The following is a 72,089-nucleotide window of genomic DNA, read 5'->3' as shown; positions in this document are numbered from 1 at the left end:
TGCTGTATAACTGTATCAAGATTTCCCTGCTGTTATACTCCAACCCTTTTGCAATAAAGGCCAGGAATCCATTGGCCTTCCTGATCACTTGCAGTACCTGCATACTACCACCAGGTCCCACTGTACTGCAGAACTTTGCAATTTTTCTCCATTTAAATAATAACTTGCTCTTTGATTTTTTTCTGCCAAAGTGCATGACCTCAACCTTCCCAACATTATACTCCACTCACTTAGCCTGTCTCTGTCCATTTCTAGATTTTTTGTTACCTCCTCATTCATTGCTTTTCCTCCCATCTTTGTCTTGTCAGCAAACTTGGCTGCATTACACTCGGTCCTTTCTTCCAAGTCTTTAATATAGATTGTAAGAAGTTGGGATCTCAGCACTGACCCCTGTGGCACCCCATTAAATACTGGTTGCCAACGCAATAATGAACCAATTATCCTGACACTCCGTTTTCTGTAAATTACCAAATGCTCTACCCATAATAATATATTAGCCGGAACCCCGGGAACGTGTAGCTTGTGCAGTAACATTTTATGTGGCATTGCCAAATGCCTTATGGTAGTCCATATACACCACATCCGCTGGTTCCCCTTTATCCACCCTGTTCGTTACATCCTCAAATAATTCCAGCAAATTTGTCAAACGTAACTTCCCCTTCATAAGTCCATGCTGTCTCTGTCTGACCGAATGATGCAGTTCAAAATATCCTGCCACTGCTACCTTAATAATGGATTCCAAAATTTTCCCCAAAACAGATGTTAGGTTAACTGGTCTATAGTTTACTCCTCTTTGTCTGCCTGTTTTTTAAATAGGCACGTTACATTTGTCGTTTTCCAATCTGCTGTGACTGCCCCAGAATTCAGGGAATTTGAGTAAATTACAACCAATGCATCCACAATCCCTGCCACTACTTCTCTTAAGTCCCTACGATGCAAGCCATCAGGTTCAGGGGATTTTTTCGACTTTAGTCCCATTATCCTACTGAGTACCACCTCCTTAGTGATTGTGATTGTGTAAAGTTCCTCCCTCCCTCGCCACAGCCCCTTGACTATCCACTGTTGGGATATTGTTTGTGTCCTCGACCATAAAGACTGATAAAACATATTTGTTCAGAGTATAGAAACATAGAAACATAGAAAATAGGTGTAGGAGTAGGCCATTCGGCCCTTCTAGCCTGCACCGCCATTCAATGAGTTCATGGCTGAACATTCAACTTCAGTACCCCATTCCTGCTTTCTCGCCATACCCCTTGATCCCCCTAGTAGTAAGGACCTCATCTAACTCCTTTTTGAATATATTTAGTGAATTGGCCTCAACAACTTTCTGTGGTAGAGAATTCCACAGGTTCACCACTCTCTGGGTGAAGAAGTTCCTTCGCATCTCGGTTCTAAATGGCTTACCCCTTATCCTTAGACTGTGACCTCTGGTTCTGGACTTCCCCAACATTGGGAACATTCTTCCTGCATCTAACCTGTCTAACCTCGTCAGAATTTTAAATGTTTCTATGAGGTCCCCTCTCATTCTTCTGAACTCCAGTGAATACAAGCCCAGTTGATCCAGTCTTTCTTGATAGGTCAGTCCCGCCATCCCGTGAATCAGTCTGGTGAACCTTCGCTGCACTCCCTCAATAGCAAGAATGTCCTTCCTCAGTTTAGGAGACCAAAACTGTACACAATACTCCAGGTGTGGCCTCACCAATGCCCTGTACAACTGAAGCAACACCTCCCTGCCCCTGTATCTGCCATCTCCATGCTCCCCAGTACTAATTCTCTGGTCTAGTCCTCTAAGGGACCAACATTTACTTTAGCCACTGTTTTACTTTTTATATACCTCTATAGAACCTCTTGCTATCTGTTTTTGTATTTCGCGCTAGTTTACTTTGATATTCTATCTTCCCGTTTTTAATCATTGATTCAGTCATTTTTTGCTGGCTTTTAAATGATTGCCAATCTTCTGCCCTCCCACTAGATTTGGCCACGTTGTATGCCCTTGTTATTAATTGGACACTGTCCTTTATGTCTTTAATTAGCCACGGATGACTATCTTTTCTTTTACACCCTTTCATCCTCACTTGAATAAAATTTCTTGGAGTTATGAAATATCTCCTTAAATATACGCTACTATTCAGCAACCGCCCTACACTTCAATTTTTTTCCGAGTCCACTTTAGCCAACTCTGCCCTCATACCTTGACAGTCTTCTTTATTTAAGCATAGTACGCTGGTTTGAGATCTAACTTTCTCACCCTCCATCTGAATTTGAAATTCAACAATGCTATGATCACTCCTTCCAAGAGGATCATTTATTCGTAGCTTGCTTATTAATCCTGTCTAATTGCACAGGACCAGATCGAAGATAGCCTGCCCCCTGGTTAGTTCCATTACAGACTGCTCAAGGAATCTCTGCCTTCACTCTATGAACTCTTCCTCAAGGCTCGGCTGACCAATGTGATTCGTCCAATCAATATGAAGGTTAAAATCACCCATGATAATTGCGGTTCCCTTTTTACAATCCCCCACCATTTCCTGGTTTATACTCCGACCAACAGAGTTGCTACTGTTAGGGAAACTATAAATTACTCCCACCAGTGACTTTTTCCCCTAATTATTCATTATCTCCACCCAATTTGTTTCCAAATTCCTGATGATTTGAGCCAATATCATTTCTCACTATTGCAGTGATTCCATCCATTATCCCTAGAGCTACCCCATCTCCTTTTCCTTTCTGTTTGTCCTTCCGGATTGTCAAGTACCCCGAATATTAAATTCCCAGTCCTGGTCACCTTGCAGCCACATCTCTGTAATGGCTTTCGAATCAAACCCATTTTTATCTATTTGTGCTGTCAACTCATCTATTGTGTGACAAATGCTACGTGCATTTATACAAAGTGCCTTTACATTTGATTTTTACCCTTTTTTTCCTGCTTGTTTCCTCTCTCCTTCAAACTCACTGGTGTAACTGGTCCTGGCTCTACAAACAGCCTGTGTGATGGGCCCAAGCTATGGCTCAATATCCTCTTTGAGTGCTCAATACATGTTGTACAATAACTGGTTGTGCCCCCCCCCCCATATGTCTGCGCACTGCATGTTATACAATTAACTCCTTGGGCCTTTAAGAAGAGCCGGAATGCTTTATTTCTTTTTAAAAACAAGGATCCATGGATTTTGGAACTACAGATGTGTCGATAGTGTTTTGTACATTTCATGCATAACCTCCCTGCACTAATATTAAATGTTTTGTCTTGTAAAGAAACGGATCCCGTATTCATTCCAAGTTACCTTATTTACCTGGCCTGCTATCTTCAGTAATCTGTGGACATGCACTCCAAGGTCCCTTTGTTCCTCGACGCTTTTCAGTATCGTACCATTTAACCTGTATTCCCTCGTCTTATTAGCCCTCCCAAAATACATTACCTCACAGTTCTCCTGATTGAATTCCGTTCACCAATTTCCTCCCCACCTGACCAATCCATTGATATCTTCCTCCAATCTAAAAATGTCTTCTTCACTATGAACTGCACAGTAATTTTTTTATCAGCTGCAAACGTCTTAATCAGATCCCCTACATCACTGATTTATACCACAAAAAGCAATGGACACAATATAGAGCCCTGCGGAACATTATTGGATACAGCCTTTAACTCAGAAGAACACCTATTGCCCACTAATCTTTGTGTCTGGCTTCTGACACAATTTTGGATCCAAATTGTCACATTTCCCTTGATCCCATGCACTTCTATATTGTTGACCAACCTGTCATTTGTGAACTTGTAAAAGGCCCTGCTAATATCTAAGTAGACTACATCAAATGCACTGCCATCATTAGCACTCCTCGTTACGTCCTCAATCAAATTAGTGAGACACAGCCTTCGCTTGAAGATCCCTGCTGGATGCGTTTGATTATTGCATGGCTTGCTAAATGCCGCTCTATTCTGGCTGTCAGAATTTTTCCGATACTTTACCCACAGCTGACTGGCCTGCAATACTGACGATGAATAATGATGATGAACTCGGACTATAATTTTCTCTATTCTTAAACAGCAGTACTACGTTAGCAGCCCTCCAATCCTCTGGCACCACACCTGTAGCCAGGGACAATTGGAACATTATAGTCAAAGCCTCTGCTATTTCCTCCCTTGGTCTCTTAATAATCTTTCAGCCAAACCTCGAAATTTAACAATATTCAAAGCTGCTTATCCTGTTAATACTTCTCTCACTATATTTACTTCAACTAATAATTTACACTCCTCCTCCTTAACTACAATGTCAGTATCGTCCCCTCTCTTCTATGAAAACAGACACAATGTGTTTCTTCAGAAGCAAACCCACATCTTCTTCCTTCACACATAGATTAACTCTTTGGTCCCAAATAGGCCCTACTCTTTCCTTAGTTATCCTTTTCTTCTTTATGAAGTGATGTAATATTTTTGGGTTTTTCGCGGTTTTACTTGTCAGTATTTTTCATGCCTTTTCTGCGCTTTTGTAATTTCATTTTTTTTATTGCAACTCTTCACTTTCTATAATCCTCTCGGGCTTCTGTCGTAATAAACTTTCGGTATATGACAAATGCTTCTCTTTTTTTTCTTATCCTATCCTCGATGCTCCTTAACTTCCATATGGCTCTATATGTTGGGGTCCTCCCTTGTTATTTGCTCTGACCCTCACTGTCTCCTAATTGAAGGCTTCCCACTGCTCTAACACAGATTTCCCTTCAAGTAGCTGCTTCCAGTCCACTTTTGTAAAATCCCATCTCAGCTTAGTAAAATTGGCCTTTTCCCCATTGAAAAAATTTACACCTGGTCTATCTTTGTGCTTTCAAATAATGGGAAATTTAATACAAATGTTCAAAATCATAATGGTTTCTGAAAGTGCAGGTGAATCAAAACTCTTCCCAATGGCAGATCGCTGTGTAGCCAAACGACACAAACTGAAGTTGATTGGCAAAAGAACCAGAGGAGAGATGAGCAGATTTTCTTGATGCAGTGAAATGTGATCTGAAATGCACTTTCTCAGAACGTGTTGTATGCAGATTCAACAGTCACTTTCGACAGAGGATTAGATTATTAGTTGAAGGGGAAACATTACAGCGATAATGATAAAGAGAATGACCAATAGATAGATCTTTGCAAACGACACAGGGATGCGGTGGGCCGAAAAGTATCATTATTGACTCTATGAACAAGAGATTGAGAGAGAGAACAGGGAGAGAGAGAAAGAGGGACAAAGATTAAGCAATAAAGAAAAATCGAGACGGAAAGACTGGAAGAGGTTCAGAGGAAAATAAATTACATTGAAAAAGAGAATTGGATTAATATTTGAAGGCGAAAATTTTTGCAGGACAATGGGGAAGGAACACGGGACTTAGACTAAATGGAGGTGTGAGGCCATGGTGGGATTGGAAGAGAAGGATATGAATATTAAAATAAATGTGTTGCTGGATCGGGACTCAGTGTAGGTCAGTCATCACAGCGGTGATGTGTGAACGGGACTATTGTGAGTTAGGATATGGGCAGCAGAGTTTTGGATGAGCTGTAGTTTATGGAAGCTTGTAACTGGGAGGATGACGAGGAGAGCATTGGAAAAACCAAGGCTCGATTTAACAAAGGCATGGATAAAGGTTTATGCAGTGGAATTGTTGAGCAGAGGCAGACAGGGGCGATATTATGGAGGTGGTAGTCGACAGTACTGGTGATTCACAGTGTTTCAGGTTGGAACTCAGCTAAGATTCATAGAGATTGCCATTGTTGCGAACAGTCTGGTTCTGCCTCAGACACTGGCAAGGGAGGGGAACTGAGTTGGTAGATAGATACAGATTTTTTGACGAGGACCAACGGTAATGGCTTTGGTCTTCCCAAGATTTAAATGACAAAAGTAGTAATACAGTGAAACCTGTTTTACAGATTTGTTGATTGATTAAGAGACGTAGCAGTGACACTAACAGCTTCAAAGATGAGAGAGTAAATTCTGGACGAGTAATGCAGTTAGCAACAGTGCAGAGTTAATAGCTGGATGGAGAGACTTACCTGGAATACCAACAGCAGCAGAGGGCAGAGGTAATTACAAGAACAGTAATACAGTCAGTAAAAGTTTGTAGAGTTAATAGCTGGATACAGAAACTTACCTGGAACAACATAAGCGGCAAAGATGGGTAAGTTATGTAAACAGTAATACAGTTAAATCTGATTTTTAAAGATAAAAACTGGATATAGAAACTTACCAGAAACACCAATAACAGCAAGGACAGGATAGTAAAAGTATTGAATAAGCCGAATTATGAGAGTAATCTTACTATGTATTCGCCAATAATCAAAAACTGTAGTATAGATGAATAAATCCCATTCCAAATCTCTATCCAATGTTGTAACATTCCAACCCACTGTGCTTAGATTCTGATCCATTGATGTAGCATTCCAAGCTACTGTTCTTAGATTATGATCCATTGATGTTACATTCCAATCCACTGTACTTAGATTCCGATCCTTTGATGTGATGTTGCAATCTATTTTTCTCAGGTTCCCTGTTAGTGCCGGAGGCGAAGCTCTCACTGACACTATGGGAGAACATATTGAAGGAATCTCTTAATAATAGAAGAGAGGAATCCTGCACTGATACAATTAGGCTCCATTGAGACTGATATTAATTACAGTCACAGAACAAACAGCTTCAGTTCACCCATAGAGACAGAGATTAATTACAGTCACTGCACAAACAACTTCAGTTAACTCCTTTGAATCCAACACTTTTGTACCACAAAATGTTCGAACATTTACCCAGTCAGAATGGGATGTATGAGGGTTGCAGAGGGAAGCAATGGTAGAAATAGAGCAGGCTATGGCTGGAATCTTTCAATCCTCCTTGTATATGGGAGTGGTGTCAGAAGACTGTAGGTTTTCAAATGTTACAGCAAGTTTAAAAAAGGAGAGTGGGTTAAACCATACAACTATAGGACTGTTAAGCTAGCTTCGGTGATGGGGAAAATTCTAGAGGCCTTATTCCAGGCTAAAATTATCTGTCACTTGGAAAAGCATGAATTAATCAATGACAACCTGCACAAATTGCTTCAAAGACAACGTATGTCTGATAAACTTGATTGTTTGTTCTGATGAAGTAACGGAGAGGGTTGATGTGTGTAGTGCAGTTGATGTTATGAATGTGGACTTTCAAACGGGGCTTGCTGCAGTGCCACATAATAGATTTAATATGGAAATGGAAACCCTTGGAAGTAAAGGGACACTGATTGTGTGGATACAACATTGGCTAAGGGACAGGTAACAGAGAATAAATTGAAGGGTTGTTTTTCTGACAGAAAGGAAGTATAGTGTGATATCGCCCAGTGATCGATATAAGGGCCAGTGCCCTGTTTGATAGAAATTAATGGGCTGGAGTTGTCTAAAGGGCATGATTTTAAAGTCTGCAGATGGTATGAAACTCAGCAATGCAGCAAACAGTAAGGAGAGTAGCAGATTTGAGGAACACATAGAGAGACCGGGGAAATGGGCAGAAACATGGCAGTTAAAATTTAACATAAGAAAGTGTGAAGTGATACATTTTGGGAGGAAAAATGAGGAGAGGCAATATAAACTAAATTATGCAATTTTAAAGGGAGTGCAGGTACAGAGAGACCTGGGAGTTAGAACATAAGAACATAAGACATAAGGCTTAGGAACGGAGTAGGCCATCTAGCCCCTCGAGCCTGCTCCGCCATTCAACAAGATCATGGCTGATCTGGCCGTGGACTCAGCTCCACTGACCTGCTCACTCCCCATAACCCTTAATTCCCTTATTGGTTAAAAATCTATCTATCTGTGATTTGAATACATTCAATGAGCCAGCCTCATCTGCTTCCTTGGGCAGAGAATTCCACAGATTCACAGCCCTCTGGGAGAAGAAATTCCTTCTCAACTCGGTTTTAAATTGGCTCCCCCGTATTTTGAGGCTTTTCCCCTAGTTCTAGTCTCCCCGACCAGTGGAAACAACCTCTCTGCCTCTATCGTGTCTATCCCTTTCATTATTTTAATTGTTTCTATAAGATCCCCCCTCATCCTTCTAAACTCCAACGAGTAAAGACCCAGTCTACGCAATCTATCATCATAAGGTAACCCCCTCATCTCCGTAATCAGCCTAGTGAATCGTCTCTGTAACCCCTCCAAAGCTAGTATATTCTTCCTTAAGTAAGGTTACCAAAACTGCACGCAGTACTCCAGGTGCGGCCTCACCAATACCCTATACATTTGCAGCAGGACATCCCTGCTTTTGTATTCCATCCCTCTCGCAATGAAGGCCAACATTCCATTCGCCTTCCTGATTCCCTGCTGCACCTGCAAACTAACTTTGTGGGATTCATGCACAAGGCCCCCAGGTCCCTCTGCACCGTAGCATGTTGTAATTTCACCCCATTCAAATAATATTCCCTTTTACTATTTTTTTCCAAGGCGGATGACCTCACACTTTCCGACATTGTATTCCATCTGCCAAACCTTAGCCCATTCGCTTAACCTATCTAAATCCCTTTGCAGCCTCTCTGTCTCCTCTACACAACCCGCTTTCCCACTAATGTTTGTGTCATCTGCAAATTTTGTTATACTACACTCTGTCCCCTCTTCCAGGTAATCTATGTATATTGTAAAAAGTTGTGGTCCCAGCATCGATCCTTGTGGCACACCAATAACCACCGATTTCCAGCAAAAAATTATCCATTTATCCTGACTCTCTGCTTTCTGTTAGCCAGCCAATTCTTTATCCATGCAATACATTTCCTCCGACTCCACGTACCTTTACCTTCTGCAGTAACCTTTTGTGTGGCAACTTATCGAATGCCTTCTGGAAATCTAAATGCACCACATCCATCGGTACACCTCTATCCACCATGCTCGTTATATCCTCAAAGAATTCCAGTAAATTAGTTAACCATGATTTCCCCTTCATGAATCCATGTTGCGTCTTCTTGATTGCACTATTCCTATCTAGAAGTCCCGCTATTTCTCCGTAATGATAGTTTCAAGCATGTTCCCCACTAGAGATGTTAAACTAACTAGCCTCTAGTTACCTGCCTTTTGTCTGCCCCCTTTTTTAAACAGAGGGGGTACATTAGCTGCTTTCCAATCCGCTGGTACCTCCCCAGAGTCCAGAGGAATGTGGGAGATTATAAAAAAAGCATCTGCTATAACTTCTGCCATCTCTTTTAATACCCTGGAATGCATTTCTTCAGGACCATGGGATTTGTCTACCTTGAGTCCCATTAGCCTGTCCAGCACTACCCCCCTAGTGATAGTGATTGTCTCAAGGTCCTCCCTTCCCACATTCCTGTGACTAGCAATTTTTGGCATGGTTTTTTTTATCTTCCACTGTGAGGACCGAAGCAAAATATTTGTTAGAATCTCAGCCATTTCCACATTTCCCCATTCTTAAATCCCCCTTCTCATCTTCTAATGGACCAACATTTACTTTAGTCACTCTTTTTCGTTTTATGTATATGTAAAAGAATTTACTATCTGTTTTTATGTTTTGCGCAAGTTTACTTTCGTAATCTATCTTTCCTTTCTTTATTACTTTTTTTGTCATTCTTTGCTGTCGTTTAAAATTCTCCCAATCTTCTAGTTTCCCACTAATCGTGGCCAGCTAATAGGCATTGGTTTTTAAATTGATACTCTCCTTTATTTCCTTGGTTCTCCACGGCTGGTTATCCCTTCTTTATTGCCCTTCTTTTTCACTGGAATATATTTTTGTTGAGCACTATGAAAGAGCTCCTTAAAAGTCCTCCACTGTTCCTAAATTGTGCCACCTTTTAGTCTGTGTTTCCAGTCTACTTTAGCCAACTCTGCCCTCATCACTCTGTACTCCCCTTTGTTAAGCATAGTACGCTCGTTTGAGACACTACTTTCTCACCCGACACTAATCTTTGGAGAGAGATCTGGGAGTTATCGGACACTAATCTTTGGAGGTGACAGGACAGGTTAGGAAGGATTTTAAACCGAATACAGGATCTTTAGCTTTAAAAGCAAGGTTATTTTTTAAACCTTTATAAAACACTGCTTAGTCCTGAACTGGACTATTGTGTCCAATTCTGAGAATCACATTTAATGAAGGATGTCAAGGCCTTGGAGAAGGCGTAGACCAGATTTACTGAAATGGTACCAGAAATGAGACGTTTCAGTTGTATGGTCAGATTGCAGAAGCTCGGGTTGTTTTCCTTGCAACAGAGAAGATTAAGCAGAGATTTAATAGAGTTGTTCATGTTTATGAGCGGTTTGAATAGAGTAAATGATGAGAAACTGTTCCCGGTGGCTGATGGGTTGATAACCAAAAGAGACTGATTTAAGATAATTGGTAAAAAAAACAGAGGGAAGATGAGGAGAATGTGTTTTATGCAGCGAGTTTTCATCTGGAATGCAAAGCCTTAATATGTGAGTGAAGCAGATTCAATAATGGTCCGTATTTGGCACTAAAACCCGGAATGTGTGGACTTTTACCAGTGTAGTTTTAGACCCTTAAAAACATGTACATTAATATTTCTAAAAAATGCTTTCCCTTAAATATATAATGAAATACCATTTTAATTAATGTTTAATATGTGAGGTATTTTTATTTATGCTAACTGTAGATATATGTTTTGGGTATTTCCATTCATACAGATGATCACGTGGCCAAAAGGAGGCTTGAATACCTCTAGCGCCCCTGAGAGACATGTGCCTTTCCCCACACATACCCCGAGAGTCTCCTTAACCCTTGGACCCACCGGTATGTGGGTCTTTCCCCACACAAACCCCGAGAGTCTCCATAACCCCCGAACCCACCATACATGGGCCTCTCCCCACACATACTTAGATATTCCCATCAAACACTGCCCGGTTAGGTGCATAGTAAAACTCGCTCAACCCTGTCCCATCAGACATTCCCAGGGTGGGTACAGCACGGGTTAGATACAGAGTAAAGCTCCCTCCACACTGCCCCACCGAATGCTCACAGGACATATAGAGCACGGGTTAGATCGAGAATAAGCTCCCTCTACACTCTCAATCAAACACTCCCAGGCCAGGTACAGCACAGCACAGGTTAGATACAGAGTAAAGCTTCCTCTATACTGTCCCATCAAACACTCCCAGGACAGGTCCAGCGGGTTAGATACAGTTTAAATCTGTCTCCAACACTGCCCCATCAAACACACCCTGGGCGGGTACAGCATGGTTTTGATACAGAGTAAAGCTCGTTCTGCATTGTCCCATCAAACGCTCCCAGGGCACGTACAGCACGGGATTAGATACAGAGTAAAGCTCCGTCTACACTTTCCCATCTAACACTCTCAGGACAGGTAGAACAAGGGTTGGATACAGAGTAAAGCTCCCTTTAGTTATATTTCTGAGCACGGCACATTACTCGGACATCATGGGTTGGATATGGAGTAAATTTCCCTCTACACTGTCCCATCAAACACTCCCAGGGCGGGTACTGCATGGGTTGGATATAGAGTAATGTTCCCTTTAGATATAATTCTGAGCACGGCCCATAATTCGGACAGCAATTATCCAGGTTCTGTGGTCGCAGGTCCTACACATCCTACGGAGCCTGAATTAACGTTGCCTTCTGCCGGGAATGTTGGACGGATCTGAAAGTCGGATTGAAGTCAGTCCCGTTGTTATTTTGCTCAGGGGTGAAGATGTGCCTGTGGTGTGGGGGGCAGAAGGGTGTGTAGCCCGGAACAAGTGTCACATCCTTAGAATTGGAGCCTGGCCATTCAGCCGTGATATCAGTAAGCACTTCTTCACACAAAGGGCAGTAGGAATCTGGGAATCTCCCCCCCAAAATCCTGTGCACTCCGAGCGTGAATTGAAAATGGTAACACTGTAATGGACTGATAATTGTCGCGTAAGGTTTTTAAGAAACCAAGGAGCTAGATGGAGTTATGATACAGGCCAGCCATGACCTAATCGAATGGTGGACCAGGCTCGAGGGGCTGAATTGCCTCCTTCTGTTCGAGAGGTGTACTGGACTCCGAATGATACATTAGCAGTCTCCTCTTCGGCAGTGGTGGGCTGCACCAACAGCAAATCTCCAAGTAACAAGAGCAGTGCTTTCAACGTTTTTCGGTGAGACGCTCAGAGTTACAATGAGATGGCTGGTGTGCAGAAACTCTTTATTTGGACCTGGAGAGTATACTGCAGTTAATAACCACACGCACACATACACGGGGGAGTGAGTGGTGGGGGTCGGGCAATTGGCTCCACCGAGGGCATTATAAAATGGTAGTCCACTAACAAAGACCAACAGTAACTGGAGTCAAAGCATCAATGTGTCTCCCATGCAGTTATTTCTTTATCAATAAATGGAGTAACCAATCTAAGTAATTATTTAGCTGGTGAAGAATTGAAGGTATTATTTGCCGCGACATACAATCGGGCAACTAAAGTCAGAGCTCCCTGGATGATGAAACAGGCAGAGATTATGATGAAGCAGAAAAAGAACGTGTATGACAGATGTCAGGTTGGAAATACATCTGAGAATCAGACTATGTATAGAAAGATCAGCGAAGTGAAACAGAAAATAATAGGGGCAATGAGAGGGTATGCAAATAGAATGGTAGTCAACATAAAATGTAATTTAAAAGTCTTCTATATGAATACTTATAGCAAAAGGGTAGTCAGAAGAGGGGTGGAGCCGATTCGGGACCAACAAGGGGAACTATGTTAGTTTAGCCTTCATAGCAAGGGGATTTGAATATAGGAGCAGGGAAGACTTACTGCAGTTGTGCAGGGCCTTGGCGAGGCCTCACATGGAATATTGTGGTCAGTTTTGGTCTCCCAATCTGAGGAAGGACGTTCTTGATATTGAGGGAGTGCCGCGAAGGTTCACCAGACTGATTCCAGGGATGGCTGCACTGATATACGAGGAGAGACTGAATCGACTGGGCCTTTAAGCACTTGAGTTTATAAGGATGAGAGGGGATCTCATTGAAACGTATAAGATTCTGACAGGACTGGACAGGTTAGATGCGCGAAGAATGTTCCCGATGTTGGGGAAGTCCAGAACCAGAGGACATAGTCATAGGATAAGGAATGGGCCATTGAGGACTGAGATGAGGAGAAACTTCTTTACTCAGAGAGTTGTTAACATGTGGAATTCCCTACCGCAAAGCGTTGTTGATGCCAGTTCATTGGATATATATGGAGAGAAAGCAGGAAAGGGGTATTGAGGGAATGTTCAGCCATGATCTTATTGAATGGCGGTGCAGGCTAGAAGGGCCAAATGGCCTACTCCTGCCCCTATTTTCTAAGGTTCTATGTTTCTATGCATAGAAGCATAGATGATGGCATCTCTCTTCAACAAGGAAGAAGATGTTGCCATAGACATAGGGAAGGAGTGGGGTAGAGTTGACTTGTTGGATAAAAATGGATAAATAAGAGGTATTGGAATGCTGGTTGAATTTAAAGTAGATACATGAGCAGGAGTGGATAGGATGCATCCTAGAATGTTGACGGATATGAGAGAGGAAATTGCAGAGATTCTGGCCATATTATTCCAAACCTCCATAGGTATGTGTGTGGTGCAAGAGGACTGAAGAATTGCAAATGTTACACTATTGTTCAAGAAATGGTGTACTAATAAACCCAGCAACCACAGGCCATTCACCTTTTAGAAACAGTAATCCAGGATAAAATTAACAGTCACTTGGCCAAGCGTGGCTTAATGAAATAAATCCACCAGAGACTTATTAATGGTAAATCATGTGTAAGCAACTTGATAGAGATTTTTGATGCGGTAAAGGGGAGGGTTGCGGAGGACAATACGGTTGACGTAATGTACATGGATTTCTAAAAGACGTTCGGCAAAGTGCCACATAATAGGCTTTCCAGCAAAGTTAAAGCCCAAGGAATAAAATGGGCAGTGTTAGCATGGATTGAAAATTGACTTTGCGACAGGAAACGGAGAGTCGTGATGAACGGTTGTTTGTTTTGGCCTTGAGGAAGGTATACAGTGGTGTTCCCCAGGGTTCGTTACTATGACCACTGCTTTTCTTGATATATATCAATGATTTGAACGTTCGTGTACAGGGCAAATTAGCAAAATTTGCAGATGACAGAAAATGTATAATTATTGTAAACAGTGTGGAGGAGAGTGATAGACTTCAGGAAGATATAGACAGCCTCGAGAAGTGGGCTGAAATTTAACGCAGTAAAGTGTGAATTGATACAGTTTGGTAGGAAGAATAAGAGGAATTATAAAGCTATATATACAATCCTAAAGTGCGTACATGAACAGGAGGAACAGGAGGAACAGGTATAAAAATCAATTAACCGTGCTTATGGGATCCTGTGCTTCATAAACAGTGGTATAGAGTACACAAGTTTGGAAATTATGCTGAACCTGTTAAAAAAATGGTTTGGCCCCAACTGGAGTATTGTGTCCAATTCTTGGCACCTCTCTTTGGGAAAGATGTGAAGTTTGTGAAGGCCTTGGAGAAGATGCAGAATGATTTCAGGGATGAGGGACTTCAGTTACATGGATACATTGAAGAAGCTGGGGTTGTTCTTCTTGGAGCATAGAAGATCGAGAGGAGATTTGATAGTTCAAATTCATGATGGGTCTGGACAGAGAAGTTCGAGAGAAACTGGCAATACAGGCAAAATGCAGAAGGCACAGATTTAAGCTGATGGGCAAAAGATCCAAATTATTTTTTCTATGCAGCGTGTTGTTAAGAACTGGAATGCGCTGTCTGAAAGCGTGGTGGAGTTAGACTATATCTTATCTTTCCAGAAGGGAGTTGGATAAGTAACTGTGGAAAAAAAAATCGCAGGTCTATGGTGAAGGGACAGGAGAGTGGGACGAGCTGAGATTCGGCACGGGGTCGACAGGCCGAAAGAGCTTGTTCTGTGGTGTAAATATACAATGATTCTATGCAGAACCTGCCTTGGCAATGTTTCATGGGGACAATGTAGAGGGAGCTTACGTCTGTGTTTAACTCGTGCTGTACTGTCCCTGGGAATGTTTGATGAGACAATGTAGATGGAGCTTTACTCTATATCTGACCGGTGCTGCATCTGCCATTGGAGATTTTGATGGGACAGTGTCGAGGGAGCTTTACTCTGTATCTAACCCGTGCTGTACATGTCCTGGGACTGTTTGATGGGACACTGTAGGGTAGTTTTACTCTGTATGTAAACTGTGCTGTAGCCGGCTTACACGTTATTGTACTACACATGTACAGGATCTGACAGTGAGACACACATGGGCTTTAAAGTTGCAGAGGTGAATGAATCGTTCCATTTTAGGTGATTATTTTATTCCAGTTGTATTTCTTATTTGAAAACTAAAGAGAATTCATTTTCACGAGAGCCCAAGGTGGAATTGTAATCGTGTTATCAAGATCATTGTCTACGGTATTGATGTAATGAGTAACATCAGCACCATCTCGCGAAATCTGACAAAGGTTTTGCTATGACCACACAGATACACAAATAGACTGTGAGTCCACACCTCCCTGTTCACTTGCTGCGTGTTCCAGCAGATTCTGTTTCTATTTCCATCCAAACATGTCTAGGGCCTCAGGTTTTGTATATTCCACCATCTTGTTTCTTTCTGTGTTTGAAGACTCTGAAGTTGCTCAGTTTGCATATGCATCCCTCCCGTCTGTATACAGATAGCTCCCCGAGAGAAGGAAGATTGTGGGACACCAGTCAGTGTACAGACATATCGATTAGTTAGAGGGACTGAGAGAAAACAGTCAGTGTACAGACATCTCCCGTAGGTCGAGGGACTGAGAGACGTCAGTCAGTGTTCAAACATCGCCCTGAAAGAGTAGAGAGAGACACACGTTAGTTTACAGATCTCGCTGAGAAAGAGGTGCCTGAGAGACACCAGACAGTGTACAGACATCTCCCTGAGCGAATCGGAGAGACACATTAGTGTACTGATATCTCCCTGAGAAAGAGGAGAATGTGAGTCCCAGTCAGTGTACAGACATCTCCCTGAGCGAGAATGGAGAGACACCAGTCAGTTTACAGATAGCTCCCTGAGAAAGAGCGGTCTGTGAGACAGATGTCAAGTGTATAAATACCTCCCTCAGCACGAGGGGCTGAGAGACAACTGTCAGTGCACAGTTATCACCGTGAGAGAGAGGGAATGAGAGACGTTAGTCCATATAAAAAATATCTTTCTGAGGGAGAGAGCTCTGAGAGACAAAAGTCAGTGTATAAATACATCCCTGAGGGTGAGTGGCTGAGAGACATCAGAACGTGTACAAATATCCCCATCATGAAGAGGCACAGAGAGACACCAGTTACTGTACAGATACCTCCCTGAGGATGAGGGACAGAGAGAGACCCGTCAGTTTACAGATATCAACCTGAGGGAGGGGGGAATGAGAGCTACCAGTCAGTGTACCGATATCTCCCTGAGGGCGAGGGACTGAGAGACACCATTTAGTGTATTGATATCACCCAGAGGTCGAGGGACTGAAGCCACCCGTCAGTGTACAGATATCTCCCTGAGGGAGACGGGACTGAGAGACACCAGTCAGTGCACAGATATTTCCGTGTGAGACACAATTCAGCGTATACAAATCTCTCAGGGGGAGGGGTGACTGAGAGAAACCATTCATTGTACACATGTCATTGCGAGGGAATGGCACAGAAAGACGTCAGTCAGTGTAGAGACATCTCCCTTCGAGAGGGTGCTGACAGACACCAGTCCATTTACTGATATCTCCCTGTGAGAACATCACTGAGAAGCATCAGTCAGTGGACAGATACTTCCCCGAGAGAGAGGACTGAGAGACACCTGTCTGTTTACAGATATCTCGCTGAAGGAGAGGGACTGGAAGCCAATAGTCAGTGTATAGATTTCTTCCCTATGAAAGGCTCAAAGAGTGAACATTCAGTGTACAGATATCTCCCTGATGGAGAGGGGCTGGGAGACACCATTCATTGTACAGAAAACTCACTGAGGATGAGTCTGAGAGATACCAGTCAGCGTACATATATCTCGTTGTGAGACACCAGTCAGTGCAAAGAGAGTGATGGTGAGGGAGACACCACTAATTGAGCAGACATCTCCCTGAGCGAGAGAGGACTGAGAGACACCAGTAAGTGTAGATACATCTCCACGCGTGTCAACATAAAGTCAAAAGACATCTCCCTGAGAGAGAGAGATTGAGAGACACCAGTCAGTGTACAGATATCACACAGAGGGAGAGGAGGTGAGAGATAACAGAAAGTGAACCGATATCCCCCTGAGGGATAGTCACAGAGAGACAATCAGTGTAAAGATATTTCCCTCATGGAGAGGGAATAAGAGACAGCAGTCAGTGTAAAGATATTTCCTTCATGGAAAGGGACTGAGAGACACCAGTCAGTTTACTGATATCTCCCTTAAAGAGAAGCAATGAGAGATACCAGACAGTGCACATGTATCTCCCCATGACACAGTAGTCAGCGTACAGATTTCTCCCTGAGAGAGGGGACTGAGTGACACCTGTCTGAGTATAGATATCTCCCTGAGCGAGAGGTATTGAGAGACACCAGTCAGTGTACAGGTATCTCCCACAGGGAGAGGGACTGAGAGACACCAGTCAGTGTACAGATATCTACATGAGGGAGAGGAATTGTGAGACACCAGTCAGTGTACAGATGTCTCCATGAGGGAGATGCACAGACATAGATCAGTCAGTGTACAGCTATTTTCCTGAGGGAGAGGGACTGAGATACACCAGTCTGTGCACAGATATCTCCCAGAGGGAGATGGGACTGAGAGACACCATTCAGCGTACAAATATCTCCCTAAGAGCGAGTGACTATGAGAAACCCGTCAGCGTACAGATATCGCTGTGAGAAAAAGAACTGGGAGCGATCATTCAGTTTGCAGGGAACTCTCTGAGGAGGAAGGACTGGAGGACAACAATCAGTGTACAGACATCACCCTCAAAGAGAGTGACTGAGAGATAGTCAATTAGTTTACTGATATCTCCCTTTGACAGAAGCAATGAGAGACACAAGTCAGTGTACCGATATCTCGCTGAGGGAGAGGTACTGAGAGACACCAGTCAGTGTACAGATATCTGCCTGAGAGGGAGCAACTGAGAAACGCCAGTCAGTGCACAGATATCACCCTGAGTTGGAGGTACTGAGAGAGACCAGTCAGTGTATAGATATCTTAGTGAGGGAGAGAGACTGAGAGACATCAGTCAGAGGACAGATATCTCCCTGAGGCAGAGGGACTGAGAGACACCAGTCAGTGCACAGATATCTCGCGGAGGGAGTGGGACTGAGAAGCACCAGTCAGTGTACACATATCTTCCTGAGGGGGAGGGTCTGAGAGACCACTCAGTTTAAAGATATCTCCCAGAGGGAGAAGGACTGAGAGACGCCAGTCAGTGTACAGATATATCACAGAGGGAAATGGACTGAGACCAGTCAGTGCATAGATATAACCAAGAGAGACAGAGAGACTGAGAGATATCAGTCAGTGTACCGATATCTCCCTTAGACAGAGTGATTGAGAGACACCAGTCAGTTTACAGATATCACCCTGAGGGAGAGGGACTGAGAGACAACAGTCAGTGTACTTATATCTCCCTGAGAGGGAGCAACTGAGAGACGCCAGTCAGTGTACAGATATCACCCTGAGAGAGAGCTACTGAGAGACTCCAGTCAGTGTACAGATATCTCCCTGAGAGGGAGCAACTGGGAGACGCCAGTCAGTGTACAGAGGTCTCCCTGAGGAAAGGAACTGAAAGACAGCAGTCAGTGTACAGATATCACCCTGAGAGGGTGATACTGAGAGAGACCAGTCAGTGCACAGATATCTCCCTGAGGGAGAGGGACTGAGAGACACCAGTCAGTGTATAGATATCTCCCTGAGGGAGAGGGAATGAGAGACACCAGTCAGTGTACAGATATCTCCCTGAGGGAGAGGGAATGAGAGACACCAGTCAGTGTCCAGATATGTCCCTGAGGGAAAGGGTCTGAGAGACACCAATAAGTGTACAGATAACACCGTGAGAGGGAGGTACTGAGAGACACCAGTCAGTGTATAGATGTCTCCAGAGGGAGAGGGACTGAGAGAAACCAGTCAGCGCAAAGATATCTCCCTTGTGAGGCAGAGAATGAGAGACACCAGTCCGTGTTCAGATATCTCATTGATGGAGAGGGACTGAGAGATACCCGTCAGTGTACATATATGTACGTTAGGGAGAGGAACTGAAAGACACCAATCAGTGAACAGATATCTTCCAGAGGAAGAGGGACTGAGAGGCACCAGTCAGTGTACAGATATCTCCCTGAGCTAGAGCTACTGACAGAGACCAGTCAGTGTACAGATATCTCCGTGAGGGAGAGGGACTGAGAGACATCAGGCAGTGCACAGATATCTCCCTGAGAGACAGAGAGACCGAGAGGCATCAGTCAGAGGACAGATATCTCCCTGAGGGAGAGTGACTGAGAGACACAAGTCAGTGTACAGATATCTCCCTGAGGGAGAGGGACTGAGAGGCACCACTCAGTGTACAGATATCTCCCTGAGCTGGAGCTACTGACAGTGACCAGTCAGTGTATAGATATCTCCGTGAGGGAGAGGGACTGAGAGACATCAGGCAGTGCACATATATCTCCCTGAGAGACAGAGAGACCGAGAGACATCAGGCAGTGCACAGATATCTCCCTGAGAGACAGAGAGACCGAGAGACACCAGTCAGTGTACAGATATCTCCGTGAGGGAGAGGGACTGAGAGACACCAGTCAGTGTACAGATATCTCCCTGAGAGACAGAGAGACCGAGAGGCATCAGTCAGAGGACAGATATCTCCCTGAGGGAGAGGGACTGAGAGACACAAGTCAGTGTACAGATATCTCCCTGAGGGAGAGGGACTGAGAGGCACCACTCAGTGTACAGATATCTCCCTGAGCTGGAGCTACTGACAGTGACCAGTCAGTGTATAGATATCTCCGTGAGGGACAGAGGGACTGAGAGACATCAGGCAGTGCACAGATATCTCCCTGAGAGACAGAGAGACCGAGAGACACCAGTCAGAGGACAGATATCTCCTTGAGGGAGAGGAACTGAGAGACACCAGTCAGTGCACAGATATCTCCCGGAGGGAGAGAGGGGACTGAGAATCACCAGTCAGTGTACAGATATCTCCAGGAGGGAGAGAGGGGACTGAGAATCACCAGTCAGTGTACAGATATCTCCTTGAGGGAGAGGGACTGAGAGGCACAAGTCAGTGTACAGATATCTCCCGGAGGGTTGGGGACTGAGAATCACCAGTCAGTGTACAGATATCTTCCTGAGGGAGTGGGACGGAGAGACTACTCAGTTTAAAGATATCTCCAGCGGGAGAAGGACTGAGAAACACCAGTCAGTGTACAGATGTTTCCCTGAGGGAAATGGACTGAGAGACCAGTCAGTGCACAGATAATTCCCTGAGAGACAGAGAGACTGAGAGAGATCAGTCAATGTACAGATATCTCCATGAGAGGGAGGGATTGAGATACACCAGTCAAAGTACTGATATCACCCTCAGAGGCAGGTAATGAGAGTCAATAGTCAGTGTACAGATAGCGCACTGATGGAGATTCACTGAGAGCTACCCTTCAGTGTACATATATATCGCTGAGGGAGAGGAATTGAGAGACAACAGTCAATGTACAGACATATCCATAAGGGAGAGCGACTGAGAGACTGTCAGTTTACTGATATCTCCCTGAGAGGGAGGGACTGAGAGACACCAGTCAGTGTACAGATGTCATCCTGAGGGAGAGGGACTGAGAGACATTAGTCAGTTTACAGATATTTCCCTAAGAGGCAGCAACTGGGTGACGCCAGTCAGTGTACAGATGTCTCCCTGAGGGAGAGGAATTGACAGACAGCAGTCAGTGTACATATATCACCATGAGAGAGTGGTACTGAGAGAGACCAGTCATTGTACAGATACCTCCCTGAGGGAGAGGGACTGAGAGATACCAGTCAGTGTAAAAATATCATCCTGAGGAAGAGAGACTCAGAGACACCAGTCAGTGTACAGATATCTCACTGAGGGAGAGGGACTGACAGACAACAGTCAGTTTACAGATATCAACCTGAGAGGGTGGTACTGAGAGAGACCAGTCAGTGTACAGATATCTCCCTGAGGGAAAGGAACGGACAGACAGCAGTCAGTGTACAGATATCACCCTGAGAGGGTGGGAATGCGAGAGACCAGTCAGTGTATAGATATCTCCCAGAGGGAGAGGGAATGAGAGACATCAGTCAGTGTACTGATACCATGAGAGGAAGGTACCGAGAGACACCAGTCTGCGCAAAGATATCTCCCTGTGAGGCAGAGAATGAGACACAAGAGTCCGTGTATAGATATATAATTGATGGAGAGGGACTGAGAGATACCCGTCAGTGTACATATATATCTCCGTGAGGGAGAGGAACTGAGAGACACCAATCAGTGAACAGATATCTTCCAGAGGGAGAGGGACTGAGAGGCACCAGTCAGTTTACCGATATCTCCCAGGGAGGGAGGGACTGAGAGACACCAGCCAGTGTACAGATATCTCCTTGAGAGGGAGTTACTGAGAGGCACCAGTCAGTGTACAGATATCTCCCTGATTTGGAGGTACTAAGAGAGAACAGTCAGTGTATAGATATCTCCGTGAGAGACAGAGCGACTGAGAGACATCAGTCAGAGGACAGATATCTCGTTGATGGAGAGGGACTGAGAGATACCAGTCAGTGCACAGATATCTCCCGGAGTGAGTGGGACTGAGAAGCACCAGTCAGTGTACAGATATCTTCCTGAGGGAGAGGGACTGAGAGACCACTCAGTTTAAAGTTATCTCCCATAGAGAGAAGGACTGAGAGACACCAGTCAGTGTACAGATATTTCCCTGAGGGAAATGGACTGAGAGACCAGTCAGTGCACAGATATATCCCTGAGAGACAGAGAGACTGAGAGAGATCAGTCAGTGTACCGATATCTCCTTTAGGTAGAGGGATTGAGAGACACCAGTCAGTGAACAGATATCTGCCAGAGGGAGAGGGACTGACAGGCAACAGTCAGTGTACCGATATCTCCCAGGGAACGAGGGCCTGAGAGACACCAGCCAGTGCACAGATATCTCCTTGAGAGGGATGTACTGAGAGACACCAGTCAGGGTACAGATATCACCCTGAGCGAGAGTAGACTGAGCGACACCAGTCAGTTTTCAGATATCACCCTGAGAGGGAGGGACTGAGAGACACCAGTCAGTGTACCGATATATCCCTGAGAGACAGGGACTGAGAGACACCATTCAGTGTACAGATGTGTCCTGAGGGAGAGGGACTGAGAGACAGCAGTCAATGTACAGATATCTCCCTGATGGAAATGGACTGAGAGATACCCGTCAGTGCACAAATCTATCCCTGAGCGAGAGGAACTGAGAGACACCAGTCATTGTACAGATATGTCCATGAGGGAGAGCGACTGAGAGACACCAGTCAGTTTACTGATATCTCCCTGAGAGGGAGGGTCTGAGAGACATCAGTCAGTTCCTGCGAGACTGGGACTGAGAGACCAGTCCGTGAACAGATATCTCCCTGAGGGATAGGCACTGCGAGACCAACCAGTGTACCGATATCTCCCTGAGAGATATCAGTCAGTGTACAGATATCTTCCTGAGGGAGAGGGACTGAGAGGCACCAGTCAGTTTACAGACATGTCGCTGGGGAGAGGAACTGAGAGACACCAGTCGGTTAACAGATATCTCCCTGAGGGAGAGGGACAGAGCGACAGCATTCAGTGTACAGATATCTCCCTTAGCGAGAGCATACTGAGAGACACCAGTCAGTATACAGACATGTCGCTGGGGGAGAGGGACTGAGATATACCAGTCAATGTACAGGTATGTCCCTGAGAGACAGGACTGAGAGACACCGTTCAGTGTACAGATGTGTCCTGAGGGCGAGGGACTGAGAGAAAACAGTCAGTTTACAGATATCTACCTGAGGGAGAGGGACTGAGAGATACAAGTCAGTGTACAGATATCTCCCTGAGGCAAATGGACTGAGAGATAATCGTCAATGTACAGATATGTCCATGAGGGAGCGCGACTGAGAGACACCAGTCAGTTTACTGATATCTCCTTGAGAGGGAGGGACTGAGAGACATCAGTCAGTGTACAGATATGTCCCTGCGAGACTGGGAATGAGAGACCAGTCAGTGACAGATATCTCCCTGAGGCGGGCGACTGAGAGACACTAATCAGTGTACATATATCTCCATGAGGGAGAGGGACTGAGAGACATCAGTCAGTGTACTGATATCTCCCTGAGAGCGAACAACTGAGAGACTCCAGTCAGTGTACAGATATCACCCTGAGAGATGGTACTGAGAGACACCAGTCAGTGTACAGATATCACCCTGAGAGGTAGGTACTGAGAGACACCATTCAGTGTACAGATATCTCACTGAGAAATTGGGAAATTCGAGATACCAGTCAGTGAACAGATATCACCATGAGAGGGAGGGACTGACAGATAAAAGTCAGTGTACAGATGTGTCCGTGAGAGAGATGGACTTTGAGACACCAGTCAGTGCGCAGATATGTCCCTGAGGTAGAGGCACTGAGAGGCACAAGTCAATGTCCAGATATCTCCATGACAGTGAGGGATTGAGATACACCAGTCAGTGTACAGATATAACCCTCAGAGGCAGAGAATGAGAGACAACAGTCAGTGTACAGGTATCGCACTGATGGAGATTCACTGAGAGCTACCCTTCAGTGTGCATATATGTCGCTGAGGGAGAGGAATTGAGAGACAACAGTCAATGTACAGACACGTCTTTAAGGGAGAGCGACTGAGAGACACCAGTCAGTTTACTGATATCTCCCTGAGAATGAGGGACTGAGAGACACCAGTCAGTGTCCAGATATCATCCTGAGGGAGAGGGACTGAGAGACACCAGTCATATTACAGATATCTCCCGAAGAGGGAGCAACTGGGTGACGCGAGTCAGTATACAGATATCTCCCTGAGGGAGAGGAACTGACAGACAGCAGTCAGTGTACAGATATCACCCTTAGAGAGTGGTACTGAGAGAGACCAGTCATTGCACAGATAGCTCCCTGAGGGAGAGGGACTGAGAGACACCAGTCAGTGTACAGATATCACCCTGGGAGAGAATTACTGAGAGATACCAGTCAGTGTTGATATTTCCCTGAGGGAGAGGGTCTGAGAGACACCAGTCAGCGCAAAGATATCTCCCAGTGAGGCAGAGAATGAGAGACACCAGTCCGTGAACAGATATCTAATTGATGGAGAGGGACTGAGAGATACCCGTCAGTGTATATAAATGTCCGTTACGGAGCGGAACTGAGAGACACCAATCAGTGAACAGATATCTTCCAGAGGGAGAGGGACTGAGAGGCACCAGTCAGTGTACAGATATCTCCTTGAGAGGTAGTTACTGAGAGACACCAGTCAGTGTACAGATATCAACCTGAGAGACAGAGAGACTGAGAGAGATCAGTCAGTGTACCGATATCTCCCTTCGGGAGAGGGATTGAGAGACACCAGTCAGTGTACAGATATCACCCTGAGGGAGGGGGACTGAGAGACAACAGTCAGTGTACTGATATCTCCCTGCGATGGAGCAACTGAGAGACGCCAGTCAGTGTAAAGATATCACCCTGAGAGGGAGGTAATGAGAGACACCAGTCAGTGTACAGATATCACCCTGAGAGGGAAGGACTGAGAGACATCGGTCAGTTTACAGATATCTCACTGAGAAATTGGGGAATTCCAGACACCAGTCAGTGAACATATATCACCTGAGAGGGAGGAATTGAAAGATACAAGTCAGTGTACGGATATGTCCCAGAGGGGAAGGGACTAAGAGTCCCCAGTCCGTGTACAGATGTGTCCGTGAGAGAGATGGACTTTGAGACACCAGTCATTGTGCAGATATCTCCCTGAGGGAGAGGCACTGAGAGACACAAGTCAAGGTACAGATATCTCCATGAGAGTGAGGGATTGAGATACACCAGTTATTGTACAGATATCACCCTTAGAGGCAGGGAATGAGAGTCAGTAGTCAGTGTACAGATATCGCAATGATGGAGATGCATTGAGAGCTACCCTTCAGTGTACATATATATATAACTGAGGGAGAGCAATTGACAGACAACAGTCAATGTACAGACATGTCCATAACGGAGAGAAACTGAGAGACAGCAGTCAGTTTAATGATATCTCCCTGAGGGAGAGGGACTGAGAGACACCAGTCAGTGTACAGATATCATCCTGAGGGAGAAGGACTGAGAGACACCAGTCAGTTTACAGATAACTCCCGAAGAGGGAGCAACTGGGAGACGCCAGTCAGTGTACAGATGTCTCCCTGAGGGAGAGGAACTGACAGACAGCAGTCAGTGTACAGATATCACCCTGAGAGAATGGTACTGAAGGAGACCAGTCAGTGTACAGATATCTCCCTTATGGAGAGGGACTGAGAGACACCAGTCAGTGTACAGATATCTCCCTGAGGGAGAGGGAATGAGAGACACCAGTCAGATTACAGATATCTCCCTGAGAGAGTGGTATTGAGAGAGGTCAGTCAGTGTACAGATATCTCCCTGAGGGAGAGGGACTGAGAGATAGTCAGTGTATAGATATCTCCCTGAGGGAGAGGGAATGAGAGACACCAGTCAGTGTACAGATATCACCCTGAGGGAGAGGGGACTGAGAGACATCAGTGTGAAGAGAGATATCTCCCTGAGGGAGAGGGACTGAGATACAGAAGTCAGTGTACAGATATGTACCTGAGGAACAGTGAACTGAGAGACACCAATCAGTGATTAGATATCTCCCTGAGAGGGAGGGAGTGACAGATCCCAGTCAGTGTACAGATATCTCCCGGAGGGAAAGGGTCTGAAAGACACCAGTCAGTGTACAGATATCACCCTGAGAGGGAGGTACTGAGAGACACCAGTCAGTGTTTAGATATCACCTGACGGAGATAGACCAGTCACCGCAACGATATCTCCCTGTGAGGCAGAGAATGAGAGAAACCAGTCCGTGTACAGATATCTCATTGATGGAGAGGGACTGAAAGATACCCGTCAGTGTCCATTTATATCCGTTAGAGAGAAGAACTGAGAGACACCAATCAGTGAACAGAGATCTGCCAGAGGGAGAGGGACTGAGAGGCACCAGAAGTGTTCCGCTATCTCCCAGGGAGCAAGCGACTGTGAGAAACCAGCCAGTGTGCAGATATCTCCCTGAGAGGGAGTTACTGAGAGGCACCAGTCAGTGTACAGATATCTCCCTGAGTTGGAGTACTGAGCTAGACCAATCAGTATATAGATATCTCCTTGAGGGAGAGGGACTGAGAGACACCAGACAGTGTACAGATATCTCGCTGAGAGACAGAGAGACTGAGAGACATCAATCAGATAACAGGTATCTCCTTGAGGGAGAGGGACTGAGAGACACCAGTCAGTGCACAGATATCTCCCGGAGGGAGTGGGACCGAGAAGCACCAGTCAGTGTACAGATATCTTCCTGAGGGAGAGGCACTGAGAGACTTCTCAGTTTAAAGATATATCCCAGACGGAGATTGACTGAGAGACGCCAGTCAGTGCACAGATATATCCCTGAGAGACAGAGAGACTGGGAGACTTCAGTCAGTGTACCGATATCTCCTTTAGGGAGAGGGATTGAGAGACACCAGTCAGTGTACAGATATCTCCCTGAAAGGGAGCAACTGAGACACACCAGTCAGTGTACAGATTGCTCCCTGAGAGGGTGGGACTGAGAGACACCAGTCAGTGTACAGATATGATCATGAGGGAGAGAGACTGGGAGACACCAATCAGTGTACAGATATCATCCTGAGGGAGAGGGGACTGAGAGACATCAGCCTGAGGACAGATATCTCCCTGAGGGAGAGGGACTCAAGTCAGCATACATATATTTCCCTGAGGGACAGTGGACTGAGAGTCACCAGTCAGTGAACAGATATCTCCCTGTGAGGGAGGTACTGAGAGACACCAGTCAATGTATAGATATCTCCCTGAGGGAGACAGACTGAGAGACACCAGTCAGCGCAAAGATATCTCCCTGTGAGGCAGAGAATGAGAGACTCCAGTCCGTGAACAGATATCTCATTGATGGAGAGGGACTGAGAGATACCCTTCAGTGTACATATATGTCCGTTAGGAAAAGGAACTGAGAGAAACAAATCAGTGAACAGATATCTGCCAGAGGGAGAGGGACTGACAGGCAACATTCAGTGTACCGATATCTCCCAGGGAACGAGGGCCTGAGAGACACCAGCCAGTGCACAGATATCTCCCTGAGAGGGAGTTACTGAGAGACACCATTCAGCGTACAGATATCTCCCTGAGAGAGAGGGACTGACAGACACCATTCAGTGTACAGTTATCTCCCTGAGGGAGAGGGACTGAGAGACACCAGTCTGTGTACAGATATCTCCCTGAGGGAGAGGGACTGAGAGGCACCAGTCAGTGTACAGATATCTCCCTGAGGGAGAGGGACTGAGAGACACCAGTCAAAGTACAGATATCAGCCTGAGAGGGAGGGACTGAGAGACACCAAACAGTGTACCGATATGTCGCTGAGGGAGAGGGACTGAGAGATACAAGTCCGTGTACAGATATATGCGTGAGAGTGAGAGGGACTTTGAGACACCAGTCAATGAACAGATATCTCCCTGAGGGGAAGGGCTGAGTGACACCATTCAGTGTGCAGATGTTTCCCTTGGGGAGAGGGACTGAATTATCAGTCATTGTACAGATATCTCCCTGAGGAACAGAGAGACTGAGAGACATCCGCCAGAGTGCCGATATCTCCCTGACGGAGAGGGACTGAGAGACACCAGTCGGAGTACAAATATCTTCCTGATGGAGAGTGGACTGAGATACACCAGTCAGTGGACAGATATTTACGTGAGAGATTGGGGACTTCGAGACACCATTCAGTATACAGATACATCCCAGAGGGAGAGGGAACAGAATGACACCCGTCAGTGTACAGATATCTCCCTGAGGGAGAGGGACTGAGAGACAGCAGTCAGTGTACAGCTATCTCCCTGAAGGAGAGGGACTGGAAGACATCAGTGAGTATACAGATTTATTCCTGAGAGGGAGGGACTGTGAGACACCAGTCAGTTTACATATATCACTCTGATATAGAGGGACTGAGAGATACAAGTCAGTGTCCTGATATGTCCCTGAGGGAGAGGGACTGAGAGATACCAGTCAGTGTACAGATATGTGCCTGAAAGAGAGGGACTGAGAGATACCAGTCAGTGTACAGATATCTCTGGGAGAGGGAGGGACTGTGAGACACCCGTCAGTGTCCAGATATCATCCTGAGGGAGTTGGACTGAGAAGCACCAGGCAGTGTACAGTTCTGCGGCAGTGGGACCAGTAGAAACCGGACGGTCTGCACCTGGGCAGGACCGGAACTAATGTCTTCGGGGGAGTGTTTGCTAGTGCTGTTGGGGAGGAGTTAAACTAATATGGCAGGGGGATGTGAACCAATGCAGGGAGACAGAGGGAAACAAAAAGGAGACAAAATCAAAAGACAGAAAGGAGATGAGGAAAAGTGGAGGGCAGAGAAACCCAAGGCAAAAAACTAAAATGGCCACTCTACAGCAAAATTCTAAAAGGACAAAGGTTGTTAACAAAAAAAGCCTGAAGGATTTGTGTCATAATGCAAGGAGTATCCGTAATAAGTTGGATGAATTAACTGTGCAAATAGATGTTAACAAATATGATGTGATTGGGATTACGGAGACGTGGCTCCAGGATGATCAGGGCTGGGAACTCAACATCCAGGGGTATTCAACATTCAGGAAGGATAGAATAAAAGGAAAAGGAGGTGGTTTAGCATTGCTGGTTAAAGGGGAGATTAATGCAATAGTTAGGAAGGACATTAGCTTGGATGATGTGGAATCTATATGGGTAGAGCTGCAGAACACCAAAGGGCAAAAAACATTAGTGGGATTTGTGTACAGACCTGCAAACAGTAGTAGTGATGTTGGGGAGTGCATCAAACAGGAAATTAAGGGTACATGCAATAAAGGTGCAGCCGTTATAATGGGTGACTTTAAAATGCACAAAGATTGGGCTAACCAAACTGGAAGCAATACGGTGCAGGTTGATTTCCTGGAGTGCATAAGGGATGGTTTTCTGGACCAATATGTCGAGGAACCAACTAGGGCGGAGGCCATCTTAGACTGGGTGTTGTGTAATGAGAGAAGATTAATTAGCAATCTCGTTGTGCGAGGCCCCTTGGGGAAGAGTGATCATAATATGGTGGAATTCTACATTAGGATGGAGAATGAAACAGTTAATTCAGAGACCATGGTCCAGAACTTAAAGAAGGGTGACTTTGAATGAATGAGGCGTGAATTGGCTAGGATAGATTGGTGAATGATACTGAAGGAGTTGACTGTGGATGGGCAATGGCAGACATTTAGAGACCGCATGGATGAACTACAACAATTGTACATTCCTGTCTGAAGTAAAAATAAAAAAGGGAAGGTGGCTCAACCGTGGCTTTCAAGGGAAATCAGGGATAGTATTAAAGCCAAGGAAGTGGCAAACAAATTGGCCAGAAATAGCAGCGAACCCGGAGACTGGGAGAAATTTAGTACTCAGCAGAGGAAGACAAAGGGCAGGAAAAATGGAGTATTAGAAGAAGCTTGCAGCGAACATTAAGACGGATTGCACAAGTTTCTATAGCTATGTAAAGAGAAAAAGTTTAGTAAAGACAAACGTAGGTCCCCTGCAGTCAGAATCAGGGGAAGTCATAACGGGGAACAAAGAAATGGCGGACCAATTGAACAAGTACTTTGGTTCGGTATTCACTAAGGAGGACACCAACAACCTTCCAGATATAAAAGGGGTCAGAGGGTCTAGTAAGGAGGAGGAACTGAGGGAAATCGTTATTTGTCGGGAAATTGTGTTGGGGAAATAGATGGGATTGAAGGCCGATAAATCCCCAGGGCCTGATGGACTGCATCCCAGAGTACTTAAGGAGGTGGCCATGGAAATAGCGGATGCATTGACAGTCGTTTTCCAACATTCCATTGATTCTGGATCAGTTCCTATCGAGTGGAGGGTCGCCAATGTAACTCCACTTTTTAAAAAAGGAGGGAGAGAGAAAACAGGGAATTATAGACAAGTCAGCCTGATATCGGTAGTGGGTAAAATGATGAATCAATTATTAAGGATGTCATAGCAGCGCATTTGGAAATAGATGAAATGATAGGTCCAAGTCAGCATGGATTTGTGATAGGGAAATCATGCTTAACAAATCTTCTGGAATTATTTGCGGATGTTTTCAGTAGAGTGGACAAGGGAGAATCATTGATGTGGTATATTTGTACTTTCAGAAGGCTTTCGACAAGGTCCCACACAAGAGATTAATGTGCAAAGTTAATACACATGGGATTGGGTAGTGTGCTGACATGGATTGAGAACTGGTTGTCAGACAGGAAGCAAAGAGTAGGAGTAAATGGGTACTTTTCAGAATGGCAGGCGGTGACTCGTGGGGTACCGCAATGGTTCTGTGCTGGGTCCCCAGCTGTTTACATTGTACATTAATGATTTAGACGAGGGGATTAAATGTAGTATCTCCAAATTTGCGGATGACACTAAGTTGGGTGGCAGTGTGAGCTGCGAGGAGGATGCTATGAGGCTGCAGAGCGACTAAGATAGGTTAGGTGAGTGGGCAAATGCATCGCAGATGAAGTATAATGTGGATGAGTGTGAATGTATCCACTTTGGTGGTAACAACAGAGAGACAGACTATTATCTGAATGGTGACAGATTAGGAAAGGGGGAGGTGCAACGAGACCTGGGTGGAATGGTTATCAGTCATTGAAGGTTGGCATGCAGGTACAGCAGGCGGTTAATATAGCAAATGGCATGTTGGCCTTCATAGCGAGGGGATTTGAGTACAGGGGCAGGGATGCGTTGCTACATTTGTACAGGGCCTTGGTGAGGCCACACCTGGAGTGTTGTGTACAGTTTTGGTCTCCTAACTTGAGGAAGGACATTCTTGCTATTGAGGGAGTGCAGCGAAGATTCACCAGACTGATTCCCAGGATGGCGGGACTGAACTAGCAAGAAAGACTGGATCAACTGGGCTTGTATTCACTGGAGTTCAGAAGAATGAGAGGGGACCTCATAGAAACGATTACAATTCTGATGGGTTTAGACAGATTAGATGCAGGAAGAATGTTCCCAATGTTTTGGAAGTCCAGAATCAGTGGTCACAGTCTAAGGATAAGGGGTAAGCCATTTAGGACCGAGATGAGGAGAAAATTCTTCACTCAGAGACTGGTGAACCTGTGGAATTCTCTACCACAGAAAGTTGTTGAGGCCAATTCACTAAATATATTCAAAAAGGAGTTAGATGTAATCATTACTACGAGAGGGAATCAAGGGTTATGGCGAGAAAGCAGGAATGGGGTACTGAAGTTACATGTTCAGCCATGAACTCATTGAATGGCGGTGCAGGCTAGAAGGTCCGAATGGCCTACTCCTGCACCAATGTTCTCTGTTTCTATGTTTCTGTGTCCCTGAGGGAGTGGGACTGAGAAGCACAAGTCAGTGTACAGATATCTCCCAGAGGGAGAAGGACTGAGAGACCAGTCAGTGCACAAATATCTCTCTGATAGACTGAGAGACTGATAGACACCAGTCAGTGTACAGATATCTCCCAGAGGGAGAAGGACTGAGAGACCAGTCAGTGCACAAATATCTCCCTGAGAGACTGAGAGACTGATAGACATCAGTCAGCGTACAGATATCTCTCTTCGGAAGAGGGATTGAGAGACACCAGTGAGTGGACAGATGTCACTCTGAGGGAGAGGGACTGAGAGACACCAGTCAGTGCACAGATATCTCCCTGAGAGGGAGCAACTGAGAGACACCAGTCATGTACAGATGTCTCCCTGAGGGAGAGGGACTGACAGACAGCAGTCAGTGAACAGATAACTGCCTGAGAGACAGAGAGTGAGAGATATCAGTCAGTGAACAGATATCCTCCTGAGGGAGAGGGACTGAGAGATACCAGTAAGTGTACAGATACCAACTTGTGGGAGAGGGACTGAGAGACACCAGTTAGTGTTCAGATATCTCCCTGAGAGACAGAGAGACTGAGAGACATCAGTCAGAGGACAGATATCTCCCTGAGGGAGAGGGACTGAGCGACAGCATTCAGTGCACAGATATCTGACTGAGGGAGAGCTGATTGAGAGACACCAGTTACTGCACAGACATCACCTTGAGAGGGATGTACTGAGAGACACCAGTCAGTGTACAGATATCACCCTGAGCGAGAGTAGACTGAGCGACACCAGTCAGTTTTCAGATATCACCCTGAGAGGGAGGGATTGAGAGACACCAATCAGTGTACCGATATGTCCCTGAGAGACAGGGACTGAGAGACACCATTCAGTGTACAGATGTGTCCTGAGGGAGAGGGACTGAGAGACACAAGTCAATGTACAGATATCTCCCTGATGGAAATGGACTGAGAGATACCCGTCAGTGCACAAATCTATCCCTGGGCGAGAGGAACTGAGAGACACCAGTCATTGTACAGATATGTCCATGAGGGAGAGCGACTGAGAGACACCAGTCAGTTTAATGATATCTCCCTGAGAGGGAGGGTCTGAGAGACATCAGTCAGTGCCTGCGAGACTGGGACTGAGAGACCAGTCAGTGAACAGATATCTCCCTGAGGGATAGGCACTGCGAGACCAACCAGTGTACCGATATCTCCCTGAGAGATATCAGTCAGTGTACAGATATCTTCCTGAGGGAGAGGGCTGAGAGACACCAGTCAGTGTGCAGACATGTCGCTGGGGAGAGGAACTCAGAGACACCAGTCGGTTAACAGATATCTCCCTGAGGGAGAGGGACAGAGCGACAGCATTCAGTGTACAGATATCTCCCTGAGCGAGAGCAGACTGAGAGACACCAGTCAGTATACAGACATGTCGCTGGGGGAGAGGGACTGAGATATACCAGTCAATGTACAGGTATGTCCCTGAGAGACAGGACTGAGAGACACCGTTCAGTGTACAGATGTATCTTGAGGGCGAGGGACTGAGAGAAAACAGTCAGTTTACAGATATCTACCTGAGGGAGAGGGACTGAGAGACACAAGTCAGTGTACAGATATCTCCCTGAGGCAAATGGACTGAGAGATAATCGTCAATGTACAGATATGTCCATGAGGGAGCGCGACTGAGAGACACCAGTCAGTTTACTGATATCTCCTTGAAAGGGAGGGACTGAGAGACATCAGTCAGTGTACAGATATGTCCCTGCGAGACTGGGAATGAGAGACCAGTCAGTGACAGATATCTCCCTGAGGCGGGCGACTGAGAGACACTAGTCAGTGTACATATATCTCCATGAGGGAGAGGGACTGAGAGACATCAGTCAGTGAACAGATATCTCCCTGAGGGATAGGCACTGCGAGACCAACCAGTGTACCGATATCTCCCTGAGAGATATCAGTCAGTGTACAGATATCTTCCTGAGGGAGAGGGACTGAGAGACACCAGTCAGTGTACAGACATGTCGCTGGGGAGAGGAACTGAGAGACACCAGTCGGTTAACAGATATCTCCCTGAGGGAGAGGGACAGAGCGACAGCATTCAGTGTACAGATATCTCCCTGAGCGAGAGCGGACTGAGAGACACCAGTCAGTATACAGACATGTCGCTGGGGGAGAGGGACTGAGATATACCAGTCAATGTACAGGTATGTCCCTGAGAGACAGGACTGAGAGACACCGTTCAGTGTACAGATGTGTCTTGAGGGCGAGGGACTGAGAGAAAACAGTCAGTTTACAGATATCTACCTGAGGGAGAGGGACTGAGAGACACAAGTCAGTGTACAGATATCTCCCTGAGGCAAATGGACTGAGAGATCATCGTCAATGTACAGATATGTCCATGAGGGAGCGCGACTGAGAGACACCAGTCAGTTTACTGATACCTCCTTGAGAGGGATGGACTGAGAGACATCAGTCAGTGTACAGATATGTCCCAGCGAGACTGGGAATGAGAGACCAGTCAGTGACAGATATCTCCCTGAGGCGGGCGACTGAGAGACACTAGTCAGTGTACATATAGCTCCATGAGGGAGAGGGACTGAGAGACATCAGTCAGTGTACTGATATCTCCCTGAGAGCGAACAACTGAGAGACTCCAGTCAGTGTACAGATATCAACCTGAGAGGGAGGTACTGAGAGACACCAGTCAGTGTACAGATATCACCCTGAGAGGGAGGTACTGAGAGACACCAGTCAGTGTACAGATATCTCACTGAGAAATTGGGGAATTCGAGATACCAGTAAGTGAACAGATATCACCATGAGAGGGAGGGACTGACAGATAAAAGTCAGTGTACAGATGTGTCCGTGAGAGAGATGGACTTTGAGACACCAGTCAGTGCGCAGATATGTCCCTGAGGTAGAGGCACTGAGAGGCACAAGTCAATGTCCAGATATCTCCATGACAGTGAGGGATTGAGATACACCAGTCAGTGTACAGATATAACCCTCAGAGGCAGAGAATGAGAGACAACAGTCAGTGTACAGGTATCGCACTGATGGAGATTCACTGAGAGCTACCCTTCAGTGTGCATATATGTCGCTGAGGGAGAGGAATTGAGAGACAACAGTCAATGTACAGACACGTCTTTAAGGGAGAGCGACTGAGAGACACCAGTCAGTTCACTGATATCTCCCTGAGAATGAGGGACTGAGAGACACCAGTCAGTGTACAGATATCATCCTGAGGGAGAGGGACTGAGAGACACCAGTCAGATTACAGATATCTCCCGAAGAGGGAGCAACTGGGTGACGCGAGTCAGTGTACAGATATCTCCCTGAGGGAGAGGAACTGACAGACAGCAGTCAGTGTACAGATATCAACCATAGAGAGTGGTACTGAGAGAGACCAGTCATTGTACAGATAGCTCCCTGAGGGAGAGGGACTGAGAGACACCAGTCAGTGTACAGATATCACCCTGGGAGAGAATTACTGAGAGATACCAGTCAGTGTTGATATTTCCCTGAGGGAGAGGGTCTGAGAGACACCAGTCAGCGCAAAGATATCTCCCTGTGAGGCAGGGAATGAGAGACACCAGTCCGTGAACAGATATCTAATTGATGGAGAGGGACTGAGAGATACCCGTCAGTGTATATAAATGTCCGTTCGGGAGCGGAACTGAGAGACACCAATCAGTGAACAGATATCTTCCAGAGGGAGAGGGACTGAGAGGCACCAGTCAGTGTACAGATATCTCCTTGAGAGGTAGTTACTGAGAGACACCAGTCAGTGTACAGATATCACCCTGAGAGACAGAGAGACTGAGAGAGATCAGTCAGTGTACCGACATCTCCCTTCGGGAGAGGGATTGAGAGACACCAGTCAGTGTACAGATATCACCCTGAGGGAGGGGGACTGAGAGACAACAGTCAGTGTAGTGATATCTCCCTGCGAGGGAGCAACTGAGAGACGCCAGTCAGTGTAAAGATATCACCCTGAGAGGGAGGTACTGAGAGACACCAGTCAGTGTACAGATATCACCCTGAGAGGGAAGGACTGAGAGACATCAGTCAGTTTACAGATATCTCACTGAGAAATTGGGGAATTCCAGACACCAGTCAGTGAACATATATCACCTGAGAGGGAGGAACTGAAAGATACAAGTCAGTGTACGGATATGTCCCAGAGGGGAAGGGACTAAGAGTCCCCAGTCCGTGTACAGATGTGTCCGTGAGAGAGATGGACTTTGAGACACCAGTCATTGTGCAGATATCTCCCTGAGGGAGAGGCACTGAGAGACACAAGTCAATGTACAGATATCTCCATGAGAGTGAGGGATTGAGATACACCAGTTATTGTACAGATATCACCCTTAGAGGCAGGGAATGAGAGTCAGTAGTCAGTGTACAGATATCGCAATGATGGAGATTCATTGACAGCTACCCTTCAGTGTACATATATATATAACTGAGGGAAAGCAATTGACAGACAACAGTTAATGTACAGACATGTCCATAACGGAGAGAAACTGAGAGACAGCAGTCAGTTAAATGATATCTCCCTGAGGGAGAGGGACTGAGAGACACCAGTCAGTGTACAGATATCATCCTGAGGGAGAAGGACTGAGAGACACCAGTCAGTTTACAGATAACTCCCGAAGAGGGAGCAACTGGGAGACGCCAGTCAGTGTACAGATGTCTCCCTGAGGGAGAGGAACTGACAGACAGCAGTCAGTGTACAGATATCTCCCTGGGGGAGAGGGAATGAGAGACACCAGTCAGTTTACAGATATCTCCCTGAGAGAGTGGTATTGAGAGCGGTCAGTCAGTGTACAGATATCTCCCTGAGGGAGAGGGACTGAGAGATAGTCAGTGTATAGATATCTCCCTGAGGGAGAGGGAATGAGAGACACCAGTCAGTGTACAGATATCACCCTGAGGGAGAGGGGACTGAGAGACATCAGTGTGAAGAGAGATATCTCCCTGAGGGAGAGGGACTGAGATACAGAAGTCAGTGTACAGATATGTACCTGAGGAACAGTGAACTGAGAGACACCAATCAGTGATTAGATATCTCCCTGAGAGGGAGGGAGTGACAGATCCCAGTCAGTGTACAGATATCTCCCGGAGGGAAAGGGTCTGAAAGACACCAGTCAGTGTACAGATATCACCCTGAGAGGGAGGTACTGAGAGACACCAGTCAGTGTTTAGATATCACCTGACGGAGATAGACCAGTCACCGCAACGATATCTCCCTGTGAGGCAGAGAATGAGAGAAACCAGTCCGTGTACAGATATCTCATTGATGGAGAGGGACTGAAAGATACCCGTCAGTGTACATTTATATCCGTTAGAGAGAAGAACTGAGAGTCACCAATCAGTGAACAGAGATCTGCCAGAGGGAGAGGGACTGAGAGGCACCAGAAGTGTTCCGCTATCTCCCAGGGAGCAAGCGACTGTGAGAAACCAGCCAGTGTGCAGATATCTCCCTGAGAGGGAGTTACTGAGAGGCACCAGTCAGTGTACAGATATCTCCCTGAGTTGGAGTACTGAGCTAGACCAATCAGTATATAGATATCTCCTTGAGGGAGAGGGACTGAGAGACACCAGACAGTGTACAGATATCTCGCTGAGAGACAGAGAGACTGAGAGACATCAATCAGATAACAGGTATCTCCTTGAGGGAGAGGGACTGAGAGACACCAGTCAGTGCACAGATATCTCCTGGAGGGAGTGGGACCGAGAAGCACCAGTCAGTGTACAGATATCTTCCTGAGGGAGAGGCACTGAGAGACTTCTCAGTTTAAAGATATACCCCAGACGGAGATGGACTGAGAGACACCAGTCAGTGCACAGATATATCCCTGAGACACAGAGAGACTGGGAGACTTCAGTCAGTGTACCGATATCTCCTTTAGGGAGAGGGATTGAGAGACACCAGTCAGTGTACAGAAATCTCCCTGAGAGGGAGCAACTGAGACACACCAGTCAGTGTACAGATTGCTCCCTGAGAGGGTGGGACTGAGAGACACCAGTCAGTGTACAGATATGATCATGAGGGAGAGAGACTGGGAGACACCAATCAGTGTACAGATATCATCCTGAGGGAGAGGGGACTGAGAGACATCAGCCTGAGGACAGATATCTCCCTGAGGGAGAGGGACTCAAGTCAGCACACATATATTTCCCTGAGGGACAGTGGACTGAGAGACACCAGTCAGTGAACAGATATCTCCCTGTGAGGGAGGTACTGAGAGACACCAGTCAATGTATAGATATCTCCCTGAGGGAGACGGACTGAGAGACACCAGTCAGCGCAAAGATATCTCCCTGTGAGGCAGAGAATGAGAGACTCCAGTCCGTGAACAGATATCTCATTGATGGAGAGGGACTGAGAGATACCCTTCAGTGTACATATATGTCCGTTAGGAAAAGGAACTGAGAGAAACAAATCAGTGAACAGATATCTGCCAGAGGGAGAGGGACTGACAGGCAACATTCAGTGTACCGATATCTCCCAGGGAACGAGGGCCTGAGAGACACCAGCCAGTGCACAGATATCTCCCTGAGAGGGAGTTACTGAGAGACACCATTCAGCGTACAAATATCTCCCTGAGAGAGAGGGACTGACAGACACCATTCAGTGTACAGATATCTCCCTGAGGGAGAGGGACTGAGAGACACCAGTCTGTGTACAGATATCTCCCTGAGGGAGAGGGACTGAGAGGCACCAGTCAGTGTACAGATATCTCCCTGAGGGAGAGGGACTGAGAGACACCAGTCAAAGTACAGATATCAGCCTGAGAGGGAGGGACTGAGAGACACCAAACAGTGTACCGATATGTCGCTGAGGGAGAGGGACTGAGAGATACAAGTCCGTGTACAGATATATGCGTGAGAGTGAGAGGGACTTTGAGACACCAGTCAATGAACAGATATCTCCCTGAGGGGAAGGACTGAGTGACACCATTCAGTGTGCAGATGTTTCCCTTGGGGAGAGGCACTGAATTATCAGTCATTGTACAGATATCTCCCTGAGGAACAGAGAGACTGAGAGACATCCGCCAGAGTGCAGATATCTCCCTGACGGAGAGGGACTGAGAGACACCAGTCGGAGTACAAATATCTTCCTGATGGAGAGTGGACTGAGATACACCAATCAGTGGACAGATATTTACGTGAGAGATTGGGGACTTCGAGACACCATTCAGTATACAGATACATCCCAGAGGGAGAGGGAACAGAATGACACCCGTCAGTGTACAGATATCTCCCTGAGGGAGAGGGACTGAGAGACAGCAGTCAGTGTACAGCTATCTCCCTGAAGGAGAGGGACTGGAAGACATCAGTGAGTGTACAGATTTATTCCTGAGAGGGAGGGACTGTGAGACACCAGTCAGTTTACATATATCACTCTGATATAGAGGGACTGAGAGATACAAGTCAGTGTCCTGATATGTCCCTGAGGGAGAGGGACTGAGAGATACCAGTCAGTGTACAGATATGTGCCTGTAAGAGAGGGACTGAGAGATACCAGTCAGTGTACAGATATCTCTGGGAGAGGGAGGGACTGTGAGACACCCGTCAGTGTCCAGATATCATCCTGAGGGAGTTGGACTGAGAAGCACCAGGCAGTGTACAGTTCTGCGGCAGTGGGACCAGTAGAAACCGGACGGTCTGCACCTGGGCAGGACCGGAACCAATGTCTTCGGGGAGTGTTTGCTAGTGCTGTTGGGGAGGAGTTAAACTAATATGGCAGGGGGATGGGAACCAATGCAGGGAGACAGAGGGAAACAAAAAGGAGACAAAATCAAAAGACAGAAAGGAGATGAGGAAAAGTGGAGGGCAGAGAAACCCAAGGCAAAAAACTAAAATGGCCACTCTACAGCAAAATTCTAAAAGGACAAAGGTTGTTAACAAAAAAAGCCTGAAGGATTTGTGTCATAATGCAAGGAGTATCCGTAATAAGATGGATGAATTAACTGTGCAAATAGATGTTAACAAATATGATGTGATTGGGATTACGGAGACGTGGCTCCAGGATGATCAGGGCTGGGAACTCAACATCCAGGGGTATTCAACATTCAGGAAGGATAGAATAAAAGGAAAAGGAGGTGGTTTAGCATTGCTGGTTAAAGGGGAGATTAATGCAATAGTTAGGAAGGACATTAGCTTGGATGATGTGGAATCTATATGGGTAGAGCTGCAGAACACCAAAGGGCAAAAAACATTAGTGGGATTTGTGTACAGACCTGCAAACAGTAGTAGTGATGTTGGGGAGTGCATCAAACAGGAAATTAAGGGTGCATGCAATAAAGGTGCAGCCGTTATAATGGGTGACTTTAAAATGCACAAAGATTGGGCTAACCAAACTGGAAGCAATACGGTGCAGGTTGATTTCCTGGAGTGCATAAGGGATGGTTTTCTGGACCAATATGTCGAGGAACCAACTAGGGCGGAGGCCATCTTAGACTGGGTGTTGTGTAATGAGAGAAGATTAATTAGCAATCTCGTTGTGCGAGGCCCCTTGGGGAAGAGTGATCATAATATGGTGGAATTCTACATTAGGATGGAGAATGAAACAGTTAATTCAGAGACCATGGTCCAGAACTTAAAGAAGGGTGACTTTGAATGAATGAGGCGTGAATTGGCTAGGATAGATTGGTGAATGATACTGAAGGAGTTGACTGTGGATGGGCAATGGCAGACATTTAGAGACCGCATGGATGAACTACAACAATTGCACATTCCTGTCTGAAGTAAAAATAAAAAAGGGAAGGTGGCTCAACCGTGGCTTTCAAGGGAAATCAGGGATAGTATTAAAGCCAAGGAAGTGGCAAACAAATTGGCCAGAAATAGCAGCGAACCCGGAGACTGGGAGAAATTTAGTACTCAGCAGAGGAAGACAAAGGGCAGGAAAAATGGAGTATTAGAAGAAGCTTGCAGCGAACATTAAGACGGATTGCACAAGTTTCTATAGCTATGTAACGAGAAAAAGTTTAGTAAAGACAAACGTAGGTCCCCTGCAGTCAGAATCAGGGGAAGTCATAACGGGGAACATAGAAATGGCGGACCAATTGAACAAGTACTTTGGTTCGGTATTCACTAAGGAGGACACCAACAACCTTCCAGATATAAAAGGGGTCAGAGGGTCTAGTAAGGAGGAGGAACTGAGGGAAATCGTTATTTGTCGGGAAATTGTGTTGGGGAAATTGATGGGATTGAAGGCCGATAAATCCCCAGGGCCTGATGGACTGCATCCCAGAGTACTTAAGGAGGTGGCCATGGAAATAGCGGATGCATTGACAGTCGTTTTCCAACATTCCATTGACTCTGGATCAGTTCCTATCGAGTGGAGGGTCGCCAATGTAACTCCACTTTTTAAAAAAGGAGGGAGAGAGAAAACATGGAATTATAGACAAGTCAGCCTGATATCGGTAGTGGGTAAAATGATGAATCAATTATTAAGGATGTCATAGCAGCGCATTTGGAAATAGATGAAATGATAGGTCCAAGTCAGCATGGATTTGTGATAGGGAAATCATGCTTAACAAATCTTCTGGAATTATTTGCGGATGTTTTCAGTAGAGTGGACAAGGGAGAATCATTGATGTGGTATATTTGTACTTTCAGAAGGCTTTCGACAAGGTCCCACACAAGAGATTAATGTGCAAAGTTAATACACATGGGATTGGGTAGTGTGCTGACATGGATTGAGAACTGGTTGTCAGACAGGAAGCAAAGAGTAGGAGTAAATGGGTACTTTTCAGAATGGCAGGCGGTGACTCGTGGGGTACCGCAATGGTTCTATGCTGGGTCCCCAGCTGTTTACATTGTACATTAATGATTTAGACGAGGGGATTAAATGTAGTATCTCCAAATTTGCGGATGACACTAAGTTGGGTGGCAGTGTGAGCTGCGAGGAGGATGCTATGAGGCTGCAGAGCGATTAAGATAGGTTAGGTGAGTGGGCAAATGCATCGCAGATGAAGTATAATGTGGATGAGTGTGAATGTATCCACTTTGGTGGTAACAACAGAGAGACAGACTATTATCTGAATGGTGACAGATTAGGAAAGGGGGAGGTGCAACGAGACCTGGGTGGAATGGTTATCAGTCATTGAAGGTTGGCATGCAGGTACAGCAGGCGGTTAATATAGCAAATGGCATGTTGGCCTTCATAGCGAGGGGATTTGAGTACAGGGGCAGGGATGCGTTGCTACATTTGTACAGGGCCTTGGTGAGGCCACACCTGGAGTGTTGTTGTACAGTTTTGGTCTCCTAACTTGAGGAAGGACATTCTTGCTATTGAGGGAGTGCAGCGAAGATCCACCAGACTGATTCCCAGGATGGCGGGACTGAACTAGCAAGAAAGACTGGATCAACTGGGCTTGTATTCACTGGAGTTCAGAAGAATGAGAGGGGACCTCATAGAAACGATTAGAATTCTGATGGGTTTAGACAGATTAGATGCAGGAAGAATGTTCCCAATGTTTTGGAAGTCCAGAATCAGTGGTCACAGTCTAAGGATAAGGTGATTTAGGACCGAGATGAGGAGACATTTCTTCACTCAGAGACTGGTGAAACTGTGGAATTCTCTACCACAGAAAGTTGTTGAGGCCAATTCACTAAATATATTCAAAAAGGAGTTAGATGTAATCATTACTACGAGAGGGAATCAAGGGTTATGGCGAGAAAGCAGGAATGGGGTACTGAAGTTACATGTTCAGCCATGAACTCATTGAATGGCGGTGCAGGCTAGAAGGTCCGAATGGCCTACTCCTGCACCAATGTTCTATGTTTCTATGTTTCTGTGTCCCTGAGGGAGTGGGACTGAGAAGCACAAGTCAGTGTACAGATATCTCCCAGAGGGAGAAGGACATAGAGACCAGTCAGTGCACAAATATCTCCCTGAGAGACTGAGAGACTGATAGACATCAGTCAGTGTACAGATATCTCTCTTCGGAAGAGGGATTGAGAGACACCAGTGAGTGCACAGATGTCACTCTGAGGGAGAGGGACTGAGAGACGCCAGTCAGTGCACAGATATCTCCCTGAGAGGGAGCAACTGAGAGACACCAGTCAGTGTACAGGTGTCTCCCTGAGGGAGAGGGACTGACAGACAGCTGTCAGTGAACAGATAACTGCCTGAGAGACAGAGAGTGAGAGATATCAGTCAGTGAACAGATATCCTCCTGAGGGAGAGGGACTGAGAGATACCAGTAAGTGTACAGATACCAACTTGAGGGAGAGGGACTGAGAGACACCAGTTAGTGTTCAGATATCTCCCTGAGAGACAGAGAGACTGAGAGACATCAGTCTGAGGACAGATATCTCCCTGAGGGAGAGGGACTGAGCGACAGCATTCAGTGCACAGATATCTGACTGAGGGAGAGCTGATTGAGAGACACCAGTTACTGCACAGACATCACCTTGATAGGGATGTACTGAGAGACACCAGTCAGTGTACAGATATCACCCTGAGCGAGAGTAGACTGAGCGACACCAGTCAGTTTTCAGATATCACCCTGAGAGGGAGGGACTGAGAGACACCAGTCAGTGTACCGATATGTCCCTGAGAGACAGGGACTGAGAGACACCATTGAGTGTACAGATGTGTCCTGAGGGAGAGGGACTGAGAGACACAAGTCAATGTACAGATATCTCCCTGATGGAAATGGACTGAGAGATACCCGTCAGTGCACAAATCTATCCCTGAGCGAGAGGAACTGAGAGACACCAGTCATTGTACAGATATGTCCATGAGGGAGAGCGACTGAGAGACACCAGTCAGTTTTCTGATATCTCCCTGAGAGGGAGGGTCTGAGAGACATCAGTCAGTGCCTGCGAGACTGGGACTGAGAGACCAGTCAGTGAACAGATATCTCCCTGAGGGATAGGCACTGCGAGACCAACCAGTGTACCGATATCTCCCTGAGAGATATCAGTCAGTGTACAGATATCTTCCTGAGGGAGAGGGCTGAGAGACACCAGTCAGTGTGCAGACATGTCGCTGGGGAGAGGAACTCAGAGACACCAGTCGGTTAACAGATATCTCCGTGAGGGAGAGGGACAGAGCGACAGCATTCAGTGTACAGATATCTCCCTGAGCGAGAGCAGACTGAGAGACACCAGTCAGTATACAGACATGTCGCTGGGGGAGAGGGACTGAGATATACCAGTCAATGTACAGGTATGTCCCTGAGAGACAGGACTGAGAGACACCGTTCAGTGTACAGATGTGTCTTGAGTGCGAGGGACTGAGAGAAAACAGTCAGTTTACAGATATCTACCTGAGGGAGAGGGACTGAGAGACACAAGTCAGTGTACAGATATCTCCCTGAGGCAAATGGACTGAGAGATAATCGTCAATGTACAGATATGTCCATGAGGGAGCGCGACTGAGAGACACCAGTCAGTTTACTGATATCTCCTTGAGAGGGAGGGACTGAGAGACATCAGTCAGTGTACAGATATGTCCCTGCGAGACTGGGAATGAGAGACCAGTCAGTGAGAGATATCTCCCTGAGGCGGGCGACTGAGAGACACTAGTCAGTGTACATATATCTCCATGAGGGAGAGGGACTGAGAGACATCAGTCAGTGAACAGATATCTCCCTGAGGGATAGGCACTGCGAGATCAACCAGTGTACCGATATCTCCCTGAGAGATATCAGTCAGTGTACAGATATCTTCCTGAGGGAGAGGGACTGAGAGACACCAGTCAGTGTACAGATATCACCGTGAAAAATAGAGAGAATGAGAGACATCAGTCAGTGTACAGACATGTCGCTGGGGGAGAGGAACTGAGAGACACCAGTCGGTGTACAGATATCTGCCTGAGGGAGAGGGACTGAGGGACACCAGTCAGTGTACAGATATAATTCTGAGAGCGAGGGCTGAGAGACACCAGTCAATGTACAGATATGTCGCTGGGGTTGAGGGACCGAGATATACCAGTCAGTGTACAGATATGTCCCTGAGAGAGAGGGTCTGAGAGACACCGATCAGTGTACAGATATCTCCCTGGGGGAGAGGGTCTGAGAGACAACATTCAGTGTAGAAATGTGTCCTGAGGGCGAGGGACTGAGAGACAACAGTCAGTGTACAGATATCTCCCAGAGAGGGAGGGACTGAGAGCCACTAGTCAGTGTACAGATATCTCCCTGAGGGAGAGGGACTGAGAGACACCAGTCAGTGTACAGATATCTCCCTGAGGGAGAGAGACTGAGAGACACCAGTCAGTGTACAGATATCTCCCTGAGGGAGAGGGACTGAGAGATACCGGTCAGTGTACAGATACCACCCTGAGGGAGAGGGACTGAGAGATAACAGTCAGTGTAAAGATATCTCCCTGAAGGAGAGGGACTGGAAGACATCAGTGAGTGTACAGATATATTCCTGAGAGGCAGGGACTGAGAGATACAAGTCAGTGTGCAGAAATCTCCCTGAGGGAGAGGGACTGAGAGATACCAGTCAGTGTAAAAATATCTCCCTGAGGGAGAGGGACTGAGAGTTAGCTGTCAGTGTAAAGATATCTCCCTGAGAGAGAGGGAATGAGAGACACCAGTCAGTGTACAGATATCTCCCTGAGGGAGAGGGATTGAGAGACACCAGTCAGTGTACAGATATCTCCCTGAGGGAGAGGGACTGAGAGACACCAGTCGGTGTACAGATATCTCCCTGAGGGAGTGGGACTGACTGACAGTCAGTATACAGACACCTCCCACAGTGAGAAGGACAGAGAGACACCAGTTACTGTACAGATATGTCCCTGAGGGAAATGGACTGTGAGACCAGTCAGTACACAGATGTCGCCCTGAGAGACAGAGAGACTGAGAGACATAAGTCAGTGTACAGATATGTCCCTTCGGGAGGGGGACTGAGAGACACCAGTCAGTGCACAGATATCTCCCTGAGAGAGAGCAAATGAGAGACTCGATTCAGTGAACAAATGTCTCCCTGAGTGAGAGGGACTGAGAGACACCAGTCAGTGTACAGATATCACCCAGAGAGGGAGGTACTGAGAGAGACCAGTCAGTGTGTAGATATCTCCCTGAGGGAGAGGGACGAAGAGACATCAGTCAGTGTACAGATATCTCCCTGCGTGAGAATGGACTGAGAGACACCAGTCAGTGTACAGATATCTCCCTGAGAGGGAGGTACTGAGAATGATCAGTCAGTGTACAGATATGTCTCTGGGAGATAGGGATTGTGAGACACCAGACGGTGTACAGATATGTCCTGGGAGAGAGGGACTGAGGGACAGCAGTATATGTACATATATCTCTGAGGGGGAGGCACTGAGAGACACCAGTCAGTGTACAGATGTGCCCTGAGGGAGAAGAACTGAGATGCAACAGTCAGTTACAGATAGGTCCCTGAGGGAGAGGGTCTGTGAGACGCCAATCAGTGTACAGATATGTCCCTGAGAGATAGGCACTGCGAGACCAGCCAGTGTACAGATATCTCCCTGAGAAACATAGAGACTGAGAGATATCACCAGTGTACAGATATCTTCCAGAGGGAGAGGAACTGAGAGACACCAGTCAGTGTACAGAAAATTGCCTGAGGGAGAGGGACTGAGAGACACCAGTCATTGTACAGATATCACCGTGAGAAATAGAGATACTGAGAGACATCAGTCAGAGTGCAGATATCTCCCTGAGGGAGAGGAACTGACAGACACCAGTCGGTGTACAGATATCTCCCTGAGGGAGAGTGGACTGTGAGACACGAGTCAGTGTACAGATATCGTCCTGAGAGATTAGATACTTCGAGACATCAGTCTGTATACAGATATATCTCTGAGAGAGAGGGAATGAGAGACAGCAATCAGTGTACAGCTATCTCCCTGAAGGAGAGGGGCTGCAAGACATCAGTGAGTGTACAGATATCTTCCCGAGAGGGAGGGACTGAGAGATACAAGTCAGTGTACAGGTATCTCCCTGAGAGGGAGGGACTGAGATGCACCAGTCATTGTACAGATATATCCGTGAGAGGGAGGGACTGAGAGACACCAGTGAGTGTACAGATATCTCCCTGAGGGAGTAGGACTGAGAAGCACCATTCAGTGTGTAGATATCTCTCTGCTGGAGATGGACGAAGAGACATCAGTCAGTGTACAGATACCTCCCAGAGGGAGAGGGACTGACAGACACCAGTCAGTGCACAGATATCTCCCTGAGAGGGAGCATATGAGAGACTCGATTCAGTGCACAGATGTTTCCCTAAGTGAGAGGGACTGAGAGACAATATTCAGTGTGAAGATATATCCCTGATGGAGATGGACGAAGAGACATCAGTCAGTGAACAGATATCTCCCTGAGAGGGAAGGACTGAGAGAAACCAGTCAGTGTACAGATATCACCATGCATGGAGGTACAAAGAAATACCAGTCAGTGTACAGATATGTCTCTGGGGGAGAGGGACTGAGAGACAACAGTCAGTTTACAGATATGTCCCTGAGGGAGAGGGACTGAGAGACACAAATCAGTGTACAGATATGTCCCTGAGGGACAGGCACTGTGAGACCAGCCAGTGTAAAGATATCTCCCTGAGAAACATAGAGACTGAGAGATATCAGTCAGTGTACAGATATCTTCCTGAGGGAGAGTGATTGAGAGACAACAGTCAGTTTACTGATATCACCCTGAGTTAGAAGGACTGAATGACACCGGTCTATGAACAATTATCTACATGAGGGTCAGGGATTGAGACACCAGTCAGTGCACAGATATCTCCCTGAGGAAGAGGGACTGAGAGCAACCAGTAAGTGTTCAGATATCTTCCTGAAAGGGAGGGACAGAGAGACACCAGTCAGTGTACAGCTTTCTCTCTGATGTAGAGGGACTGAGCGACACCAGTCAGTGTACAGATATGTCCCTGAGTGAGAGGGACAGAGAGACCAGTCTGTTTAAAGATAACATCCCTGAGAGTCAGAGAAACTGAGAGTCATCAGTCCAGTATACAGGTATCTCCCTGAGGGAGATGGACTGAGAGACAGCAGTCAGTGTACAGATATCACCCTGAGAGGGAGGTACTGAGAGACACCAGTCAGTGCACAGATATCAACCTGAAAGGGAGGGACTGAGAGACACCTGTCAGTGGACAGATATCTCGCTGAGGGAGAGGGACTGAGAGACAGCAGTATATGTACAGATATCTGCCTGAGGGGGAGGCACTGAGAGATACCAGTGTACAGATGTTTCCTGAGCGAGAGGGACTGAGATACAACAGTCAGTTACAGATATGTCCCTGAGGGACAGGGTCTGAGAGGCGCCAATCAGTGTACAGATATGTCCCTGAGGGATAGGCACTGCGAGACCAGCCAGTGTACAGATATCTCCCTGAGAAACATAGAGACTGAGAGATATCGTCAGTGTACAGATATCTTCCTGAGGGAGAGGAACTGAGAGACACCAGTCAGTGAACAGATATCTCCCTGAGGGAGAGTGCACTGAGAGGCACCAGTCAGTGTACAGAAAATTGCCAGAGGGAGAGGGACTGAGAGACATACGTGAGTGTACAGATATCTTCCTGATGGGGACGGACTGAGAGACACCAGTCAGTGTACAGATATGTCCCTGTGGGAGTGGGACTGAGAGACACCAGTCAGTGTACAGATATATCCCTGAGGGAGAGAGACTGAGAGACACCAGTCAGTGTACAGGTATCGCCATGAGGGAGAGGGACTGAGAGATACCAGTCAGTGTACAGATATCTCCATGAGGGAGATGGACTGAGAGATACCCTTCAGTGTACATATCTATCCCTGAGCGAGAGGAACTGAGAGACACCAGTCAATGTACAGATATGACCATGAGGGAGAGCGACTGAGAAACACCAGTCAGTTTACTGATATCTCCCTGAGAGGGAGGGATTGAGAGACACCAGTCAGTGTACAGATATATCCGTGAGGGACAGGGACTGAGAGACCAGTCAGTGTACAGATATATCCCTGAGGAGAGCGACTGAGAGACCAGTCAGTGTATAGATATCTCGCTGAGGGACATTAACTGAGAGACCAGTCAGTGCACAGATATCTCCCTGAGGGACAGGCACTGCGAGACCATCCAGTGTACAGATATCTCCCGGAGTGAGAGTGGACTGATATACACCAGTCAGTGTACATATATCTTCCTGAGAGAATGGGGACTTCTAGACACCAGTCAGTATACAGATATATCCCTGCGGGAGAGGGTACTGAATGACACCGGTCTGTGTACAGATATCTGCCTGAGGGTGAGGAACGGAGAGACACCAGTCAGTGAACAGATATCTCCCTGAGTGGGAGGGACTGAGAGACACCAATCAGTGTACAGATTTCTCCATGAGTCAGAGGGATGAAGAGACATCAGTCAGTGTACAGATATCTCCCTGAGAGACAGCGAGACAGAGAGACATCAGTCAGAGGACATATATATATCTCCCTGAGGGAGAGGGACTGAAAGACACCAGTCTGTGTACAGATATCTCCCTAAGGGAGAGTGGACTGAGAGACATCAGTCAGTGAACAGATATCTCCCTGAGAGGGAGGGACTGAGAGACGCCAGTCAGTGTACAGATATCTGCCTGAGGGTGAGGGACGGAGAGACATCAGTCAGTGTACAGATATCATCCTGAGAGGGAGGGACTGAGAGACACCAGACAGTGTACAGATATTGCCTGGGGGAGAAGGACTGATTGACCGGTCAGTTTACAGATATCTCCCTGAGAGACAGAGAGACAGAGATACATCAGTCAGAGGACAGATATCTCCCTGAGGGAGAGGGACTGAGAGACACCAGTCAGTGAACAGATATCTCCATGAGGAGAGCGACTGAGAGAGTCCAGTCAGTGTATAGATATCTCCCTGAGTGAGAGTGGACTGAGATGCACCAGTCAGTGTACAGATATCTTCCTGAGAGAATGGGGACACCTGGACAGCAGTCTGTATACAGATATCTCGCTTCGGGAGAGGGTATTGAGAGGCACCATTCGGTGTACAGATATGTCCCTGAGGGAGAGTGACTGAGAGACACCAGTCAGTGTACAGATTACTCCAAGAGGGAGAGGGACTGAGAGATACCCGTCAGTGTACATATCTATCACTGAGCGAGAGGAACTGAGAGACACCAGTCAATGTACAGATATGACCATGAGGGAGAGCGACTGAGAAACACCAGTCAGTGCACAGATATCTCCCTGAGGGAGAGCGACTGAGAGACACCAGTCAGTGTGCAGATATGTCGCTGAGGATGAGCGACTGAGAGACAACAGTTAGTGAACAGATATCTCCCTGAGGGACAGGCACTGCGAGACCAGCCAGTGTACAGATATCTCCCTGAGAGTCAGAGAGACTGAGAGATATTAGTCATGGTACAGATATCTTCCTGAGGGAGAGGGACTGAGCGACACCAGTGTGTGTACAGATATCTGCCTGAGGGAGAGGAACTGAGAGACACCAGTAAGTTTACAGATATCTCCCTGAGGAAGAGGGGACTGAGATACACCAGTCAATGTACAGATATCACCCTGAGAGGGAGGGACTGAGAGAAACCAATCAATGTATAGATATGTCCATGAGGGAGAGCGACTGAGAGAAACCAGTCAGTTTACTGATATCTCCCCGAGAGGGAGGGACTTAGAGACACCAGTCAGTATACAGATATATCGCTGAGGGATAGGGACTGAGAGACATCAGTCAGTGTATATCTATCTCGCTGAAGGAGAGGGGCTGCAAGACATCAGTGAGTGTACAGATATCTTCCTGAGAGCGAGGGACTGAGAGACACCAGTCAGTGTACAGATATCAACCTGAGAGGGAGGGACTGAGAGATACAAGTCAGTGTACAGATATGTCCCTGAGGGAGAGGGACTGTTGTAGACATTAGGCACCTGCTGAACATATCAAAACGCGAGGCATTAGGCACCTGCTAAATATATCTACACCCATATAGGTTTAAAGTGGCCACATATAAAATGCCTGCCCAAGCATGATGGGAACTCAGTTAGTCAAGCAATGAACTATTGACTGAGGCTGACCGAGCAATGACCGAGTGACGCCCACTTCCGGGAATGACTTGGATCATCCACTTGAGACAAGATAATTTTAAAAGACCATTGTAGTATCTAATGTGGAATGTCCTCAATCAAGGACTTCGCACAGCAAAGCCCCGAGGAACAGAGATAAGGGGGGGACCCACTTCACAGAACGAGGTCATTAATCAGCCCGAGCTGAAAAAATCGATCATACAGCCCCTGAGGTTTCAGTGGAATTCTATTGGATTAAAGAAACCTATATGTAATCTATAATCGTTATGACTGGATTGTGTCCAGCCGAAGTGGGCTGAGTAATTGTAATGAACGATTGCAAAACATATCAATAACGACGAATTTCTTTGTTCATTGGAGAGTAGAGTGCCTGGAGTTGGACCAGAGGCTCTATCCCCGCCTGCGTAATAAAAGCCGTTTTGGCGTTGGAACCGACCTAGAGTGTCGAGTGATTCTAGCAGGAAAACATTCGCGCGAACAGGAACTGAGAGACCAGTCAGCATAAAGATATCTCCAAGAGGGAGAAAGACTGAGAGATACCAGTCAGTGTACATATATATCCCTGAGGAAAATGGACTGAGAGACCAGTCAGAGCATAGATATCACCCTGAGAGACTGAGAGACTTAGAGACATCAGTCAGTGCACAGATATCTCCCTGAGAGGGAGCAACTGAGAGACACCAGTCAGTGAACAGATGTCTCCCTGAGGGAGAGGGACTGACAGACAGCAGTCAGTGCACAGATATCATCCTGAGACGCAATACTGAGAGACACCAGTCAGTGTACAGATATCTCCTGAGGTAGAGTATACTGAGAGACACCAGTCAGTGTACAGATATCAAACTGAGAGGGAGGGACTGAGAGACCCCAGTCAGTGTACAGTTGTCTCCCTGAGGGAGAGGGACTGACAGACAGCAGTCAGTGCACAGATATCATCCTGAGACGCAATACTGAGAGACACCAGTCAGTGTACAGATATCTCCCTGAGGTAGAGTATACTGAGAGACACCAGTCAGTGTACAGATATCAACCTGAGAGGGAGGGACTGAGAGACACCAGACAGTGTACAGATATATCGCTGGCGGAGAGGGATTGAGATATACAAGGCAGTGTACAGCTATGACACCTGAGAGACAGGGACTGAGACACACCGGTCAGTGTACCGATATCTCCCTGAGGGAGAGGGACTGAGAGACACCAGTCAGTGTACAGATATCACAATGAGAAATAAAGAGACTGAGACACATCAATCAGAGTGCAGATATCTCCCCTGAGGGAGAGGAACTGACAGACACCTGTCAGTGTACAGATATCTCACTGAGAGGGAGAGGCTGAGAGACGCCAGTCAGTGTACAGATATCTCCCTGAGGGAGAGTGACTGAGACACTCCAGTCAGTGTACAGATACATCCCTCAAGGGAGAGGGACTGAGAGACAGTAATCAGTGTGCAGCTATCTCCCTGAAGGAGAGGGACTGCAAGACATCAGTGAGTGTACAGATATCTTCCTGAGAGGGAGGGACAGAGAGATACAAGTCAGTGCACAGATATCTCCCTGAGAGAGAGGGACTGAGAAATATTAGCCAGTGTACAGATACCTCCCAGAGGGAGAAGGACTGAGAGACACCAGTCAGTGCACAGATCTGTCCCAGAGGGAAATGGACTGTGAGACCAGTCAGTGCACAGAGGTTTTCCTGAGAGTCAGAGAGAATGAGAGACATCAAATCTGTGTACAGATATCTCCCTTCAGGAGAGGGACTGACAGACACCAGTCAGTGCACAGATATCTCCCTGAGAGGAAGCAAATGAGAGACTCGATTCAGTGTACATATATCTTCCTGAGGGAGAGTGGGCTGAGAGACACCAATCAGTGAACAGATATCTCCCTGAGAGGGACGGACTGAGAGACGCCAGTCAGTGTACAGATATCACCCTGATGGAGAGGGACATAGAGACACCAGTCAGTGTACAGATATCTCCCTGAGGGAGAGGGACTGAGAGACACCAGTCAGTGAACAGATATCTCCATGAGAGGTAGGGACTGAGAGACGCCAGTCAGTGTACAGATATCTCCCTGAGGGAGAGGGACTGAGAGACACCAGTCAGTGTACAGATATCTCCCTGAGGGAGAGGAACTAAGAGACAACAGTCAGTGTACAGATATCTCCCTGAGGGAGAGGAACTGAGAGACACCAGTCAGTGTACAGATATCACCCTGAGAGGGAGGGACTGAGAGACACCAGTCAGTGTACAGATATATCGCTGGGGGAGCGGGACTGAGATATACCAGTGTACAGATATGACACCTGAGAGACAGGGACTGAGACACACCAGTCATTGCACAGATATCACCATGAGAAATAGAGAGACTGAGAGACATCAATCAGAGTGCAGATATCTCCCTGAGGGAGAGGAACTGAGAGACACCAGTCAGTGTACAGATATCTCCCTGAGGAAGAGTTTACTGAGAGACACCAGTCAGTGTACAGATTACGTCCTAAGAGATTAGGGACTTCAAGACACCAGTCAGTGTACAGATGTCTCCCTGAGGGAGAGGGACTGACAGACAGCAGTCAGTGCACAGATATCATCCTGAGACGCAATACTGAGAGACACCAGTCAGTGTACAGATATCTCCTGAGGTAGAGTATACTGAGAGACACCAGTCAGTGTACAGATATCAAACTGAGAGGGAGGGACTGAGAGACACCAGTCAGTGTACAGTTGTCTCCCTGAGGGAGAGGGACTGACAGACAGCAGTCAGTGCACAGATATCATCCTGAGACGCAATACTGAGAGACACCAGTCAGTGTACAGATATCTCCCTGAGGTAGAGTATACTGAGAGACACCAGTCAGTGTACATATATCAACCTGAGAGGGAGGGACTGAGAGACACCAGACAGTGTACAGATATATCGCTGGCGGAGAGGGATTGAGATATACCAGGCAGTGTACAGCTATGACACCTGAGAGACAGGGACTGAGACACACCGGTCAGTGTACCGATATCTCCCTGAGGGAGAGGGACTGAGAGACACCAGTCAGTGTACAGATATCACAATGAGAAATAAAGAGACTGAGACACATCAATCAGAGTGCAGATATCTCCCCTGAGGGAGAGGAACTGACAGACACCTGTCAGTGCACAGATATCTCACTGAGAGGGAGAGGCTGAGAGACGCCAGTCAGTGTACAGATATCTCCCTGAGGGAGAGTGACTGAGACACTCCAGTCAGTGTACAGATACATCCCTCAAGGGAGAGGGACTGAGAGACAGTAATCAGTGTGCAGCTATCTCCCTGAAGGAGAGGGACTGCAAGACATCAGTGAGTGTACAGATATCTTCCTGAGAGGGAGGGACAGAGAGACACCAGTCAGTGTACAGATATCAACCTGAGAGGGAGGGACTGAGAGATACAAGTCAGTGTACAGATATGTCCCTGAGGGAGAGGGACTGTTGTAGGCATTAGGCACCTGCTGAACATATCAAAACACGAGACATTAGGCACCTGCTAAATATATCTACACCCATATAGGTTTAAAGTGGCCACATATAAAATGCCTGCCCAAGCATGATGGGAACTCAGTTAGTCAAGCAATGAACTATTGACTGAGGCTGACCGAGCAATGACCGAGTGACGCCCACTTCCGGGAATGACTTGGATCATCCACTTGAGACAAGATAACTTTAAAAGACCATTGTAGTATCTAATGTGGAATGTCCTCAATCAAGGACTTCGCACAGCAAAGCCCCGAGGAACAGAGATAAGGGGGGGACCCACTTCACAGAACGAGGTCATTAATCAGCCCGAGCTGAAAAAATCGATCATACAGCCCCTGAGGTTTCAGTGGAATTCTATTGGATTAAAGAAACCTATATGTAATCTATAATCGTTATGACTGGATTGTGTCCAGCCGAAGTGGGCTGAGTAATTGTAATGAACGATTGCAAAACATATCAATATCGACGAATTTCTTTGTTCGTTGGAGAGTAGAGTGCCTGGAGTTGGACCAGAGGCTCTATCCCCGCCTGCGTAATAAAAGCCGTTTTGGCGTTGGAACCGACCTAGAGTGTCGAGTGATTCTAGCAGGAAAACATTCGCGCTAACAGGAACTGAGAGACCAGTCAGCATAAAGATATCTCCAAGAGGGAGAAAGACTGAGAGATACCAGTCAGTGTGCAGATGTCTCCCTGACGGAGAGGGACTGACAGACAGCAGTCAGTGCACAGATATCATCCTGAGACGCAATACTGAGAGACACCAGTCAGTGTACAGATATCTCCTGAGGTAGAGTATACTAAGAGACACAAGTCAGTGTACAGATATCAACCTGAGAGGGAGGGACTGAGAGACACCTGTCAGTGTACAGTTGTCTCCCTGAGGGAGAGGGACTGACAGACAGCAGTCAGTGCACATATATCATCCTGAGACGCAATACTGAGAGACACCAGTCAGTGTACAGATATCTCCCTGAGGTAGAGTACACTGCGAGACACCAGTCAGTGTACAGATATCAACCTGAGAGGGAGGGACTGAGAGATACCAGACAGTGTACCGATATCTCCCTGAGGGAGAGGGACTGAGAGACACCAGTCAGTGTACAGATATCACAATGAGAAATAAAGAGACTGAGACACATCAATCAGAGTGCAGATATCTCCCCTGAGGGAGAGGAACTGACAGACACCTGTCAGTGTACAGATATCTCACTGAGAGGGAGAGACTGAGAGACGCCAGTCAGTGTACAGATATCTCCCTGAGGGAGAGGGACTGAGAGACACCAGTCAGTGTACAGATACATCCCTCAAGGGAGAGGGACTGAGAGACAGTAATCAGTGTGCAGCTATCTCCCTGAAGGAGAGGGACTGCAAGACATCAGTGAGTGTACAGATATCTTCCTCAGAGGGAGGGACAGAGAGATACAAGTCAGTGTACAGATATCTCCCTGAGAGAGAGGGACTAATAGATATTAGCCAGTGTACAGATACCTCCCAGAGGGAGAAGGACTGAGAGACACCAGTCAGTGCACAGATCTGTCCCAGAGGGAAATGGACTGTGAGACCAGTCAGTGCACAGAGGTTTTCCTGAGAGTCAGAGAGAATGAGAGACATCAAATCAGTGTACAGATATCTCCCTTCAGGAGAGGGACTGACAGACACCAGTCAGTGCACAGATATCTCCCTGAGAGGCAGAAAATGAGAGACTCGATTCAGTGTACAGATATCTTCCTGAGGGAGAGTGGGCTGAGTGACACCAGTCAGTGAACAGATATCTCCCTGAGAGGGAGGGACTGAGAGACGCCAGTCAGTGTACAGATATCACCCTGAGGGAGAGAGACATAGAGACACCAGTCAGTGTACAGACATCTCCCTGAGGGAGAGGGACTGAGAGACACCAGTCAGTGAACAGATATCTCCCTGAGAGGTAGGGACTGAGAGACGCCAGTCAGTGTACAGATATCTCCCTGAGGGAGAGGGACTGAGAGACACCAGTCAGTGTACAGATATCTCCCTGAGGGAGAGGAACTGAGAGACAACAGTCAGTGTACAGATATCTCCCTGAGGGAGGGGAACTGAGAGACACCAGTCAGAGTACAGATATCACCCTGAGAGGGAGGGACTGAGAGACACCAGTCAGTGTACAGATATATCGCTGGGGGAGAGGGACTGAGATATACCAGTCAGTGTACAGATATCTCCCTGAGGGAGAGGGATTGAGAGACACCAGTCAGTGTACAGATATCTCCCTGAGGGAGAGTGGACTGAGAGACACCAGTCAGTGTACAGATTACGTCCTAAGAGATTAGGGACTTCAAGACACCAGTCAGGATACAGATATATCCCTGAGGGAGAGGAACTGAGAGACAGTAATCAGTGTACAGCTATCTCCCTGAAGGAGAGGGACTGCAAGACATCAGTGTGAGTACAGATATCTTCCTGAGATGGAGGGACTGAGAGATACAAGTCAGTGTACAGATATCTCCCTGAGAGGGAGGGACTGAGAGACACCAGTAAGTGTACAGATATCACCCTGATGGAGTGGGACTGAGAAGCACCAGTCAGTGTTCAGATATGTCCCTGAGTGAGTGGGACTGAGTGACAGTCAGTATACATATACCTCCCAGAGGGAGAGGACTGAGAGACACCAGTCAGTGCACAGATCTGTCCCTGAGGGAAATGGACTGTTAGACCAGTCAGTGCACAGATGTCTACCTGAGAGACAGAGAGAATGAGAGGCATCAGTCAGTGTACAGATATCTCCCTTCGGGAGAGGGACTGACAGACACCAGTCAGTGCACAGATAGCTCCCTGAGAGGGAGCAGATGAGAGACTCGATTCAGTGTACAGATGTCACCCTGAGTGAGAGGGACTGAGAGACACCAGTCAGTGTACAGATATCTCCCTGAGGGAAACGGACTGAGAGACAACATTCAGTGAACAGATATCTCCATGAGAGGGAGGGACTGAGAGACGCAAGTCAGTGTACAGATATCTCCCTGAGGGAGAGGGACTGAGAGACACCAGTCAGTGTACAGATATCTCCCTGAGGGAGAGGGATTGAGAGACACCAGTCAGTGTGCAGATATCTCCCTGAGGGAGAGGGACTGAGAGACACAAATCAGTGTACAGATATCACCCTGAGAGGGAAGTACTGAGAAACACCAGTCAGTGTACAGATATGTCTCTGGGGGAGAGGGATTGAGAGACAACAGTCAGTGTACAGATAAGTCCCTGAGGGAGAGGGACTGAGAGACAACAGTCAGTGTACAGATATGTGCCTGAGGGTCAGGCACTGCGAGACCCGCCAGTGTACAGATATCTCCCTGAGAAACATAGAGACTGAGAGATATCAGTCAGTGTACAGATATCTTACTGAGGGAGAGGGACTGAGAGCCACCAGTCAGTGTACTGATATCACTCTGAGGGAGATGGACTGAATGACACCGGTCTGTGTACAAATATCTACATGAGGGAGAGGGATTGAGACACCAATCAGTGCACAGATGTCTCCCTGAGGGAGAAGGACTGAGAGCCACCAGTAAGTGTAGAGATATCTTCCTGAGAGGGAGGGACTGAGAGACATCAGTCAGTGTACAGCTATATCCTTGAGGGAGAGGGACTAAGAGACAGTAATCAGTGTGCAGCTATCTCCCTGAAGGAGAGGGACTGAGAGACACCAGTCAGTGTACAGATATGTCGCTGAGTGAGAGGGACAGAGAGATACAAGTCAGTGTACAGATAATTCCCTGAGAGAGAGGGACTGAGAGATATTAGCCAGTGTACAGATACCTCCCAGAGGGAGAAGGACTGAGAGACACCAGTAGGTGCACAGATCTGTCCCAGAGGGAAATGGACTGTGAGACCAGTCAGTGCACAGAGGTTTCCCTGAGAGTCAGAGAGAATGAGAGACATCAAATCAGTGTACAGATATCTCCCTTCAGGAGAGGGACTGACAGACACCAGTCAGTGCACAGATATCTCCCTGAGAGGTAGGAAATGAGAGACTCGATTCAGTGTACAGATATCTTCCTGAGGGAGAGTGGGCTGAGAGACACCAGTCAGTGAACAGATATCTCCCTGAGAGGGAGGGACTGAGAGACGCCAGTCAGTGTACAGATATCACCCTGAGGGAGAGGGACATAGAGACACCAGTCAGTGAACAGATATCTCCCTGAGAGGTAGGGACTGAGAGACGCCAGTCAGTGTACAGATATCTCCCTGAGGGAGAGGGACTGAGAGACACCAGTCAGTGTACAGATATCTCGCTGAGGGAGAGGAACTGAGAGACAACAGTCAGTGTACAGATATCTCCCTGAGGGAGAGGAAGTGAGAGACACCAGTCAGTGTACAGATATCACCCTGAGAGGGAGGGACTGAGAGACACCAGTCAGTGTACAGATATATCGCTGGGGGAGAGGGACTGAGATATACCAGTGTACAGCTATGACACCTGAGAGACAGGGAATGAGACACACCAGTCATTGCACAGATATCACCATGAGAAATAGAGAGACTGAGAGACATCAATCAGTGTACCGATATCTTCCTGAGGGAGAGTGGGCTGAGAGACACCAGTCAGTGTACAGATATGTCGCTGAGTGAGAGGGACTGAGAGACCAGTCAGTTTCTAGATATCTCCCTGAGAGTCAGAGAGACGAAGAGTCATCAGTCCAGTATAAGAGTTTTTCCCTGAGGGAGAGGGACTGAGACACACCAGTCAGTTTACAGATAACTCCGTGAGGTAGAAGGATTGAGAGACACCAGTCAGTGTACAGATATTACCCTGAGAGGGAGGTACTGAGAGACACCAGTCAGTGCACAGATGTCAACCTGAGAGGGAGGGACTGAGAGACAACAGTCACTATACAGAGATCTACCTGAGGGAGAGGGACTGGGAGACACCAGTCACTGTACAGATATCACCCTGAGAGGGAGGTACTGAGAGACACCAATCATTTTATAGATATCTCCCTGATGGAGAGGGACTAGGAGACATCAGTCATTGTGCAGATATCTCCCTGAGGGAGAGTGACTGAGAGACATCAGTCAGTGAACAGATAACTCCCTGAGAGGGAGGTAATGAGAGACACCAGTCAGTGTACAGATATCAAACTGAGAGGGAGGGAATGTGACACATCAGGCAGTGTACAGATATGTCGCTGTGTGAGAGGGACTGAGCGATACCAGTCTGTATACAGATATGTCCTGAGAGAGAGGGACTGAGGGACACCAGTAAGTGTACATTTTACTCCCTGAGTGGGAGGCACTGAGAGACACATGTCAGTGTGCAGATGTGTCCTGAGTGAGAGGGACTGAGAGACACAAGGCAGTAAAAAGATATCTCCCTGAGAGGGAGGGATTGAGAGATGGCAGTCGGTGTACAGATATCTTCCTGGGGGAGAGTGACTGAGAGACGCCAGTCAATGTACAGATATCACACTGAGGGAGACGGATAGAGCGGCACCAGTTAGTGTGCAGATATCTCCTTGAGGGAGAGGGACCGTGTGACCAGTCAGTGTACAGATATCTCCCTGAGAGACAGGGCGAGGGGAGACAACAGTCAGAGTACAGCTATCTCCCTGAGGGAGTGGGACTGAGCGACGCCAGTCAGTTTGCAGGTATCTCCCTGAGGGAGAGGGACTGAGAGACACAAGTCAGTGTAGATACATGTCCCAGAAAGAGAGGGACTGAGAGACACCAAACAGTGTAAAGATATCGCCAAGAGAGGGAAGGACTGTGAGACTCCAGTCAGTGTACAGATATCTCCCTGCAGGAATTGGACAAAGAGACAACAGTCAGTGTACAGATATCTCCCTGAGTGAGAGGGACTGAGTGATAACATTCAGTGTACAGATGTGTCCTGAGGGAGGGGGACTGAGAGACAACTGTCAGTGTACAGATATCTACCTGAGGGAGAGGGACTGAGAGACACAAGTCAGTGTACAGATATCTCCATGAGAGTTAGGATTTGAGAGACAGCAGTCAGTGTCCAGATATCTCCCTGAGGGAGATGGACTGAGAGATACCCGTCAGTGTACAGATATGTCCATGAGGTTGAGCGACTGAGAGACAACAGTCAGTTTACTGATATCTCCCTGAGCGGGAGGGACTGAGAGAAACGAGTCAGTGTACAGATATCTCCCTGAGTTGAAGGACTGAGAGACACCATTCAGTGTGCAGATATGTCCCTGGGGGAGAGGGACTGAGTTACCAGTCAGTGTACAGAGATCACCCTGAGGGAGAATGGACTGAGAGACACCAGTCAGTGTACAGATATCTGCCTGAGAGATTGGGGACTTCGCGACACCAGTCAGTGTACAGATATATCCCAGAGGGAGAGGGACTGAGAGACAGCAGTCAGTTAACAGCTCTCTCCCAGACGGAGAGAGACTGCAAGACATCAGTGAGTGTCCAGATAGCTTCCTGTTAGGGAGGAACTGAGAGACTAGAGTCAGTGTACAGTTATCACCCTGAGAGGGATGGACTGAGAGATACAAGTCAGTGTACAGATATGTCCCTGAGGGAGAGGGACTGAGAGATACCAATCAGTGTACAGATATGTCCCTGAAAGAGTGGAACTCAGAGATACCAGTCAGTGTACAGATATCACCGTGAGGGAGACGGATGAGAGACACCAGTCAGAGAACAGATATCTCCCTGAGAGACAGAGAGACTGAGAGACATCAGTCAGTATACAGATATCTCCATTCGAGAGAGAGATTGAGAGATACCAGTGAGTGTACAGATATTACCCTGAGGGCGAGGGACACAGAGACACCAGTCAGTGTACAGATATCTCCTTGAGGAAGTGGGACTGAGAAGCACCAGTCAGTGCACAGGTATGTCCCTGAGTGAGTGGGACTGAGAGAGCAGTCAGGATAAAAATATCATCCTGAGAGCGAGGTATTGAAAGACACGCGTCAGTGTAAAGATATCTCCATGAGGGAGAGTGACTGAGAAACACCAGTCAGTGTACAGATATGTTCCGAGGGAGAGGGAATGCGAGACACCATCAGCGTACAGATGTCACCCTGAGGGAGTGGGATTGAGAGACACCAGTCAGTGTACAGATATCTCCTTGAGATGGAGGGATTGAGATACACCAGTCAGTCTACAGATATCACGCTGAGGAAGACGAAATGAGAGACACCAGTCAGTGTACAGATATGCCCATGAGGGTGAGCGACTGAGAGACACCAGTCTGTGTACAGATATCTCCCTGAGAGAGAGGGACTGATAGACACCAGTCTGTGTAGATATATGTCCCAGAAAGAGAGGGACTGAGAGACACCAATCAGTGTACAGATATCTTCCTGAGAGGGGGCTACTGAGAGACACCAATCAGTGTACAGCTATGTCACTGAGGGAGAGGGACTGAGAGGCCAGTCAGTTTGCAGATATCTCCCTTTGGGAGAGGGACTGAGAGACACCAGTCAGGGTACAGATATCACCCTAACAGAGAGGTACTGAGAGACACCAATCAGTGTGCCGATATCTCCCTGAGAGGGAAGGACTGAGAGATTACAGTCAGTGTACATATATCTCCCTGCAGGAGTGGGACAAAGTGACACCAGTCAGTGTGCAGATATCTCTCTGAGGGAGAGGGACTGGGAGACACCAGCCAGTGCACAGATATCACCCTGAGATGGATGTACTGTCAGAGACCAATCAGTTTATAGACATCTCCCTGATGGAGAGGGACTAGGAGACATCAGTCATTGTGCAGATATCTCCTTGAGGGAGAGGGACTGAGAGACACCAGTCAGGGTACAGATATTACCCTAACAGAGAGGTACTAAGAGACACCAATCAGTGTGCCGATATCTCCCTGAGAGGGAAGGACTGAGAGATTACAGTCAGTGTACATATATCTCCCTGCAGGAGTGGGAAAAAATGACACCAGTCAGTGTACATATATCTCCCTGAGGGAGAGGGATTGAGTGACACCTTTCAGTGTACAGATGTGTCCTGAGGGAGAGGGACTGAGAGACACCAGTCTGTATACAGATATGTCCTGAGAGTCAGGAACTGAGGGACACCAGTAAGTATACATTTATCTCCCTGAGGCAGAGGCACTGAGAGACACATGTCAGTGTACAGATGTGTTCTGAGTGAGAGGGACAGAGAGACAACAGTCAGTGTACAGATATCTCCATGTGGGAGAGGGACTAAGAGACACCAGTCAGTGTACAGATATCTCCATGAGGGAGATGGACTAAGAGACACCAGTCAGTGTACAGATATCTCCATGAGGGATGAGGGACTGAGAGACACAAGTCAGTGAATAGATATCTCCCTGAGAAGGAGGGACTGAGAGACACAAGTCAGTGAATAGATATCTCCCTGAGAGGGAGGGACTGAGAGATGCCAATCAGTGTACAGATATCTCCCTGAGAGGGGGCTACTGAGAGACACCAGTCAGTGTACAGATATCTCCCTGAGGGAGAGGGAATGAGAGGCAGCAATCAGTGTACAGCTGTGTCACTGAGGGAGAGGGACTGAGAGACCAGTCAGTATGCAGATACCTCCCAGAGTGAGAAGGACTGAGAGACACCAGTCAGTGCACAGATATCATCCTGAGAGTGAGGGATTGAAAGAAACCAGTCAGTGTAAAGATATCTCCATGACGGAGATGGATTGAGAAACACCAGTCAGTTTACAGATATGTCCTGAGGGAGAGGGACTGCGAGACACCATCAGCGTACTGATGTCACTCTGAGGGAGTGGTATTGAGAGACATCAGTCAGTCTACAAATATCACCCTGAGGGAGAGGAACTGAGAGACACCAGTCAGTGTACAGATATGCCCATGAAGGTGAGCGACTGTGAAACAACAGTCTGTGTACAGATATCTCCCTGAGAGTGAGGAACTGAGAGACACCAGTCAGTCTGCAGATATCTCTCTGAGGGAGAGGGACTGGGAGACACCAGCCAGTGCACAGATATCACCCTGAGATGGATGTACTATCAGACACCAATCAGTTTATAGACATCTCCCTGATGGAGAGGGACTAGGAGACATCAGTCATTGTGCAGATATCTCCTTGAGGGAGAGTGACTGAGAGACACCAGTCAGTGAACAGATAACTCCCTGAGAGGGAGGGACTGAGAGACGCCAGTCAGTGTACAGATATCTCCCTGAGTGACAGGGACTGAGAGACACAAGTCAGTGTACAGGTTTCACCCTGAGAGGGACGTAATGAGAGACACCAGTCACTGTACAGATATCAAACTGAGAGGGATGGACTGTGAGACAGCAGGCAGTGTACAGATATGTCGCTGGGAGAGAGGGACTGAGGGACACCAGTAAGTGTACATTAATCTCCCTGAGGGGGAGGCACTGAGAGACACATATCAGTGTACAGATGTGTTCTGAGTGAGAGGGACTGAGAGACACAAGTCAGTGAAAAGATATCTCCCTGAGAGGGAGTGGCTGAGAGTAGCCAGTCAGTGTACAGACATCTCCCTGAGGGAGAGGGATTGAGAGACACCAATCAATGTGCAGATATCTCCCTGAGGGAGACGGATAGAGGAGCACCAGTCAATGTGCAGATAACTTCCTGAGGGAGAGGGACAGTGTGACCAGTCAGTGTACAGATATCTCCCTGAGAGACAGGGAGACGGGAGACATCAGTCAGAGTACAGGTATCTCCCTGCGGGAGAGGAACTGAGAGACACCAGTCAGTGTACAGATATGCCCATTGGGTGAGCGACTGAGAAACAGCAGTCTGTGTACAGATATCTCTCAGAGAATGCGGGACTGAGCGACGCCAGTCAGTTTGCAGATATCTCCCTTAGTGAGAGGGACTGAGAGACACCAGTCAGGGTACAGATATCACCCTAACAGAGAGGTACTGAGAGACACCAATCAGTGTGCAGATATCTCCCTGAGAGGGAAGGACTGAGAGTTTACAGTCAATGTACATATATCTCCCTGCAGGAGTGGGACAAAGAGACACCAGTCAGTGTACAGATATCTCCCTGAGGGAGAGGGACTGAGTGACACCTTTCAGTGTACAGATGTGTCCTGAGGGAGAGGGACTGAGAGACACCAGTCTGTATACAGATATGTCCTGAGAGACAGGGACTGAGGGACACCAGTAAGTGTACATTTATCTCCCTGAGGCAGAGGCACTGAGAGACACATGTCAGTGTACAGATGTGTTCTGAGTGAGAGTGACAGAGAGACAACAGTCAGTGTACAGATATCTCCATGAGGGAGAGGAACTAAGAGACACCAGTCAGTGTACAGATATCTCCATGAGGGAGATGGACTAAGAGACACCAGTCAGTGTACAGATATCTCCATGAGGGAGAGGGACTGAGAGACACAAGTCAGTGAATAGATATCTCCCTGAGAGAGAGGGACTGAGAGATGCCAATCAGTGTACAGATATCTCCCTGAGAGACAGGGAGACAGGAGATATCAGTCAGAGTAAGATATCTCCCTTAGAAAGATGGACTGAGAGACACCAGTCGGGGTACAGATATCACCCTAACAGAGAGGTACTGAGAGACACCAATCAGTGTGCAGATATCTCCCTGAGAGGGAAGGACTGAGAGTTTACAGTCAATGTACATATATCCCCCTGCAGGTGTGGGACAAAGAGACACCGGTCAGTGTACAGATATCTCCCTGAGGGAGAGGGACTGAGTGAAACCTTTCAGTGTACAGATGTGTCCTGAGGGAGAGGGACTGATAGACACCAGTCTGTATACAGATATGTCCTGAGAGACAGGGACTGAGGGACACCAGTAAGTGTACATTTATCTCCCTGAGGCAGAGGCACTGAGAGACACATGTCAGTGTACAGATGTGTTCTGAGTGAGAGGGACAGAGAGACACCAGTCAGTGTACAGATATCTCCATGAGGGAGAGGGACTGAGAGACACAAGTCAGTGAATAGATATCTCCCTGAGATTGAGGGACTGAGAGATGCCAATCAGTGTACAGATATCTCCCTGAGAGACAGGGAGACAGGAGATATCAGTCAGAGTAAGATATCTCCCTGAGGGAGAGGGACTGAGAGACACCAGTCGGTGTACAGATATCTCCCTGAGTGAGAGTGGACTGCGATGCACCAGTCAATGTACGAATATATTCCTGGGAGATTGGGGACTTCTGGACACCAGTCAGTATACAGATATCTCGCTGCGGGAGAGGGTACTGAATGACACCGGTCTGTGTACAGATATCTCCCTGAGGGAGAGGGACTGAGAGCCACCAGTCATTATACAGATATCACCCTGAGGGAGACGGAAGAGAGACACCAGTCAGAGCTCAGATATCTCCCTGAGAGACAGAGAGACTGAGAGACATCAGTCATTACACAGATTGAGGATATCTCCCTTAGGGAGAGGGACTGAGAGACGCCAGTCAGTGTACAGATATCTCCCTGAGATGGAAGGACTGAGAGACACCAGTCAGTGTAGAGATATCTCCCTGCAGAAGTGGGACAAAGAGACAAAAGTCAGTGTACAGATATCTCCCTTAGGGAGAGGGACTGAGAGACACAAGTCAGTGTACATATATCTCCATGAGAGTGAGGATTTGAGAGACAGCAGTCAATGTGCAGATATCACCCTCAGAGACAGGGAATGAGAGACACCAGTCAGTGTCCAGATATCTCCCTGAGGGAGATGGACTGAGAGATACCCATCAGTGTACAGATATGTCCATGAAGTTGAGCGACTGAGAGACAGCAGTCAGTTCACTGATATCTACCTGAGAGGGAGGGACTGAGAGAAACCAGTCAGTGTACCGATATCTCCCTGAGAGTGAGGGACTGAGAGTCACCAGTCAGTGTACAGATATGTCACTGATGGACAAGCACTGCGAGACCAGCCAGTGTGCAGATACCTTCCTGAGAGCGAGGGACTGAGAGACAGCAGTCAGTTAACAGCTCTCTCCTTGACGGAGAGAGACTGCAAGACATCAGTCAGTGTCTAGATAGCTTCCTGTGAGGGAGGGACTGAAAGACTCGCGTCAGTGTACAGATATCACCCTGAGAGGGATGGACTGAGAGATACAAGTCAGTGTACAGGTATGTCCCTGAGTGAATGGGACTGAAAGACCAGTTAGAATACAGATACCTCCCAAAGTGAGAAGGACTGAGAGACACCAGTCAGTGCACAGATATCATCCTGAGAGCGAGGGATTGAAAGACACCAGTCAGTGTAAATATATCTCCATGAGGGAGAGGGAATGAGAAACACCAGTCAGTGTACAGATATGTCCTGAGGGAGAGGGACTGCGAGACACAATCAGCGTACAGATGTCACCCTGAGGGAGTGGGATTGAGAGACATCAGTCAGTCTACAGATATCACCCTGAGGGACAGGAACTGAGAGACACAAGTCAGTGCAGATATATGTCCCAGAAAGAGTGGGACTGAGAGACACCAGTCAGTGTGCAGATATCTCGCTGAGGGAGTGCGACTGAGAAGCACCAGTCAGTGTACAGATATCACCCTGAGGGAGAGGGACTGAGAGACACCAGTCATTATACAGATATCACCCTGAGGGAGACGGAAGAGAGACACCAGTCAGAGCTCAGATATCTCCCTGAGAGACAGAGAGACTGAGAGACATCAGTCATTACACAGATATCTCCATTAGGGATAGAGATTGAGAGATACCAATCAGTGTACAGATATCTCCTTGAGGAAGTGGGACTGAGAAGCATCTGTCACTGTACAGGTATGTCCCTGAGTGAATGGGACTGAGAGACCAGTCAGTATACAGAAACCTCCCTGAGTGTGTGGGACTGAGAGACGAGTCAGTATACAGATATCATCCTGAGATCGAGGGATTGAAAGACACCAGACAGTGTAAAGATATTTCCTTGAGGGATAGTGACTGAGAAACACCAGTCAGTGTACAGATATATACCGAGGGAGAGGGACTGCGAGACACCATCAGCATACAGATGTCACCCTGAGGGAGTGGGATTGAGAGACACCAGTCAGTGTACAGATATCTCCTTGAGAGGGAGGGATTGAGAGACACCAGTCAGTCTACAGATATTACCCTGAGGGAGAGGAACTGAGAGACACTAGTCAGTGTACAGATGTGCCCATGTGGGAGAGCGACTGAGAGACACCAGTCTGTGTACAGATATCTCCCTGAGAGGAAGGGACTGAGACACACCAGTCAGTGCACAGATATATCCTTGAGGGAGTGGGACCAGGAGACACCGGTCAGTGTACAGATATCTCCCTGAGGGAGAGGGACTGAGAGACATCAGTCAGTGTACAGATATCATCCTGAGAGGGGCTACTGAGAGACACCAGTCAGTGTACAGATATCTCCCTGAGGGAGAGGGAATGAGAGGCACCAGTCAGTGTACAGCTATGCCACTGAGGGAGAGGGACTGAGAGACCATTCAGTATACAGATATCTCCCTGAGGCAGAAGGACAGAAAGACATCAGTCAGTGTACAGATAGTTTCCTGAGAGAGAGGGATTGAGAGACACCAGTCAGTTTACAGATATCTCCCTGTGAGGGAAGGGAATTAGAGTAACCAGTCAATGTACAGATATCTCCCTGAGGGAGTGGGACTGAGAGACATCAGTCAGTGCACAGATATCTCCCTGAGGGAGAGGGACTGAGAGGCACCAGTCAGTGTAATTATATGTCACTGACGGAGAGGGACTGAGAGACCATTCAGTATACAGATATCTCCCTGAGGGAGAATGACTGAGAGACAGCAGTCACTGTACAGATGTCTCCCTGAGAGAGAGAGAGACTGAGAAACATCAGTCAGAGTACAGATATCTCCCTGAGAGAGAGGGACTGAGATACACCAGTCATTGTACAGACATATCACTGAGGGAGAGAAGACTGAGAGACACCAGTCAGTGCATAGATATCATCCTGAGAGCGAGGTATTGAAATACACCAGTCAGTGTAAAGATATCTCAATGAGGGAGAGGGACTGAGAAACACCAGTCAGTGTACAGATATGTCCTGAGGGAGAGGATCTGCGAGACACCATCAGCGGACAGATGTCACCCTGAGGGAGTGGGATTGAGAGACACCAGTCAGTGCACAGATATCTCCTTGAGAGGGAGGGATTGAGAGACACCAGTCAGTCTACAGATATCACCCTGAGGGAGAGGAACTGAGAGACACCAGTCAGTGTACAGATATGCCCATGAGGGTGAGCGACTGAGAAACACCAGTCTGTGTGCAGATATCTCCCTGAGAGGGAGGGACTGAGAGACAACAGTCAGTGTATAGATATCTCTATGAGGGATAGGGTCTGAGAGACAACATTCTGCATACAAATATGTCCTGAGCGAGAGGGACTGAGAGACACCAGTCAGTGTACAGATATCTCCCTGAGGGAGAGGGACTGAGAGACACCAGTCAGTGTACAGATATCTCCCTGAGGGCGAGGGACTGAGAGACACCAGTCAGTGTACAGATATCTCCCTGAGGGAGAGGGACTGATAGACACCAGTCAGTGTACAGATATCTCCCTGAGGGAGAGGGACTGAGAGGCACCAGTCAGTGCATTGATATCTCCGAGGGAAGGGACTGAGAGGCACCAGTCAGTGAAAAGATATGTCACTGACGGAGAGGGATTGAGAGACCATTCAGTATACTGATATCTCCCTGAGGGAGAATGATTGAGAGACAGCAGTCACTGTACAGATGTCTCCCTGAGAGACAGAGGGACTGAGAGACATCAGTTAGAGTACAGAAAGCTCCATAAGGGAGAGGGACTGAGAAACACCAGTCGGTGTACAGACATATCACTGAGGGAGAGCGACTGAGAGACACCAGTCGGTGTACAGATATATCACTGAGGGATAGACGACTGAGAGACACCAGTCTGTGTTCATATATCCCCGTGAGAGATTGGGGACTTCGAGACACCAGTCAGTGTACAGATATTTGCCTGAGGGAGAGGGAATGAGAGACATCAGTAAGTGTGCAGATAAGTCCCAGAGGGAGAGGGACTGAGAGATAAAAGTCAGTGTACAGCGATGTCCCTGAAAGGTAGGGACTGAGAGACTCCAGTCAGTGTCCAGATATCTCCCTGAGGGAGAGGGCCTGAGAGACACCAGTCAGTGTACAGATATCACCCGGAGAGGGATGGATTGAGAGACACCAGTCAGTCTACAGATATCTTGCTGATAGAGAGGAACTGAGAGACACCAATTAGTGTCCAGATATTTCGCTGAGGGAGATAGAAACATAGATAGAAACAGAGTAAAATAGGTGCAGGAGTAGGGCATTCCGCCCTTCTAACCTGCACCGCCATTCAATGAGTTCAAGGCTGAACAGGCAACTTCAGTAGCCCATTCCTGCTTTCTCGCCATACCCCTTGATCCCCCGAGTAGTAAGGACTTCATCTAACTCCCTTTTGAATATATTTAGTGAATTGGCTTCAATTACTTTCTGTGGTAGAGAATTCCACAGGTTCGCCACTCTCTGGGTGAAGAAGTTTCTCCTCATCTCGGTGCGAAATGGTTTACCCCTTGTCCTGAGACTGTGACCCCTGCTTCTGGACTTCCCCAACATTGGGAACATTCTTCCTGCATCTAACGTGTCTGAACGCATCAGAATGTTAAACGTTTCTATGAGGTCCCCTCTCATTCTTCTGAACTCCAGTGAATACAAGCCCAGTTGATCCAGTCTTTCTGGATAGGTCAGTCCCGCCATCCCGGGAATTAGTCTGGTGAACCTTTGCTCCACTTCCTCAATAGCAAGAATGTCCTTCCTCAGGTTAGGAGACCAAAACTGTACACAATACTCCCGGTGTGGCCTCACCAAGGCCTTCTCCAACTGTCGCAACTCCTCCCTGCCCCTGTACTCAAATCCCCTCGCTATGAAGGCCAACATGCCATTTGCTTTCTTAACCGCCTGCTGTACCTGCATGCCAACCGGCAATGACTGATGTACCATGACACCCAGGTCTCATTGCACCTCCTTTTTTCCTAATCTGTCACCATGCATATAATAGTCTGTCTCTCAGTTTTTACCACCAAAGTGGATAACCTCACATTTATCACATTATACTTCATCTGCCATGCATTTGCCCACTCACCTAACCTATCCAAGTCACTCTGCAGCCTCATAGCATCCTCCTCGCAGCTCACACTGCCACCCAACTTAGTGTCATCCGCAAATTTGTAGATACTACATTTAATCCTCTCGTCCAAATCATTAATGTACAGTGTAAACCTTGGGTCCGCAGCACAGAACCTTGCGGTGCCCCACTAGTCACTGCCTGCAATTCTGAAAAGTACCCATTTACTCCGACTCTTTACTTCCTGTCTGACAACCAGTTCTCAATCCATGTCAGCACACTACCCCCAATCCCATGTGCTTTAACTTTGCACATTAATATCTTGTGTGGGACCTTGTCGAAAGCCTCTGAAAGTCCAAATATATCACATCAACTGGATCTCCCTTGTCCACTCCACTGGAAACATCCTCAAAAAAATTCCAGAAGATTTGTCAAACATGATTTCCCTTTCACAAATCCATGCTGACTTGGACCTATCATGTCACCATTTTCCAAATGCGCTGCTATGATATCCTTAATAATTGATTGCTTCATTTTACCCACTACTGAGGTCAGGCTGACTGGTCTATAATTCCCGGTTTTCTCTCTCCCTCCTGTTTTAACAAGGGGGTTTAAAATGGCGACCCTCCACTCGATAGGAACTGATCCAGAGTCAATGGAATGTTGGAAAATGATGGTCAATGCATCCGCTATTTCCAAGGCCAGCTCCTTAAGTACTCTGGGATGCAGTCCATCAGGCCCTGGGGATTTATCGGCCTTCAATCCCATTAATTTCCCCAACACAATTTCCCGACTAATAAGGAATTCATCGGTTCCTCCTCCTTTCTCGACCCTCTGATCCCTTTTATATCCGGAAGGTTGTTTGTGTCCTCCTTAGTGAATACCGAACCAAAGTACTTGTTCAATTGGTCTGCCATTTCTTTGTTCCCCGTTATGACTTCCCCTGATTCTGACTGCAGGGGACCTACATTTGTCTTTGCTAACCTTTTTCTCTTTACATATCTATATAAACTTTTGCAATCCGCTTTAATGTTCCCTGCAAGCTGCTTCTCGTACTCCATTTTCCCTGCCCTAATCAAATCATTTGTCCTCCTCTGCTGAGTATTAAATTTCTCCCAGTCCGCAGGTTCGCTGCTATTTCTGGCTAATTTGTATGCCACTTCCTTGGCTTTAATACAATCCCTGATTTCCCTTGATAGCCACGGCTGAGCCACCTTCCCTTTTTTATTTTTACGCCAGACTGGAAGGTACAATTGCTGTATTTCATCCATGCGGACTCTAAATGTGTGCCATTGCCCATCCACAGTCAACCCCTTAAGTATCATTCGCCAATCTATCCCAGCCAATTCACGCCTCATACCTTCAAAGTTACCCTTCTTTAAGTTCTGGGCCATGGTCTCTGAATTAAATGTTTCATTCTCCATCCTAATGTAGAATTCCATCATATTATGGTCACTCTTCCCCAAGGGACTCGCACAATGAGATTGCTAATTAATCCTCTCTCATTACACAACACCCAGTCTAAGATGGCCTCCCCCCTAGTTGGTCTCGATGCACTGAAAGACACCAGTCAGCGAACAGATATCTCCCTGAGAGGGAGGGACTGAGAGTCACCAGACATTGTACAGATATCTCCCTGAGGGCGAGGGACTGAGAGACACCAATCAGTGTACAGATATGTCCCTGAGCGATAGGGACTGAGAGGCCAGTCAGGAAACAGATATCTCCCTGAGGGAGAAGGTCTGAGAGACACCAGTCAGTGTACAGATATCTCCCTGAGAAATTGGGAACTTCGAGATACCAGTCAGTGTACAGATATCTCCCTGAGGGAGAAGAGACTGAATTACACCTGTCAGTTTACAGATGTCTTCGTGAGTGACAGGCACTGAGAGACACCAGTCAGTGTACAGGTATCTCCCTGAGGGAGAGGGACTGCAAAATACCAGTGAGT

The sequence above is a fragment of the Pristiophorus japonicus genome, unplaced genomic scaffold (assembly GCF_044704955.1).
Source record: "Pristiophorus japonicus isolate sPriJap1 unplaced genomic scaffold, sPriJap1.hap1 HAP1_SCAFFOLD_29, whole genome shotgun sequence".
NCBI classification, from domain to species: domain Eukaryota; kingdom Metazoa; phylum Chordata; class Chondrichthyes; family Pristiophoridae; genus Pristiophorus; species Pristiophorus japonicus.
Note: the sequence above shows the minus strand (reverse complement) of the source record.